The sequence below is a fragment of the Melospiza melodia genome, chromosome 29, assembly GCF_035770615.1.
Source record: "Melospiza melodia melodia isolate bMelMel2 chromosome 29, bMelMel2.pri, whole genome shotgun sequence".
NCBI lineage: Eukaryota > Metazoa > Chordata > Aves > Passeriformes > Passerellidae > Melospiza > Melospiza melodia.
The window spans coordinates 23,235-95,323 of NC_086222.1; the positions used below are offsets into that span (position 1 = coordinate 23,235).

Here is a 72,089-nt window from a genome sequence, read left to right on the forward strand (position 1 = left end):
CTGCTACTCTCCCATCTCCAGGCCGTGGCCCCCGACTTATCTTTTCAATGATGGGTGATGGGAATCCATGTTGCACCTGAAATAAGTCTGCCTCCGAGGGCCTCGTATTGGCCTGCGTGCCTCTTGGTCAGCTACAATAAAGAAAACCAAAACCAAAGTGTGAGTCCAGAGTTATGTTGGCCAAATCCCAGCAAGGCAGCTACTTGCCCTCTCCTGAGTGGGCCTGGCTCCCTCAGGCTCCAGCTTCATCCTGACTCCAAGGCTGCGGCCTTTATTCAGAATGGCAACTGGGTTAAACAAAGGGAATGTCGAATGGCATTCCTGTGACTGCAGTGGATGAACTTGTGTGAGAAAGACATGAAAATGCCCCTGCTATGCATCTGAAAACCTTGGGTGGGGGAGCCCTCAAATAAACACCCTTTCACACCCTGCTGCCTACAAACACCCCCCCCAAGAACTCCCAACTGGATACCTGCTCACCCTCACTTCACCTACTCTCAATTCTCAAATCCCCTGAAGCCCCAATCGCACGCATCTTCTTGGACACAGGGACGATCCCTCTTATGACATGATTAATCTGCTGAAAAATGTACTGGAGTTGACACACCCTAGAATCTGTGAAAGCTGCCCTCCTACTAAAAACAATGGAAGAAAAAAAAAAAAAAAAAAAAAAAAAACAAACACAAGAACAAAACCAGAAACTACAAACGTACTTTACCCCCACCAAACACAAAACTCAAAACCACAAACCTAAATACTCCCTGTATTCCATGGCGTTTTCTTCACTGTATTTCCCAAGCCTCTGTTACTTTAGATGCCCAGAAACACCTGCTGAAAATGAGCTGAGATAAGCTAAAAGAGACTCTTCACTGAAATGAGAGGAGAGCTCTTACCCCAGCAGTTCCCAGGAAGGGAATGAAGGCCCCCAGCCAAGGCTGGGGTTAATATACCCCTGATAGTGCCCGCCTCCTGTTCCCATGATGCCCTGGAAAAGGGAGGGGACTAATCCCACCGGGTATAAAAGCCCTCAGAAGAGCTGCAGCAGTTTGGCTCCTCTGACTCAGATTCAAGAGGAGCAAAAGGCTTGTTAAAGAAGAAAGCTCTTCATAGAAAAAACAGTGCTTTCTATTTTCACAGCGACTACTTGCAGCAGAAGAACAAAAAACTGGTAAGACCTTAAACTTTTTCTAAAGGTTACATAGATAGATACATTGGGTGATATGCTGCTGCCTTACATAATTAGTCTTTGGTAATTGCTAAGTAGAACATCGTGTAGGACAAAGTAGGGTGGAGAAGAATGATAATGACATAAATAGTATAAGTCTCATTGGGACTCCTAATTAGGCCTAACTGCATTAGAAATAAAAATGAGAAAAAAAAAACCTCCTGGGTGGCTTATGTGTTAAGTACACGCCGGGCTCGCTCTTCTCTAAGATACCTGCTCCAAAGGCACGGAAAAAAAGTGGCCAGAAATGAATACTTAAATCCTAAAAATGCTGAAAAAGACACAGCTTCCTTCAAGTGAAGCCATAAAAGTTAGACAGCGGGGCAGTTAGGTCCACTGAAACTGATAACGTGACAAATAAACTGATTCTACCCTATAATTCGTTCTCCAAAAATATTGTGAAACGAAGGGTTCTCCTCAATTTAAATCCCTCAAGCAATGAAAAAACAGAATTTTTTCTGTCAATCAAAACCCTTAACAACGAGGGACAGCTGGGGAAGGTTTGCAGGAGGCACTTAAGACTCACAAAGCCACCTGACTTTGGGGTGGTGACGGCTTGTGTCTGTGAGACGTCTGGCGCGAGGCACGTTTTTCAGCAAGCGGCCGGCCGCTCTGGTCCGTAGACCTCTGAACAACAGTGCTGGCCCTTTTCCCTAGCAATGACAGCTAACTAACTCAGGTTCAAGATGGCAATTTGCAACAGGCACTTGGCACTACCAAAGTACCTTGAGGTGTCCCTGGTGCCAGCTGGAATCTGGAAGGCATACTTCACAAAATAGAATTTCGGCAGACACCGCACCGCTCCGGGCTACAGGCCCGTGAACGTGAACACCGGCCCTTTCCCCTGGCAAACGAAACTCACCTGCCCGGGTTGGTTCAGAGGAGGCGCTTGGGACTGACTACGCGGCCTGATTTTGCAGAGGTGCCGGTGTGGGCTTGAGAGGCATCCTGTGCCATGCAAAATATGAGGAGCCGGCTGGGCACTCGTGGCGGCTGAGTCCTTACCAAAAATGCCACCCCGTTTCCTAGGTAAACAAAACTAACCGTTCCGGGTTCCTGGTGTCCCTTTGCAGGAGGCGCTTGTTATTGTTAATGCAGCCTGAGTGTTCCCTGCTGCCGGCTTGGGTCTGCAAGGCATCTGGCGCAATGCGGAATTTTAGGAGCCAAACAGCCGCTCCAGGCCGCGGGCACCCAAACACCAAAGCAAGGTCTTTTCCCTGGAAAGAAAATGCAACAGACTACGTTCCCGATGGCAGATTGCGGGAGCGCCTTAAGACGCTCAAACCAGCCTGACCTGCAAGTTGTGCCAGCTTACGACCTTGAAGCATCCTGTGCGATAGGGAATTTCAACGGGCAGCGGAACACGCTGGGCCTGAGGCGCCTGAAAAAAAATGCTGACCCGTTGCCCTGGGAAACGACGCTCAACGGCGCAGGGTCCTGATGGCAGACTCCGGGAGACACTGGGCGCTGTCAAAGTAGCCTGACTTTGCAGTGGTGGTGGCTAGAGTCCGGGAGGCAACCTCTGCAATGCAGAAGTTCAGCAGGTGATGGGCCTCTCCGGACAACTGGCCCCTCAACACGGAGACCGGCCTTTTCCCCTATCGATCCACACTCACCGGATCACATTCCAGATGGCAGATTACAGAAGCCACTTAGCGCTGTGAAAGCAGCTAGAGTTGGAACTGATTCCACCTGAGGTCTAGGGGGCACCTGCGCAAGGCAAAAGGTCGGTAGGCGGACGGCCCCTAGGACCTGAACGCAATAGGCAGCCCTTTACACAGGGAAGTGTAACTCACCGGCCGAGGTTCCTGATGGCAGACGGCAGGAGACGCGTGCTGAGGAAAAAGCAGCTGGAGTTGGAACTCGTGCCACCTTGGCTCGAAGAGGCATATTTGGCAATACAGAAATTTCAGCAGGCAGCCAGCAACTCCGGGCAAGGCCTCCTGAACACCAATGCCGGCCCTTTCCCAGAAGAAGACAACTCAGCATCCCAGGTTCCTGATGGAATATTGCTGGAGCCATTTGGGACCCTCAAACGAGACTGACTGTACGGTGGTGGCAGCTTGGGTGTGGGAGCCATCCTGCGCAATGCAGAATTTTAGCCGGCTGATGGGCCCTGAATGTGAACACCAGCCCTTTTCTCAGGTAAGCGTGACTCAGCTGCCAGGTTCCTGATAGGAGATAGGACACACGTGCCGAGGCCAAAGCAGCTGGTATTGGGACAGGGGCCAACTGGGTCTGGGAGGCAGATTGGGAAATGCAGAAGTTCAGAAGGCAAACAGCCGGCCACTCTGGGCCAAACGCCCCTGAACACTAATGCTGACCCTTTTCCCAGGTAAAGAAAACCGAGCAACCCGGGTTCCTGATTTCAAATTGCTGGAGGCGCTTGGGAGTCTCAAACCGTCTCGACTCGGCACCTATGGCAACTTGGATCTGGGAGGCATCCTGCGCAATGCGGAATTTCAGGAGCTAGCCGTCCACTAAGGGCCCCCGGCCCCTGAACAGGAACGCCAGCCCATTTCTCAGGGAAGCGTTACTCAGCCACCCGGGTTCCTGATGGCAGATGGCAGGAGACACGTGCCGAGGGAAAAGGAGCTGGACTTGGAACTGGTGCCGGCTTGGGTCTGGGAGGCACGTTTGGCAATGCAGAATTTCAGCAGGCAGTCAGCCGCTCGAGGCAAGGCCTCCTGAACGACGCCAGCCCTGTCCCAGAAGAAGAAAACTCAGCAGCCCAGGTTCCTGATGGAATATTGCTGGAGCTATTTGGGACCCTCAAACCAGCCTGACTAGGCGGCGGTGGCAGCTTGGGTCCGGGAGGGATCCTGCGCGATACAGAATTTCACCAGACAGCCGTCCACAAAGGGCCCCTGCGCCCTGGACACAAATGCCACCCGTTACCCCAGGTAAGTGTAACTCACCAGCTCGGGTTCTTCATGGAAGATTGCTGGGGACATTCTGAACCTTCAAACCAGCCTGACTTTGCGGTGCAGGCAGCTAGGGTCTGGGAGGCATACTGTGCGATGCAGAATTTCAGATGGCAGACAGCCAGCCCCTCTGGACCAGAGGCTCCTAAACACTAGTGCTGTCCCTTTTCCCAGGTAAGCAAAACTCAGCCCCCCAGGTTCCTTGTTGCAGATTAGTGGAGGCACTTGGGACTCTCAAATGAGCTCGACGCGAGTGAGGTGGCAGCTTTGGTCGGGGAGGCATCCTGAGCGATGCAGAACTTCAGCAGGCAGACAGCCGGCTGCTCTGGGCCACGGGATCCTTAAAATTAGTCCTGTCCCTTTTCCCAGATAAGGAAAACTCAGCCACCCAAGTTCCTGGTGGCATATTGTTCGAGGCGCTTGGGACTCTCAAAAAGATCAACTAGGCACAGGTGGCAGCTTGGGGCTGGGACGCATCCAGACCAATGCAGAATTTCAGGACACAGCAGGCCACTACGGGCCACTAAGGGCCCGGGACACCAATGCTGCCCATTACACAGGGAAGTGTAACTCAGCAGCTCAGGTTCCTGAAGGAAGATTGCTGGAGCCACTTGAGACTCCCAAACCAGGTTGACTTTGCAGTGGTGGCAGCTGGGGTGCGGGAGGCATCCTGCCCAATGTGGAATTTCACCGGGCGGCCGGCCGCTAAGGGCCCCTGGGCACTGGACAAAAATGCCGCCCATTACGCAGGGAAATGTAACCCAGCCACCTGGGTTCCTGATGGCAGATGGCAGGAGACACGTGCCGAGGACAAAGCAGCTGGAGTTGGAACTGGTGCCGGCTTCGGTCTGGGAGGCACGTTTGGCAAAGCAGAAATATCAGCAGGCAGCCAGCCAATCCAGTCAGGGCCTCCTGAACACAAATGCCAGCCCTGTCCCAGAAGAAGAAAACTCAGCACCCCAAGTTCCTGATGGAAGATTGCTGAAGCCATTTGGGAGCCTCAAAGCCTCCTCACTCTGCAGCGGTGGCAGCTTGGGTCAGGGTGGCATCCTGCGTAATGCAGAAATTCAGCACACAGCAGGTCACTAAGGGCCCCTGGGCCCTGAAAAAAGATGCTGCCCTTTACACAGGGAAGTGTAACTCACCAGCTCAGGTTTTTGATGGCAGATTTCTGGGGCCATTTGGGACCCTCAAACCAGCCTGACTCTGCGGTGGAGGCACCTTGGTCCGGCAGGCATCCTGCGCAATGCGGAATTTCAGCAGGCAGACAGCCACTCCAGGCAAGACCTCCGGAACACCACTGCCAGCCCTTTCCCAGAAGAAGAAAACTCAGCAGCCCAGGTTCCTGATGGCATATTGCTGTAGGAGCTTGGGAGTCTCAAACAAGTTCGACTCAGGTGAGGTGGCAGCCTGGGTCTGGGAGGGATCCTGCGCATTGCAGAATTTCAGAATGCAACCGGCCACTAAAGTCCCCTGGGCCCTGTATACCAATAATGCCCTTTACACAGGGAAGTGGAACTCACCAGCTCCGGTTCCTGATGTCAGATTGGTGGAGCCATTTGGGACCCTCAAACCAGCCTGACTTTTAGGTGGTGGCAGCTTGGGTCTGGGAAGCATCCTGTGCAATGTGAAATTTCAGCAGACATCCGGCCACTCCTGTCCCCAGCCTCCTGAAGACACATGCTGACCCTTTACCCAGGTGAGCAAAACTCAACCCCCAGGTTCCTTGTTGCAGATTGGTGGAGGCGCTTGGGACTCTCAATCGAGCTCAACTCGGCTGTGGCAGCAGCTTGGGTCTGGGAGGCATCCTGCGCAATGTGGAATTTCAGAAGTCAGCCGGCCACTAAGGGCCCCTGGGCCCTGAAAACCAAAGCCGCCCTTTACACAGGGAAGTGTAACTCACCAGCTCAGGTTCCTGATGGCAGATTGCTGGAGTTACGTGGGACTCTCAAACCAGCCTGACTTTACGGTGGGGGCAGCTTGGGTTCGGGAGGCATCCTGCGCAATCCTAAATTTCAGAAGGCAGCCGGTCCCTCCGGTCCCCAGGTTCCTGAACAGTCATGCTGACCCTTTCCCCACGTAAGCAAAAGTCAGCAGCCCAAGTTCCTGGTGGCATATTCCTCGAGGCGCTTGGACTCTCAATCGAGCTCAACTCGGCTGTGGCAGCAGCTTGGGTCTGGGAGGCATCCTGCGCAATGTGGAATTTCAGAAGTCAGCCGGCCACTAAGGGCCCCTGGGCCCTGAAAAACAAAGCCGCCCTTTACACCGGGAAGTGTAACTCACCAGCACAGGTTCCTGATGGCAGATTGCTGGGCCCATTTGGGACCTTCAAACCAGCCTGACTTTGCGGTGGTGGCAGCTGGGGTCGGGGAGGCATCCTGCGCACTGCAGAATATGAAGAGCCAGCCGGCCACTAAGGGCCCCTGGGCACTGGGACCAAATGCCGCCCATTACACAGGGAAGTGTAACTCACCAGTTCAGGTTCTTGATGGCAGATTGCTGGACTTACTTGGGACTCTCAAACCAGCCTGACTTTGCGGTGGTGGCAGCTTGGGTCTGGGAGGCATCCTGCACAATGTGGAATTTCAGAAGTCAGCCGGCCACTAATGGCCCCTGGGCCCTGAAAACCAAAGCTGCCCTTTACACAGGGAAGTGTAACTCACCAGCTCAGGTTCCTGATGGCAGATTGCTGGGCCCATTTGGGACCTTCAAACCAGCCTGACTTTGCAGTGGTGGCGCTGGGGTCGGGGAGGCATCCTGCACAATGTGGGAGTTCAGAGGACAGCTGGCCCCTCCGGTCCCCAGGCTCCTGAACAGTCATGCTGACCCTTTCCCCAGGTAAGCAAAAGTCAGCAGCCCAAGTTCCTGGTGGCAGATTGCTCAAGGGGCTTGGGACTCTCAAATGAGCTTGACTCAGGTGAGGTGGCAGCTTGGGTCTGGGAGGCATCCTGCACAATGTGGAATTTCAGAAGTCAGCCGGCCACTAATGGCCCCTGGGCCCTGAAAAGCAAAGCCGCCCTTTACACAGGGAAGTGTAACTCACCAGCTCAGGTTCCTGATGGCAGATTGCTGGGCCCATTTGGGACCTTCAAACCAGCCTGACTTTGCGGTGGTGGCAGCAGCTTGGGTCTGGGAGGCATCCTGCACAATGTGGAATTTCAGAAGTCAGCCGGCCACTAAGGGCCACTGGGCTCTGAAAAACAAAGCCGCCCTTTACACAGGGAAGTGTCACTCACCAGCACAGGTTCCTGATGGCAGATTGCTGGGCCCATTTGGGACCTTCAAACCAGCCTGACTTTGCGGTGGTGGCAGCTTTGGTCGGAGAGGCATCCTGCGCAATCTTACATTTCAGAAGACAGCCGGCCACTCCGGTCCCCAGGCTCCTGAACAGTCATGCTGACCCTTTCGCCAGGTAAGCGAAAGACAGCAGCCCAAGTTCCTAGTGGCATATTCCTCGAGGCGCTTGGGACTCTCAATCGAGCTCAACTCGGCTGTGGCAGCAGCTTGGGTCTGGGAGGCATCTTGCGTAATGTGGAATTTCAGAAGTCAGCCGGCCACTAAGGGCCCCTGGGCCCTGAAAACCAAAGCCGCCCTTTACACAGGGAAGTGTAACTCACCAGCACAGGTTCCTGATGGCAGATTGCTGGGCCCATTTGGGACCTTCAAACCAGCCTGACTTTGCGGTGGTGGCAGCTGGGGTCGGGGAGGCATCCTGCGCAATGTGGAATTTCAGAAGTCAGGCGGCCACTAAGGGCCCCTGGGCCCTGAAAATCAAAGCCGCCCTTTACACAGGGAAGTGTAACTCACCAGCTCAGGTTCTTGATGGCAGATTGCTGGAGGCACTGGGGACCCTCAAACCAGCCTGACTTTGCGGTGGGGGCAGCTTGGGTCTGGGAGGCATCCTGCGCAATGTGGAATTTCAGAAGTCAGCCAGCCACTAAGGGCCCCTGGGCCCTGAAAACCAAAGCTGCCCTTTACACAGGGAAGTGTCACTCACCAGCTCAGGTTCTTGATGGCAGATTGCTGGAGGAACTTGGGACCCTCAAACCAGCTTGACTTTGCGGTGGTGGCAGCTTTGGTCGGGGAGGCATCCTGCGCAATCTTAAATTTCAGAAGACAGCCGTCCCCTCCGATCCCCAGGCTCCTGAACAGTAATTCTGACCCTTTCCCCAGGTAAGAAAAAGTCAGCAGCCCAAGTTCCTGGTGGCATATTCCTCGAGGCGCTTGGGACTCTCAATCGAGCTCAACTCGGCTGTGGCAGCAGCTTGGGTCTGGGAGGCATCCTGCGCAATGTGGAATTTCAGAAGTCAGCCGGCCACTAAGGGCCCCTGGGCCCTGAAAACCAAAGCCGCCCTTTACACAGGGAAGTGTAACTCACCAGCACAGGTTCCTGATGGCAGATTGCTGGGCCCATTTGGGACCTTCAAACCAGCCTGACTTTGCGGTGGTGGTAGATTTGGTCGGGGAGGCATCCTGCGCAATCCTAAATTTCAGAAGACAGCCGGCCCCTCCGGTCCCCAGGCTCCTGAACACTAATGCTGACCCTTTCCCCAGGTAAGCAAAAGTCAGCCGGCCAAGTTCCTGGTGGCATATTCCTCGAGGCGCTTGGGACTCTCAATCGAGCTCAACTCGGCTGCGGCTGCAGCTTGGCTCTGGGCGGCATCCTGCGCAATGTGGAATTTCAGAAGTCAGCCGGCCACTAAGGGCCCCTGGGCCCTGAAAACCAAAGCCACCCTTTACACAGGGAAGTGTAACTCACCAGCTCAGGTTCCTGATGGCAGATTGCTGGGCCCATTTGGGACCTTCAAACCAGCCTGACTTTGCGGTGGTGGCAGCTGGGGTCGGGGAGGCATCCTGCGCACTGCAGAATATGAAGAGCCAGCCGGCCACTAAGGGCCCCTGGGCACTGGGACCAAATGCCGCCCATTACACAGGGAAGTGTAACTCACCAGCACAGGTTCCTGATGGCAGATTGCTGGAGTTACTTGGGACTCTCAAACCAGCATGACTTTACGGTGGGGGCAGCTTGGGTCTGGGAGGCATCCTGCACAATGTGGAATTTCAGAAGTCAGCCGGCCACTAATGGCCCCTGGGCCCTGAAAACCAAAGCCGCCCTTTACACAGGGAAGTGTAACTCACCAGCTCAGGTTCTTGATGGCAGATTGCTGGAGGCACTTGGGACCCTCAAACCAGCCTGACTTTGCGGTGGTGGCAGCTTTGGTCGGGGAGGCATCCTGCGCAATCCTAAATTTCAGAAGACAGCCGGCCCCTCCGGTCCCCAGGCTCCTGAACACTAATGCTGACCCTTTCCCCAGGTAAGCAAAAGTCAGCAGCCCAAGTTGCTGGTGGCATATTCCTCGAGGCGCTTGGGACTCTCAATCGAGCTCAACTCGGCTGTGGCAGCAGCTTGGGTCTGGGAGGCATCCTGCGCAATGTGGAATTTCAGAAGTCAGCCGGCCACTAAGGGCCCCTGGGCCCTGAAAACAAAAGCCGCCCTTTACACAGGGAAGTGTAACTCACCAGCTCAGGTTCCTGATGGCAGATTGCTGGAGTTACTTGGGACTCTCAAACCAGCCTGACTTTACGGTGGGGGCAGCTTGGGTCTGGGAGGCATCCTGCGCAATGTGGAATTTCAGAAGTCAGCCGGCCACTAAGGGCCCCTGGGCCCTGAAAACCAAAGCCGCCCTTTACACAGGGAAGTGTAACTCACCAGCTCAGGTGCTTGATGGCAGATTGCTGGGCCCATTTGGGACCTTCAAACCAGCCTGACTTTGCGGTGGTGGCAGCTGGGGTCGGGGAGGCATCCTGCGCAATGTGGAATTTCAGAAGTCAGGCGGCCACTAAGGGCCCCTGGGCCCTGAAAAGCAAAGCCGCCCTTTACACAGGGAAGTGTAACTCACCAGCACAGGTTCCTGATGGCAGATTGCTGGGCCCATTTGGGACCTTCAAACCAGCCTGACTTTGCGGTGGTGGTAGATTTGGTCGGGGAGGCATCCTGCGCAATCCTAAATTTCAGAAGACAGCCGGCCACTAAGGGCCCCTGGGCCCTGAAAACCAAAGCCGCCCTTTACACAGGGAAGTGTCACTCACCAGCTCAGGTTCTTGATGGCAGATTGCTGGAGGCACTTGGGACCCTCAAACCAGCTTGACTTTGCGGTGGTGGCAGCTTTGGTCGGGGAGGCATCCTGCGCAATCTTACATTTCAGAAGACAGCCGTCCCCTCCGGTCCCCAGGCTCCTGAACAGTAATTCTGACCCTTTCCCCAGGTAAGAAAAAGTCAGCAGCCCAAGTTCCTGGTGGCATATTCCTCGAGGCGCTTGGGACTCTCAATCGAGCTCAACTCGGCTGTGGCAGCAGCTTGGGTCTGGGAGGCATCCTGCGCAATGTGGAATTTTAGAAGTCAGCCGGCCACTAAGGGCCCCTGGGCCCTGAAAACCAAAGCCGCCCTTTACACAGGGAAGTGTAACTCACCAGCTCAGGTTCCTGATGGCAGATTGCTGGGCCCATTTGGGACCTTCAAACCAGCCTGACTTTGCGGTGGTGGTAGATTTGGTCGGGGAGGCATCCTGCGCAATCCTAAATTTCAGAAGACAGCCGGCCCCTCCGGTCCCCAGGCTCCTGAACACTAATGCTGACCCTTTCCCCAGGTAAGCAAAAGTCAGCCGGCCAAGTTCCTGGTGCCATATTCCTCGAGGCGCTTGGAACTCTCAATCGAGCTCAACTCGGCTGCGGCTGCAGCTTGGCTCTGGGCGGCATCCTGCGCAATGTGGAATTTCAGAAGTCAGCCGGCCACTAAGGGCCCCTGGGCCCTGAAAACCAAAGCCACCCTTTACACAGGGAAGTGTAACTCACCAGCTCAGGTTCCTGATGGCAGATTGCTGGGCCCATTTGGGACCTTCAAACCAGCCTGACTTTGCGGTGGTGGCAGCTTTGGTCGGGGAGGCATCCTGCGCACTGCAGAATATGAAGAGCCAGCCGGCCACTAAGGGCCCCTGGGCACTGGGACCAAATGCCGCCCATTACACAGGGAAGTGTAACTCACCAGTTCAGGTTCTTGATGGCAGATTGCTGGAGGCACTTGGGACCTTCAAACCAGCTTGACTTTGCGGTGGTGGTAGATTTGGTCGGGGAGGCATCCTGCGCAATCCTAAATTTCAGAAGACAGCCGGCCCCTCCGGTCCCCAGGCTCCTGAACACTAATGCTGACCCTTTCCCCAGGTAAGCAAAAGTCAGCAGCCCAAGTTCCTGGTGGCATATTCCTCGAGGCGCTTGGGACTCTCAATTGAGCTCAACTCGGCTGTGGCAGCAGCTTGGGTCTGGGAGGCATCCTGTGCAATGGAGAACTTCAGCAGGCAGACGGCCGGCCACTCCAGACCACAGGCCCCTGATCATTAGGGCTGACCCTTTCCCCACGTAAGCAAAAGTCAGCAGTCCAAATTCCTGGTGGCAGATTGCTCAAGGCGCTTGGGACTCTCAAATGAGCTTGACTCAGGTGAGGTGGCAGCTGGGGTCGGGGAGGCATCCTGCACACTGCAGAATATGAAGAGCCAGCTGGCCACTAAGGGCCCCTCGGCCCTGAAAACCAAAGCCGCCCATTACACAGGGAATGTAACTCACCAGCTCAGGTTCCTGATGGCAGATTGCTGGAGTTACTTTGGACTCTCAAACCAGCCTGACTTTACAGTGGGGGAAGCTTGGGTCTGGGAGGCATCCTGCACAATCTTAAATTTCAGAAGACAGCCGGCCACTCTGGTCCCCAGGCTCCTGAACAGTAATGCTGACACTTCCCTCAGATAAGCAAAACTCAGATGCCCAGGTTCCCTGTTGCAGATTGCTGGTCGCGCTTGGACTCTCAAACGAGCTCGACTCGGCTTAGGTGGCAGCTTACGTCTGGGAGGCATCCTGCGCAATGCGGAATTTCAGAAGGCACACAGACAGCCACTCCGGGCCACAGGCTCCTGAAAAGTAATGATGACCCTTTCCCCAGGAAAGCAAAAGTCAGCAGCCCAAGTTCCTTGTGGCATATTCCTCGAGGCGCTTGGGACTCTCAAACAAGCTCGACTCAGCTGAGGTGGCAGCTTGGATCCGGGAGGCATCCTGCGCAATGGAGAACTTCAGCAGGCAGATGGCCGGCCACTCAGACCACAGGCCCCTGATCATTAGGGCTGACCCTTTCCCCACGTAAGCAAAAGTCAGCAGCCCAAGTTCCTGGTGGCAGATTGCTCAAGGCGCTTGGGACCCTCCAATGAGCTTGACTCAGGTGAGGTGGCAGCTTGGCTCTGTGAGGAATCCTGCGCCATGTGAAATTTCAGCAGGCAGCCGGCCACTCCAGGCCGCAGGTTCCTGAAAACTAATGCTGCCCCTTACCCAGGTAAGAAAACCTCAGCCCCCCATGTTCCTAGTTGCAGATTGGTGGAGGCGCTTGGCACTCTCAAACGAACTCGACTCGGCTGAGGTGGCAGCTTGGCTCTGAGAGGCAGCCTGCGCAATGCAGAATTTCAGCAGACAGCCGGTCACTAAGGGCCCCTGAGTCCTCAACACCAATGCTGCCCTTTACACAGGTAAGTGTAACTCACCAGCTCAGGTTCCTGATGGCAGATTGCTGGACACATTTGGGGGCCCTCAAAGCAGCCTGACTCTCCAGTGCTGGCAGCTTGGGTCTGGGAGGCATACTGCGCAATGCAGAATTTCAGCAGGCAGACGGCTGGCCACTCTGGGCCACAGGCTCCTGAACACTAGTCCTGTCCCTTTTCTCAGGTAAGCAAAACTCAGCCGCCCAGGTTCCTTGTTGAAGATTGCTGGTGGTACTTGGGACTCTCAAATGAGCTCGATTTGGCTGAGGTGGCAGCTTACATCTAGGAGGCATCCTGTGCAAGGCAGAATATCAGAAGTCACACAGACAGCCACTCCGGACCACCGGCTCTCTAAAACTAATGCTGACCCTTTGCCCAGGTAAGCAAAACTCAGCCCCCCAGGTTCCTTGTGGCAGATTGATGGAGCTGCTTGGGACTCTCAAACGAGCTCGTCTCAGGTGAGGTGGCAGCTTGGGTCTGGGAAGCATCCAGGTGTTCCCCCCGACCCTGTGAGAAGCTCTCGCAGTCTTTCCATGAGACAGTGCCGGGAGCGGCCCATAAACCCCTCCACTCAGCAGCTCCATGCAAAAGGGAGCTGAGGCAAAGCCTCCCCCTAAAACAGCCTCGCCCCGGCAGGAGCCGCCCCCTCATCATCCTCACACTCACACCTGGGCTGCTCCGAGCCCCCATCATCCTAACAGCTCATACCTGGGCTGCTCCCAGCCCCCATCATCCTCACACTCACACCTGGGCTGCTCCGAGCCCCCATCATATATTTTTCATGTTTATATTCACATGTATATTTAGAATTTATATTACTGTATAATAAAAATTATATTATATATTGCATCTCTTCATGTTACTTACATAGATTTCTATTTCTATTTCTACTCATAGTTTGGTATTATATAATAAATATATAGAGATATAAAGATATATTTCTGTATGTCAATTTACATTTCTATAGTACTTATATTATTTAAAATAAAATCCCTGCCTCTAACGACATAAAAAACTAAGACACCCCTTTCTTTAAAACACATTTAAAATTTTAAAAATAATTTTGTCATAATTCTATTCACATCTATATTTGTAATTTTCATTTGTTATATTTATAGATATTATATATATTGGAGAGAATACCTTTTTATATAATAATAGATACATTCTTTTGACACAATATATTTCTTTTACTTATATAAATATATATTAAATATTTATTGATATCGACATATATCTGATATATTTGCATTTCTAGTTTTATATTTTTTATGAAATCTCCAGCCCATACCCCAATAAAAGCCAAACAATCCCCAATTCATTTAAACTGTATTTAAACATAAATCCTGTCACAGCTGCGTTGCTCAGCAGTGCCCCAAGCTAATCTGACACTTGTTCATCTCCTGGACCTGAATCTGAACCCGCTCACCTTGATCGCACCTGGCAGAACCATTTTCGTACCTTTTTCTGGCATGTCTTGTTTTTGTTTTTTTTTGTCTTGAGTTTTTGTGCCCTTTATTGCCTCTCTTTCTTGCCTTGTTTCTTGGGGCTTTTACTCCCTTTTTCCTTGATTTTTTTCTGGCATTTCTTGGGGTTTTTTCTTCGTTTCTTCTTGCCCATTTTGGTGTTTATTCTGGTTTTTCCTTGCCCCCCTTGGGGTTTTTTTTTCAGTTTGTTTTTTTTTTTTTTTTTCTTCCCCATCTTGGTTTTTTGTTGTGATTTTGTTTCTTGCCCATCTTGGGGTTTTTCTCTGGTCTGTTTTCAGGGATTTTTCTTGCCCATCTTGGTTTTCTTCTGTGGGTTTGTTTTTTGTTGTTTTTTTTTTTCTTTTCTTTTTTTTCCCCCTAGGTTTCTCCTTGCCCTCCTTGTTTTTGGTTTTTTTTGTCTGTCTTCCTTCCTTCCTTCTTTCTTCCTTTCAGTTCCTTTCCTTATTTTCTTTTTTTCTTTCTCTTCCTTTCTTTCTTTCTTTCCTTCCCTGTATTTCTAATCTTGGTTTTCATTTCTAGCTTTAGAATAAAAAAGCAGCAGTAGAAACTTTCAGGCTATCTGGGATTAAAAAAACTCCAAAATGAAAATGATTTAAAGAAAACTATTTCTTTCCTGGGAACCTGAAATTTTCTACTGCTGCACGTGACATAGAGCGTTTATTCCTTCTTATAGATAGTTGATATTTCATACTTACTTTATACAGCGCCCCCTGCCGTCTGCACAGGCACACTGCAGGCACAGTGGTGCGGCGACGTTCAGTTCTGTTTAATGAAACTCGGCTTGGTTCAGCTTGGTTCGGCTCTTGGTCTAAACTCATTTAAGTTCGGCTCTTCGGAACAATTGGCACAGTAACGCTTTACGGCACCTTTTACGACAGTCGCGCTTTACGGCAGTCTTTACGACAGTCGCGCTTTACGACACCTTTTACGACAGTCGCGCTTTACGACACCTTTTACGACAGTCGCGCTTTACGGCAGTCTTTACGACAGTCGCGCTTTACGGCACCTTTTACGACAGTCGCGCTTTACGGCACCTTTTACGACAGTCGCGCTTTACGGCACCTTTTACGACAGTCGCGCTTTACGGCAGTCTTTACGACAGTCGCGCTTTACGGCAGTCTTTACGACAGTCGCGCTTTACGGCACCTTTTACGACAGTCGCGCTTTACGGCAGTCTTTACGACAGTCGCGCTTTACGGCACCTTTTACGACAGTCGCGCTTTACGGCAGTCTTTACGACAGTCGCGCTTTACGGCACCTTTTACGACAGTCGCGCTTTACGGCACCTTTTACGACAGTCGCGCTTTACGGCACCTTTTACGACAGTTTTTTTTCTTGCCCAGTTTGGAGTTTTTCCTGGGTTTTTTTTGCCAGTCTTGCGGGGTTTTTTCCAGGTTTATTCTTGCCTATCTTGAATTTTTTTTCTGGGCTTTTTTCTGGGTTTTTTCTTGCCCATCTTGGTGGTTTTTTTCCCTTTTTTTTTTTTCCTTTTTTTTTTTTTTTTCTTGGTTTTTTCAGGTTTTTTTCTGGTCCATCTTGCTTTTTTTCTTGCCCATCTTGGGGGGATTTTCTGTGATTTTTCTGGGTTTTTTGAGGATCTTCTCCTTGCCCGTCTTGGTTTTTTTTTTTTTGCGTTTTTTTCCTGCCAGTCTGGGGTTTTTGTTCTTGGTTTTTTTCTGGGTTTTTCCTTGCCCATCTTGGGATTTTTTTTCCGTTTTTTTTTCCTGGTTTATTTTTCCTCGTTTTTCCTGGTTTTTCCTGCGTTTTTTCTGGTCCATCTTGTGGGGGTTTTTTGGGATTCTTCTTACCCATCTTGAGGTTTTTTTCCTGGTTTTCTGTGGGTGTTTTCTGCGTTTTTTCCTGCCCATCTTGGGGTTTTTTTCTGGGTATTCTCGCCCATGGTTGGTTTTTTTCCTTGGTTTTTTGTGGGTTTTCCTTGTCCACCTTGGGGGTTCTTCCGGTTTCTTTTTCCTGGTTTTTTTTTTTTTTTCTGGGTTTTTTCTGGGCTTTTCTTGCCCATCTTGGTTTTTTTTCCTGGTTTTTTCTTGCCCATCTTGGGGTTTTTAGCTTTTTTTCCCGGGTTTGCTCTTGCCCCTCTTGAGATTTTTTCCCTGGGATTGTTCTGGGTTTTTTCTTGATTTTTTTCTTCCCCATCTTGCAGTTTTCTTCCTGGATTTTTGTGGGGTTTCTTTGTTGCCCATTTTGGGGTTTTTTCTGCTTTTTTCTGGGTTTTTCTTGCCCATCTTGGGTTTTTTTACTGGGTTTTTTGGGCCTTTTCTAGCCTATCTTGGAGTATTTTTCTGGGTTTTTACTTGGCCGGGACCAAAAAAAAAAAAACAGCCAGGGTGGAAGACAGCTGGGGATTTTTTATTCTCAATTTAACAATGAGTTGCAAAACCTGAAAAGCAAAAGTCATATACACAAGGTTAAATCCAGTCAGCATGCGCTCACACACGCAGAGACGAGCAGACAGACACAGCCACGTGCTCTCACACACACTCCTTCTTACACGCTCACTGTGGCCCTTCCCTGAGATGCTGAAGAAGGTGCTTTGACACATCTTCTGGCTGCCGCTCCTTGAGCTAAATGGCAGATCCTGGGGAAATCAGCAGCCTCGGCGACCTGTGAGACAACAGGAAGGGTCAACAAGTGGCTATCTGACAGCTAGGACTTGTCCCCACTCTGGACTGATGAATTTTCTACCCAAAATCCCACAAAAGACAGATGAACAGTAAAGTTGTTATAACTGTTCTACCTAACTGTGACTATAGGGCAGGGCAGCTCCGATCATAAGTGGTACAGTCTACACACAATATAAGCTGACGCATACAGTGCAAGTGTACACAGAGTGTAAGTACACACAATATAAGGCGACATGCTTACATGCAGTGTAAGTACAGACAATATAAGGCGATGCACTTACATTGCATGTACCTATGCTGGCTTATACTGTACGTACTTATACTGTATGTAAGTACATACAATATAAGCCAACATAGGAACATACAATATAAACCACGACTTAAGAAAACTCTCTCGAAGATTACTTATTGAGCCCTGTACCCTTTGAGAAGATGGAACCTATAGAACTACTGCAGTCACGTGAGGAGGGTGTAAGATGCTCCCTCTAGAAGTCCAAGAAAATGGAAAAAAAAGCACTACCAAAGCTGATAGTGAGAAGGAAGATTGGATGAGAACATCTTGTCCCTGTGAGACATTCCTGTCTCAAAGAGTAAAAATGTAAAGATGCTGGAATAAGGGATATCCGGCAAGGAATGTGAGTAGAACATGGCACAGAAGAGAGCCGATAAAGCATTGAGATGTAACAAAGGCCTATGCCGTGGAAGACAATGGACACACACACCATAACATAGACACAGATGACATAACACAGAGACAAGTTGCAACTGCTTGGCACTTTCCCTTTAGGGACCCGAGAGTCCTAGCACAAGACGAGCCAGAGGCCAATGAGGCCAAGGGAAAGGAAGCCCTATGACAACAGCACGTGATGATTAAATGCAACTCATTAAAGGAAGTTAGGGCCAAAGCAGTTAGGAGGATGCTCGAGAGGCTCAGCAAGCCTAGAGAAGGAAGCGGACTGCCAGGTGACTGCGGCTACAGCTCCGGACCTGAAGGCAAGCTCCACGGGGGAAAGAGCCGTGACAACTTCAAGTCGAGGAAGGCAGATGACGCAAAGTTCACGAGAATGTGGAGATGGGTAGGAACTGCCCTGCCTGGCAAAGGCTCTGGTGAGGCTGAGGAGAAACCCTCTCCCTTTACTTCCAGGGAGCCTGTCCCACTACAGACCTCTCCGCTAAGCTGACATCAGATTGCCTCCTGTGATAGTAAAGGCTTTTCCCCTTCTCCCAACCACTGGCCCCGACACTTAGCTTTTGGAAGACAAGCAGACAAAATCCATCCTCGGTCGGACGTGGACGTTGAGACGTTCTCAATGTGTGCGCTTCGGTGCTGCCGCTTCCAAGCTGTGGCTACAAGCCTGCCCAGGGTACCTAAGGCAAAACAGAAAAGGTGACTATTGCCCTCAAAAACAGTAATCCCCGGGACTCCTTCGCACCCCTGCCCCAGCTCACCTCAAGTCTTGATTTGACTCCAGAGGCCGCCCGGAAGATACCTGCAAAAAGAAAATGTACACACTTAGCATGCTGCTGCATAACACTCACCTAGGAATCAGCCCATCTAAACTCCGAGTCACCTGCCCTCCTCTCTTCCCCGGCATGCCTAGGGCAGCGACAGCACCTGCAACGAAACAAAGCAGAAAAGCATGCTGAGATACTGTGAAAACACAACCTCCCAACCCTGACAAGTATGCCGTACTGATACCTTAAGCTTGAACCCACCTGGCATGGGCATGCTGGGCTAGGATAGATGGCAAGCAGTCCATCTAAAATAAAAAGAGGAATAATACATACCTAGAGCTGCACCAGAAACTCAGACCTCAGCAATAACAACTGTTTCGGTACCCTACTCAATGCTCACCTTGCCCACTCAGCCTTGACAGCTGCTCTCTGCCTTGACTTCCTAAAAATAAAGACAAAGAGCAGAGCTGCAGCAGCCACAATTTATGCTTCCTCTGTAGAGACAAACAGTGACTGACCTTCACAGGGGAATCCCCTCACCCAGAATGGGGGGCTCTGCCCTGGATTTATCCTTCTGCAACTAAAAGAAAGTTAGGATGAAAGTGAAAGGGCTGCAGGATAACTTATGGGCTCCACGTATCCTGTGTCCATCTACAAATCCCATCTAGAATCCAACTACACATTACAAATTCCAAGTCCCTGAGACTTCTCATATTGCACCAGGATATGCAGCAGGGCAGAACAGCAGCTCCAGCACAAATGTGTGCAGACACCCGTGACACAGGACAGACAAGACGTGACAAACACTGGGGACACAACAGGAACGGAAATCTCTTATCAAGGAAAATGGCTGCAAGGACTGAGAGAATGCAAAAGAAGAAGAGTTGAAACTGATGGCGAGCTGATGAGGCTCAGAGAACCCTGGAGGAAGAAGATGCAAACAGAATGATTTATTCCAAAAACTGCAAAGATGGATGCCCGAGAATCCTACAGTCAGAATCCTCTCCCTAACCTCACATCCTTACAAGTCCTACTCTGCTATAATGGATCATTGCGCAGCATGGCTGTCCGTACAGCTCAGAACAAGACATGACAAGACATTTGACTGGACGCTTCTAAAGCGAGATGCATTTCTGATGCCTGTGTGAGCTCCCCAGTCAAAAGATCTATGGCATGGGTGCCAGGGCGAGGAACGCTGAGATCACGGATGCTAGGAAAGGTTTCTGAGAGGCCCCTCACAGGGCTAAGATAAGAGACATGAGATATCCAGGAAAACACACAATACACAAGTGACACAAGACACACCAGGACTGCTCTGCCCTGCTGCGCACCTCAGCACTGTGACCAAAAGGGAGACTTTGCTTTTATGGGGCCTAAGGGGCAACATCTTGGCTAACCTCATTGCCAGAGCCAACTCAGACCCCCACCTCAGGGAGTCCTGACAAAGCACCCCACGTTCATCCCCTCTGAGGGTTGCAGCCCTCTGCTTATCTCTCAGACATCAGGGGATGCCTGTGTCAGGTGCAAAGAAAGGCCACCTCGTCAGCTGGGAAGGTCCTGCTGCCACCGGGCTGGTGTCTCTCAGACAGCTAGATTAAAGAGAACCAAACATCAGGGCCTGACCTTGGCACCGCATCGGCCAAAACCCCACCAGTCTGCTACTCACCATGCTCCTAGGAATGCCCAGCACCTCCTAACCCTGACCCTCTGCCATGGATGCAATGCATCCACACCTGAAAGAAAGTTAGAACATATGTCACACACCTCCACAATAACTTTAACTTTCAAGCTGGAAACACCTTATGTAAACCTAGGAATAGCACCTAGTGCCCAAGTAGAGCCCACATTCAAATTTCAACTCCCCAGGCTTGTCCCATTGCAGCACGCCATGCGGCAGGGCAGAACAGCTCCGGCACAAATACCTGCAGACACCCGTGACACAGAACGTGACAAACAGGGGGACACCAAACACGACACATCATGCTTGTGGTGAGGGCATCGAGGGAAGAGGGGAAAAGGGACCCCAAAGACACACTAGGGAACACAGCACACCAGACAACAGGACACAGACCGGAGCTGTTCTGCACTGCCCGCCTGAAAGCTGCCATCAAAAGTAGAGCCTCGCCCTTTAGCTGTCCTAAGAGGCCCTTGGAGAAGATTGCTTTTCCCTCTGCTGGTTTTTAACTCTGCCCCAAGAACTCCCAACCTGATACACTCCCATCTCCCGGCCGTGGCACCCGACTTATCTTTTGGATGATTGGTGATGGGAATCCACGCTGCACCTGAAATGAGTCTGCCTCGGAGGGCTCTGGGATGGCCTGTGAGCCTCTCGGTCAGCTGCAATAAAGAAAACCAAAACCAAAGTATGAGTCCAGAGTTATGTGGGCCAAATCCCAGCAAGTCAGCTACTTGCCCTTTCCTGAGCGTGCCTGGCTCCCTCAGGCTCCAGCTTCATCCTGATTCCAAGGATGTGGCCTTCCATAGGAGTGGCACCTGGGTTAGAGAAAGGCAAAGTTAAATGGCATTCCTGTGAGTGCAGTGGATGACCTTGTGTGCTCTAAGACATGTCAAAGCCTCTTCTAGGCTTCTGAACAGCCTTGTGGGGGGGGGGGCCTCAAGTACACAAATAAACACCCTTTCTCACCCTGCTGCCTGCAAACCCCCTCCCAAGAACTCCAAAATGGATACCTGAACACCCTCCCTCTCCCAGTCACCATCCTCAACTCACCTGAAGCCTCAATCTCAAACATCATCCTTGACACTGGGCAGATCCCTCTTGTGACACGATGAATCTGCTGAAAAATGGTTGTGCTTGAGAGCTGAGCAATAACAACCACTCCTCCCCGCTGCTCACCTTGACTGCTGGCATCCAGATTGACCTCCTAAAAAGAAAGACAAAGAACAGAGCTGTAACACAGTCACCATACACACTTCTGCTGCAGAGACAAATGGGGCCTCACCTGCTCGGGGCAATCCCCTCACCCGGGATGGGGCCCCCTGGCACAGATTTAATCCATCTGTATCTGAAAAGAAAGTTAGGACAAGAGTCAAACTGTTGCATGATAACTGAAGAGCTCCAGATATCCTGTGTCCATCTACAAATCCCATCTAGAGTCCAACTACACCCCACATTACAAATTCCAAGTCCCCAGGACTTCTCCTATCGCACCAGGCTGTGCGGCAGGGCAGAGCAGCCCCGTCCCAAATGTGTGCTGACACCCGTGACACAGGACAGACAGGACAGGACAGACAACGGGGACACAACAGGAACAGAAATCTCTTGGCAAGGAAAATGGCTGCAAGGACTGAGAGAATGCAAAAGGAGATGACCGAGCTGAGACCGATGGTGAGCTGATGAGGCTCAGAGAACCCTGGAGGAAGAAGATGCTAACTGAAGGATTTATTCCAATAACTGCAAAGATCGATGCCTAGGAATCCTATGGTCAGAATCCTCTGCCTGCCCTCACATTTTTTACAAGTCCTAATCCACCATAATGGATCCAGGTGGGGCATAGCTGTCCCTACAGCTCAGAACAAGACCTGACAAGACACCTGACTGGATGCTTCCAAAGAGAGAAGAGAGTCTGATGCCTGTCTGAGCTCCCAAGTCAAAAGTTCTGTGGCCCGGGTGCCAGGCCAAGGAATGCAGAGATCACAGATGCTAACAAGGATGCCAGGGTTTCTGACAGGCCCCCCTAAGGTAAAAGACATGGCATACACAAACAACACATAATGCACAACAGACAAGTGACACGAGACACACCGGGACTGCTCTGCCCTGCACACCTCAGCACTGGGATCAAAAGTGAGACGTGGCTATTATGGGGCCTAAGGGGCCACTTCATGAACACACTACCCCCCCCCCCCCCCAAAACTGGACTCAAAAACCCCTGCCAGTAATTCCCAAACCAGCACCAAGCCTTCATCCCCTCTGTGGGTCACAGCCCTCTACTTATCTCTCAGACATCTGGGGATGCTGGTCCCTGTCAGGTGCAAAGAAAGGCCACCTCGTCAGCTGGGAAGGTCCTGCTGGCACTGGGGCTGGTGTCTCTCAGACAGCTAGATTAAAGAGAACCAAACATCAGGGCCTGACCTTGGCACCGCATCGGCCACAACCCCACCACTCTGCTACTCACCGCGCTCCTAAAAAGGCCCGGCACCTCCTAACCCTGACCCTCTGCCACACGTAGAATGCATCTGCACCTGAAAGAAAGTTAGAACATATGTCAGACACCACCAGGGTAACTCACAAGCTGCAAACACCTTATGTCAATCTAGGAAGAGCAGCTAGAGCCCAAGTACAGCCCACATTACAAATTTCAACTCCCTATGGTTTGTCCTACTGCAGCAGGCCATGCGGCAGGGCAGAACGGCTCCGGCACAAACGTGTGCACACACCCGTGACAGAGAACATGACAAACAGGGGGACAAGAAACACGACACATCATGCTTGTGGTGAGGGCATCGAGGGGAGAAGGGAAAAGGGACCCCAAAGACACACCAGGTAACAGGGCACATGAGACAACACCAGACAGACCAGAGCTGTTCTGCACTGCCCGCCTGACATCTGCCATCAAAAGTAGAGCCTCTCCCTTTACCTGTCCTAAGAGGCCCTTGGAGAAGATTGCTTTCTCCTCTGCTCATTTTTAAATCTGTCCCAGGGATTCCCAACCTGCTACTCCACCATCTCCAGGCCGTGGCCCCAAACTTATCTTTTGGATGATCGGTGATGTGGATCCACGTTGCACCTGAAATGAGTCTGCCTCGGAGGGCTCTGTGATGGCCTGTGAGCCTCTCGGTCAGCTACAATAAAGAAAACCAAAACCAAAGTGTGAGTCCACAGTTATGTGGGCCAAATCCCTGCAAGGCAGCTACTTGCCCTCACCTGAGTGTGCCTGGCTCCTTCAGGCTCCAGCTTCATCCTGATTCCAAGGCTGTGGCCTTCCTTAGGAGTGGCACCTGGGTTAGAGAAAGGCAAAGTTAAATGGCATTGCTGTGAGTGCAGTGGAGGACCTTGTGTGCTGCAAGACATGGGAATGCCTCTGCTAGGCTTCTGAACAGCCTTGTGGGGGGGGGGGGGGGCCTCAAATAAACAAACAAACACCCTTTCTCACCCTGCTGCCTGCAAACCCCCTCCCAAGAACTCCTTACTGGATACCTGTACACCCTCCCTCTCCCAGTCACAATCCTCAATCACCTGAAGCCTCAATCTCAAACATCATCCTTGACACTGGGCAGATCCCTCTTGTGACACGATCAATCTGCTGAAAAATGGTTGTGCTTCAGAGCTGAGCAATAACAACCACTCCTCCCCGCTGCCCACCTTGACTGCTGGCATCCAGATTGACCTCCTAAAAAGAAAGACAAAGAACAGAGCTGTAACACAGTCACCATACACACTTCTGCTGCAGAGACAAATGGGGCCTCACCTGCTCGGGGCAATCCCCTCACCCGGGATGGGGCCCCCTGGCACAGATTTAATCCATCTGATTCTGGAAAAAAAGTTATGACAAGAGTCAAACTGTTGCAGGATAACTGAAGAGCTCCAGATATCCTGTGTCCATCTACAAATCCCATCTAGAGTCCAACTACACCCCACATTACAAATTCCAAGTCCCCAGGACTTCTCCTATCGCACCAGGCTGTGCGGCAGGGCAGAGCAGCCCCGTCCCAAATGTGTGCTGACACCCGTGACACAGGACAGACAGGACAGGACAGACAACGGGGACACAACAGGAACAGAAATCTCTTGGCAAGGAAAATGGCGGCAAGGACTGAGAGAATGCAAAAGGAGATGACCGAGCTGAGACCGATGGTGAGCTGATGAGGCTCAGAGAACCCTGGAGGAAGAAGATGCTAATTGAATGCAGTTATTGGAATAAATCAAAGATGGATGCCTAGGAATCCTACAGTCAAAGCCCTCTACCTAACCTCGTAATATTACAAGTCCTAATCCACCATAATGGATCCAGGTGGGGCATAGCTGTCCGGACAGCTCAGAACCAGACCTGACAAGACACCTGACTGGATGCTTCCAAAGAGAGAAGAGAGTCGGATGCCTGTCTGAGCTCCCAAGTCAAAAGTTCTGTGGCCCGGGTGCCAGGCCAAGGAATGCAGAGATCACAGATGCTAACAAGGATGCCAAGGTTTCTAACAGGCCCCCCTAAGATAAAGACATGGGATACACAAACAACACATAATGCACAACAGACAAGTGACACGAGACACACCGGGACTGCTCTGCCCTGCACACCTCAGCACTGCGATCAAAAGTGAGACGTGGCTTTTATGGGGCCTAAGGGGCCACTTCATGAACACCCCCCACCTCCAAATTGGACTCAAAAACCCCTCCCAGTAATTCCCAAACCAGCACCAAGCCTTCATCCCCTCTGTGGGTCACAGCCCTCTACTTATCTCTCAGACATCTGGGGATGCTGGTCCCTGTCAGGTGCAAAGAAAGGCCACCTCGTCACCTGGGAAGGTCCTGCTGGCACCGGGCTGGTGTCCCTCAGACAGCTAGATTAAAGAGAACCAAACATCAGGGCCTGACCTTGGCACCGCATCGGCCACAACCCCACCACTCTGCTACTCACCGCGCTCCTAAGGAGGCCCGGCACCTCCTAACCCTGACCCTCTGCCACACCTGGAATGCAGCTGCACCTGAAAGAAAGTTAGAACATATGTCCAACACCACCAGGGTAACTCACAAGCTGCAAACACCTTATGTCAATCTAGGAATAGCATCTAGAGCCCAAGTACAGACCACATTACAAATTCCCACTCCCTATGGTTTATCCTACTGCAGCAGGCCATGCGGCAGGGCAGAACAGCTCCGGCACAAACGTGTGCACACACCCGTGACAGAGAACATGACAAACAGGGGGGACAAGAAACACGACACATCATGCTTGTGGTGAGGGGAGAAGGGAAAAGGGACCCCAAAGACACACCAGGGAACACGGCACACCGGACAACACCAGACAGACCAGAGCTGTTCTGCACTGCCCGCCTGACATCTGCCATCAAAAGTAGAGCCTCGCCCTTTAGCTGTCCTAAGAGGCCCTTGGAGAAGATTGCTTTTCCCACAGCCAATATTTAATTCTGGCACAAGAACTCCCAACCTGATACACTCCCATCTCCAGGCCGTGGCCCCCGACTTATCTTTTGGATGATTGGTGATGGGAATCCACGCTGCACCTGAAATGAGTCTGCCTCGGAGGGCTCTGTGATGGCCTGTGAGCCTCTCGGTCAGCTGCAATAAAGAAAATCAAAACCAAAGTGTGAGTCCAGAGTTATGTGGGCCAAATCCCTGCAAGTCAGCTACTTGCCCTTTCCTGAGTGTGCCTGGCTCCTTCAGGCTCCAGCTTCATCCTGATTCCAAGGCTGTGGCCTTCCTTAAGAGTGGCACCTGGGTTAGAGAAAGGCAAAGTTAAATGGCATTGCTGTGAGTGCAGTGGATGACCTTGTGTGCTGCAAGACACGGGAATGCCTCTGCTACGCTTCTGAACAGCCTTGTGTGGGGGGGGCCCCTCAAATAAACAAATAAACACCCTTTCTCACCCTGCTGCCTGCAAACCCCCTCCCAAGAACTCCTAACTGGATACCTGATCACCCTCCCTCTCCCAGTCACCATCCTCAATCACCTGAAGCCTCAATCTCAAACATCATCCTTGACACTGGGCAGATCCCTCTTGTGACATGATCAATCTGCTGAAAAATTGTTGTGCTTCAGAGCTAAGCAATAACAACCACTTCTCTCCGCTGCCCACCTTGGCTGCTGGAATCCAGATTTATTTCCTAAAAAGAAAGACAAAGAACAGAGCTGTAACAGTCACCATACACACTTCTGCTGCAGAGACAAATGGGGCCTCACCTGCTCGGGGCAATCCCCTCACCCGGGATGGGGCCCCCTGGCACAGATTTAATCCATCTGATTCTGGAAAAAAAGTTATGACAAGAGTCAAACTGTTGCATGATAACTGAAGAGCTCCAGATATGATGTGTCCATCTACAAATCCCATCTAGAGTCCAACTACACCCCACATTACACATTCCAAGTCCCCAGGACTTCTCCTATCGCACCAGGCTATGCGGCAGGGCAGAGCAGCCCCAGCACAAATGTGTGCAGACACCCGTGACACAGGACAGACAGGACAGGACAGACAACGGGGACACAACAGGAACAGAAATCTCTTGGCAAGGAAAATGGCTGCAAGGACTGAGAGAACGCAAAGGGAGATGACTGAGTTCAAACTGACAGTCAGCTGATGAGGCTCAGAGAACCCTGGAGGAAGAAAATGCTAACTGAAGGATTTATTCCAAGAACAGCAAAGATCGATGCCCAGGAATCCTATGGTCAGAATCCTCTGCCTGCCCTCACATTCTTACAAGTCCTAATCCACCATAATGGATCCAGGTGGGGCATAGCTGTCCGGACAGCTCAGAACAAGACCTGACAAGACACCTGACTGGATGCTTCCAAAGAGAGAAGAGAGTCTGATGCCTGTCTGAGCTCCCCAGTCAAAAGTTCTATGGCCCGGGTGCCAGGCCAAGGAATGCAGAGATCACAGATGCTAACAAGGATGCCAAGGTTTCTGACAGGCCCCCCTAAGATAAAGATATGGGATACACAAACAACACATAATGCACAACAGACAAGTGACACGAGACACCCCGGGACTGCTCTGCCCTGCACACCTGAGCACTGGGATCAAAAGTGAGACTTTGCTTTTATGGGGCCTAAGGGGCCACTTCATGAACACCACCCACCTCCAAATTGGACTCAAAAACCCCTCCCAGTCATTCCCAAACCAGCACCATGCCTTCATCCCCTCTGTGGGTCACAGCCCTCTACTTATCTCTCAGACATCTGGGGATGCTGGTCCCTGTCAGGTGCAAAGAAAGGCCACCTCGTCACCTGGGAAGGTCCTGCTGGCACCGGGGCTGGTGTCTCTCAGACAGCTAGATTAAAGAGAACCAAACATCAGTGCCTGACCTTGGCACCGCATCGGCCAAAACCCCACCACTCTGCTACTCACCGCGCTCCTAAGAAGGCCTGGCACCTCCTAACCCTGACCCTCTGCCACACCTGGAATGCATCTGCACCTGAAAGAAAGTTAGAACATATGTCAAACACCACCAGGATAACTCACAAGCTGCAAACACCTTATGTCAATCTAGGAATAGCATCCAGAGCCCAAGTACAGCCCACATTACAAATTTCAACTCCCCAAGGCTTGTGCTACTGCAGCAGGCCATGGGCAGTGCAGAACAGCTCCGGCACAAATACCTGCAGACACCCGTGACACAGAACGTGACAAACAGGGGGACATGAAACACGACACATCATGCTTGTGGTGAGGGCCTCGAGGGAAGAGGGCAAAAGGGACCCCAAAGACACACTAGGGAACACGGCACACGAGACAACACCAGACAGACCAGAGCTGTTCTGCACTGCCCGCCTAAAAGCTGCCATCAAAAGTAGAGCCTCTCCCTTTAGCTGTCCTAATAGGCCCGTGGAGAAGATTGCTTTTCCCACAGCCAATTTTTATTCTGGCACAAGAACTCCCAAACTGATACACTCCCATCTCCAGGCCGTGGCACCCGACTTATCTTTTGGATGATTGGTGATGGGAATCCATGCTGCACCTGAAATGAGTCTGCCTCGGAGGGCTCTGGGATGGCCTGTGAGCCTCTCGGTCAGCTGCAATAAAGAAAACCAAAACCAAAGTATGAGTCCAGAGTTATGTGGGCCAAATCCCAGCAAGTCAGCTACTTGCCCTTTCCTGAGCGTGCCTGGCTCCCTCAGGCTCCAGCTTCATCCTGATTCCAAGGATGTGGCCTTCATTAGGGGTGGCACATGGGTAAGAGAAAGGCAAAGTTAAATGGCATTCCTGTGAGTGCAGTGGATGACCTTGTGTGCTGTAAGACATGGGAATGCCTCTGCTAGGCTTCTGAACAGCCTTGTGGGGGGGCCCTCAAATAAACAAACAAACACCCTTTCTCACCCTGCTGCCTGCAAACCCCCTCCCAAGAACTCCTAACTGGATACCTGATCACCCTCCCTCTCCCAGTCACAATCCTCAACTCACCTGAAGCCTCAATCTCAAACATCATCCTTGACACTGGGCAGATCCCTCTTGTGACATGATGAATCTGCTGAAAAATGGTTGTGCTTCAGAGCTGAGCAATAACAACCACTTCTCTCTGCTGCTCACCTTGGCTGCTGGTATCCAGATTGACTTCCTAAAAAGAAAGACAAAGAACAGAGCTGTAACACAGTCACCATACACACTTCTGCTGCAGAGACAAACGGGGCCTCACCTGCTCGGGGCAATCCCCTCACCCGGGATGGGGCCCTCTTGCACAGATTTAATCCATCTCAATCTGAAAAAAAAGTGAGGACAAGAGTCAAACTGTTGCAGGATAACTGAAGACCTCCAGATATGATGTGTCCATCTACATATCCCACCTAGAGTCCAACTACACCCCACATTACACATTCCAGGTCCCCGGGCCCTCTCCTATCGCACCAGGCTGTGCGGCAGGGCAGAGCAGCTCCGGCACATACGTGTGCTGACACCCGTGACACACGACAGGCAGGACAGGACAGGACAGACAACGGGGACACAACAGGAACAGAAATCTCTTGGCAAGGAAAATGTCTGCAAGGACTGAGAGAATGCAAAAGGAGATGACCGAGCTGAGACCGATGGTGAGCTGATGAGGCTCAGAGAACCCTGGAGGAAGAAGATGCTAACTGAATGCAGTTATTGGAATAAATCAAAGATGGATGCCTAGGAATCCTACTGTCAAAACCCTCTACCTAACCTCGTAATATTACAAGTCCTAATCCACCATAATGGATTCCAGGTGGGGCATAGCTGTCCGTACAGCTCAGAACAAGACCTGACAAGACACCTGACTGGATGCTTCCAAAGACAGAAGAGAGTCTGATGCCTGTCTGAGCTCTGAGTAAAAAGTTCTGTGGCCTGGGTGCCAGACAAGAGAATTCAGAGGTCACAGATGCTAATGATGATGCCAGGGTTTCTGACAGCCCCCCTAAGGTAAAAGACATGGCATACACAAACAACACATAATGCACAACAGACAAGTGACACGAGACACACCGGGACTGCTCTGCCCTGCACACCTCAGCACTGTGATCAAAAGTGAGACTTGGCTTTTATGGGGCCTAAGGGGCCACTTCATGAACACCCCCCCACCTCCAAATTGGACTCAAAAACCCCTCCCGGTAATTCCCAAACCAGCACCATGCCTTCATCCCCACTGTGGGTCACAGCCCTCTACTTATCTCTCAGACATCTGGGGATGCTGGTCCCTGTCAGGTGCAAAGAAAGGCCACCTCGTCAGCTGGGAAGGTCCTGCTGGCACCGGGCTGGTGTCCCTCAGACAGCTAGATTAAAGAGAACCAAACATCAGTGCCTGACCTTGGCACCGCATCGGCCAAAACCCCACCACTCTGCTACTCACCGCGCTCCTAAGAAGGCCCGGCACCTCCTAACCCTGACCCTCTGCCACACGTGGAACGCATCTGCACCTGAAAGAAAGTTAGAAAATATGTCAAACACCACCAGGGTAACTCACAAGCTGCAAACACCTTATGTCAATCTAGGAATAGCATCTAGAGCCCAAGTACAGACCACATTACAAATTCCCACTCCCTATGGTTTGTCCTACTGCAGCAGGCCATGCGGCAGGGCAGAACAGCTCCGGCACAAACGTGTGCACACACCCGTGACACAGAACGTGACAAACAGGGGGACATCAAACACAACACATCATGCTTGTGGTGAGGGCCTCGAGGGGAGAAGGGAAAAGGGACCCTAAAGACACACCAGGTAACAGGGCACATGAGACAACACCAGACAGACCAGAGCTGTTCTGCACTGCCCGCCTGACATCTGCCATCAAAAGTAGAGCCTCGCCCTTTAGCTGTCCTAAGAGGCCCTTGGAGAAGATTGCTTTCTCCTCTGCTCATTTTTAAATCTGTCCCAGGGATTCCCAACCTGCTACTCCACCATCTCCAGGCCGTGGCCCCAAACTTATCTTTTGGATGATCGGTGATGTGGATCCACGTTGCACCTGAAATGAGTCTGCCTCGGAGGGCTCTGTGATGGCCTGTGAGCCTCTCGGTCAGCTGCAATAAAGAAAACCAAAACCAAAGTGTGAGTCCACAGTTATGTGGGCCAAATCCCTGCAAGTCAGCTACTTGCCCTTTCCTGAGCGTGCCTGGCTCCCTCAGGCTCCAGCTTCATCCTGATTCCAAGGATGTGGCCTTCATTAGGAGTGGCACCTGGGTAAGAGAAAGGCAAAGTTAAATGGCATTGCTGTGAGTGCAGTGCATGACATGGGAATGCCTCTGCTAGGCTTCTGAACAGCCTTGGGGGGGGGGGGGGGGGCCTAAATACACAAATAAACACCCTTTCTCACCCTGCTGCCTGCAAATCCCCTCCCAAGAACTCCTAAACTGGATACCTGATCACCCTCCCTCTCCCAATCACAATCCTCAACTCATCAGAAGCCTCAATCTCAAACATCATCTTGGACACTGGGCAGATCCCTCTGAAGACATGATGAATCTGCTGAGAATCTGTTGTGCTTGACACAGCTTGGAATTTCAGGGAGTCTCACTCCTCCATTAAAGAAAAAAAAAACAAAAAAACCAAAAAACAAACAAACAAAAAAAACCACTAAACCAGAAAACAAAAATAAAAAACCCAAAACACCTAAATCCCCCCAAAAAAAAAAAAAAATACAGAAACCACCAAAAAATCAAAGAAAGCAATGAAAACCAACCAAAAACCCCAAAAAGAAAACCTAAGAAACCAAAAATTCCACCAAAAAAAATCCAACCAAAAAAAAAAAAACAGTGCAAAACCAAAAATTTCAAAGGCACTTTACTACCCCTAAACACAAAACCCAAAATCACAAACCTAAATATTTCCTGTGTTCTATGCTGGTTTCTTCACAGAATCTTCCAAGCCTCTGTGCTTTAGATGCCCAGAAACACCTGCTGAAAAGAAGCTGAGACGAGCTGAAAGAGCCTCTTCCCTGAAATGAGAGGAGAGCTCTTACCCCAGCACATCCCCGAGAGGGAATGAAGCCCCTCAGCCACGGCTGGGGTTAATATACCCCTGATTGTGCCCGCCTCTCGTTCCCATGGCACCCAGGAAAAGGGAGGGGGCGAATCCCACCAAGCCCTCAGAGCAGCTGCAGCTGTTTAGCTCTGACTCAGATTCAAGGGCAGTAAAGGGCTTGTCATAGAAGAAAACTCTTCAGAAAAATAGCAGTACTTTCTTTTTTGCAACAACTACTTGGAGCAGAAGAACAGAAAACTGGCAAGATATAAAACTTTGTGGTAAGGTTACATAGCTGGATAAATTGGGTGATTGGGTAATTTGCTGTTACCTTACATAATTATTCTGTGTTTAACAAAAGCCATCTAATAAATTCACACCCAAAACTCCAGCAGCCCAGCTGGCCCTACCAAATCTCTATGTTTATGCATACAGTAAACAAAACCAAAATCCCAGTAATACCTATGAGAACTCTGTGAAAGAAACCTATTGAAATTGATCCTACCTCAAATACAAAACAACCCATCCAAAGTTAGCTTCACTCAAAAAACAATTTACACAGAGTTAATAACACCAAGAAATAAAACAACACACGATATACCACCAATGAATATAACAGTGAAGAAAAAAAAACCACTTTTTTTTTTTTTGTTTTTTAAACTAACTTCTTTTATTAGCTAGAACAAAAAAGATTTTGCCAGGACTGTAACAACAACTTCTTCTCCTTCTGAAATGTCCCTTCTTCTTCCCAAATTCCTTACAACTTCTGAATTTACATCCAAGCAAAAAGCAAAATTCGTGCACTTGTGCGTTCGATGCTCCTGTCAGATTCTCTGTTTCTCTCCACATCTTCTTACACTTTCAGTCTTCACGCTGTCCTGCCGTGATGAGTTTGACGGAAGAATTGGTAAACGTTAAGAGAGGATTTCCCTGCCTCCCTCCCCAGAGCTGGTTTCCTTAGCGCATTTCACTCAATCCCAAGCCGGCAATGATGCACGCTCGCCTCAAGGCTCACAGCTGCTCGGCTAAACTCGGCTCTAATCGGCTAAACTCGGCCACTGTCATCTGCATTCGGCTGGACTCGACCCTTCGGCACGGCTCGGCTCCCTTCGGCCGAACTCGGAGCTGTTCTGTGCGCTCGGGGCGCCCCGGCTCGCTTCGGCCGAACTCGGAGCCGATCAGTGCGCTCGGCGCGCCTCGGCTCGCTTCGGCCGAACTCGGAGCCGATCAGTGCGCTCGGCGCGCCTCGGCTCGCTTCGGCCGAACTCGGAGCCTCTCTGTGCGCTCGGCGCGCCTCGGCTCGCTTCGGCCGAACTCGGAGCCGATCAGTGCGCTCGGCGCGCCTCGGCTCGCTTCGGCCGAACTCGGAGCCGATCAGTGCGCTCGGCGCGCCTCGGCTCGCTTCGGCCGAACTCGGAGCCTCTCTGTGCGCTCGGCGCGCCTCGGCTCGCTTCGGCCGAACTCGGAGCCTCTCTGTGCGCTCGGCGCGCCTCGGCTCGTTTCGGCCGAACTCGGAGCCGCTCTCTACGCTCGGCGCGCCCCGGCTCGCCTCGCTTCGGCCCAACTCGGAGCCGCTCTCTGCGCTCGGCGCGGCCCGGCTCGCTTCGGCCCAACTCGGAGCCGCTCAGTGCGCTCGACGCGACTCCGCTCGGCTCCCTGAGGGCGGGCAAGCGGCGGCGCCTCACGTTAAACTCGCCCGGCTCGGGGCTCTCCTGCTGCCGCGTCCCGCGGGCGGCCCGGCCATCGCACGGACACGAGCGGGAGCGCGGCGTGGCACAGGAGCTCATTGGGCTGTGACCGCACTCGCGCTAGTTAGCGCGCACGAGAGCAGCGGGCTCGGTTCGGCTGAGCTCGGTTCAGGCAGCCTCGCAAGCCTGGCCTCGGTTCGCTCGAGGCCGTCAGGTTCGGCCGGTCTCGCCTTGGTTCGGCTGAGCTCGTTCCATTCGGCCGAAGGAAGCGTCGTTCGCTCGTGTTTTTATAGATATCTTTCTATATTGACTGTATATTTCTATCTTTAGTTTTATACTTCTATAATACTTCCATTATTCCAAATAAAAACCCCGTCTCTAACCAAATAAATAAAAAAACCCCCTTCTTTTAAAGGATATTGAAATATTTTTTATTTATACTTTGTATAATTATACATTCATATTTTAATTTATCGTTTCTTTGGATGTATTACATTAATAATGATATATATTATATATATAAAATTTTAAAATAGATTTAAATTATTATTTAAATTATGTATAATATCTACTGCTACAATTTTTTCTTATATTTTTAATTTTTATATTTATCTGTATGTATTTATTATATATTTCTAAACTTAGATTTCTACCTTTATATTATTTGTATTTATAATTCTTACAATCAAAACCCTTCCTATTGACCAATAAAGAAAACCCGCTTTATTTAAGTATTTTAAAAATATTTTCATGTTTATAATTTTCATATTTATATTTATAATTTATTCTATATTACATGAGAACACACCTGCCCCTGCACCCCAGTGGGGCTCCCTCTCCTGGGGACCTTGGGGTGCCCCAACGGCATCAGAGCCCCGAGTCTTCACCCCCTTCTCCTCTATTTAGAAACTACACTACAACTTCTTTCTGGAAACAAAGACATTACCTAAATCCTCTCCCCGTGTCCTAGACAGATGGATATTCAGTTATTAGTTGGCTGGGCAGCAGTTTCTTAAATAGAATGATAAACAAGATGTGAACATTTCAGCTACAAGCAAATAGGCAAATCTGAACAAGGTACTGATGGCCAGCCACTGAAGTTATTTTGAAGCAATTTTTTAAACAATAAAATACTGATACCACAAAAATAAAGCAAAAAGCTAACTACTGGCTAAGAAAAAATTAACTTTTGACAGCAACAACATTCCAACCACACAGGCTTTTCCCCGATGTCATACCTTATAACTACCTCTCTTGGGAATTCTCATCACGTATCCCAAAAGGAATAAATACCTCAGAGCGTCCTAAAGCAAAAAGTAGCACACATGAGCTCCTCACACTCCCGGGAGGCCGGCACAGCGTGCACTGAGTCTGCAATGAATTCTGCTCAGTGAGGGTCTGCAAACAAAGGTTCAACTCATGAACTGAACTGATTTTAAAGGGAGGTTTTCTAAGCACTGAAGCACAACAAAGAACAAGCAACAACAATTCTTAAAAAAATCTGCAAGTTTTATTTAGCATATATGCGACTGATTTCCACGCTGTGGCTTCTCACTTTGATTCGTCTGTAGGTTCAGGAAGATGACAATGCACACTCTGCCTTCCCTGAGACCCCCACAGCAGCTGAGCGCTGCTCCGTGTGCTCAGATCATCAGGAACTGCATTACACGTGCCCGGATGGACTGGAACTGCTCTGCTGCAGATTCAGGAGACGATAGCAGAGAGGGGCTGGCCAAGGCGTCGTCCCAATTCCATTTCTGTGTGACGAGAAGCGGTTTGTTCCCAACAGCTGCAACAATCCCCAGCTCCCTTCCGTGGTGAGTACCGATGGCACACAAATGGCAGCCTGAGGAAATCGTGTTCTGGGCTCTAAGTGCTTGGGACGGGGTCTGATTTTTTGTTTTGTACTTGTATGAAGATTAGTACAACAGGGCTCTGATGGATGACATGGCAGCACAGAATTAAAAACTCCTCAATAGGATTACATCGACTTCTAGGAAAAGACAAAAGCTTAGGACCCTTCTGAAATCTACTTTTAATTCAAAGCACGGGGATTGTCAGCATGCTGCACCTTCCAGCTTTTCAAAGCAGCTTCCCTCTGAAGACCAGGAAACATTGATTTCGACAGAAACAATGGGCAACCCCCAGGCTAATCTCAGCACTACTGTTTAATAGGGGACCTGCCAGCGTGCCAGTCCAGCTTCAAGTGTGCTTTACTTCAGTCTAACATCCCCACACAATTCTTCTCACATCTTCCAACCCTGACATCTTATTTTCCCCTAAAGCTTCTCTTCATTAGCAATTTCCAAGTAACATAGTATTTTTATAACATTCAAAAATGTCGTGCTGGACTGTGCTAGAGAGTAATCTGCAAATATAAGCTTAGCAAAGTTTGAATTGACTTGTCCAGAGAAAAAACCTACAAGTGAACACCTACACCTGCCTACAAAGAGCTAACAAGCCCCTGGCAGCTGCCAGCATCAAAGCACAGCGGATGTCTCTAATACAGGGTAAGGATAACAATATCACCTTCTGTTCTCTCCAGCTTCTTTTCCCTGCAGTCATATTTTGCTTCTTATGATTTTTTTAGTCCCTGTATCTTCTTGGACAGCACCGAGCCCGACGACAAGGACACGAGAGTCTTTCCCTGCTGGACGGAGAGAACCAGGAAAACAGTTAAAATAAGAACAGGGCAGTTTGAAATTCATACTTGCAACGAGAAGCAGCGCCTAACCAACAGAACAAAAGTAAACAAAGCATGACACCTCCCTGGGGACAGAAGACTCACAAACTCTCCAGGATTTACAATTCTAGCCACCAACCCCTTCAGGACAGCAGCCAAGTGTCCCATGGGGTGGTGCTGCACCAAAGAACCATCTGAGAGGTTCCAAAGAGTGAAATGCACAATATTTTGCAAAGACAAAAAATCCTGCAAAATAACAAAAAAACAATAGATGTAAACTACAGGGCAAGAGTACAAGTGTTACCTTTGGGAGCTGGAACCATCCAGGTGAGCACCTGATAACTGGATCCTCACCAGAGTTTGAACCCTTCAGGACACAGAAGGGTTTTCCCCAGGAATTTCACAGACTGAGTTTTGACAGAAGCACGCTCGCCGGATCCTCAGAAACGTCGCCCATTCTCCAGGCGTCTGGAGAGAACTGCAAATGGCTCTCACGTAGTTGGAGCTGGTTCTGTAAGGTCTCAGGGTGAATTTCACCAGATGCAACCAAACTGGGCAACTCCCAGTGGGACAGAAGGAACCCAAAGCTTGGGTGAGCAGAGCTGCAGCAAATACTGAGGAAACAAACATAACAGCGTAAAAAATAATAAACCATCCTTTTTTTTCTATTGCTTTTGTTTTTTTTCTTATTCAGATCAGCATAGCAATTAAAGAGAAGGTGAAAAACTCACCATTACTGAACATTTCATCACCTGTAAGCTGAGCATCCTTAGCATAGGGGACTCCAAAGTTAAAATTCACCTATCCCTGGGAAATGAAACCAAATATCGTATGGTAAACAATCAAACAGCAGACATAAAAATTTGTTTCCTCTAAGGACTTTCAGGTATGTATGCATCTTTGCATTACACATGAGAACATACACTTTATACCATCACCTAACACATAATAATTTACCTTTAAATTTTGAGAGTATAGCATGAATTTTTAACTTAAACTGGTGATCTATTATTATTCAGTTGGTGCCTAAAGTTATTTCTGCTGTCACGTTCAAAAAAACATGAATTTTTTTAACTGTAATGAGCAATTGATTTCAGTCATCACAAGCCCACCAAAACACAAAGCTGGGTTCACTGGACGGGTCTGTGAGCTAGAAGTAGTTAGGCTTGTACTTCCCTCTTGTTCTTCCAGAACCAATAAATGCTGTCAACAAAACCAGGATCTTTAGCCCGCTGCTGTGAAAGATTCTACAAGGATGATGGTTTGATTTGTGTTTAGAAGTTTTGATTTGAAATGGCCAGTCCAATGGATAAAGACAGTTTATGTAGTATTACATTACTATTATTATTATTTCTATTATTATTTTTACTATTACTACTGCTATTGTTATCACCTGCTACTGGAAGAAACAAACCAGTAGTACCTATACTTAATTATTTTTATTTCCAGGAAATAATAAAGAAAAAGAACCAAACCAAAAAAAGTCACTTCCTACCTTTTATATCAAGGGATGAAAAATTTCTCTTGGGCTCTTCTCCAATTTATCAAGACTCAGAGCACTGAAAGGCAAACAAAACAGTGCTTTATAGAAGGCCAAGTGCACGTTTCAAGGCTGAACCACCAACTGATTGCAGTGACAGCAGTTACAACATGAATCGTTCCCAGAGTCTCTGTTCAATGGAATGTTCTGTGGAACTGCCATTTCTTTCCCAAAATACTAACTTCCAACACTTCCTAATCGAATTTTGTATTTTAAAACCACAGAAGTTAGTGAGACTCTGTGCGGAGATCAGGTTTAAATTTATTTCCTTCCAAAGCACAGAGCTCTGTTCCATCACCCTTCCCTTCGGCTCTACACTGGATCATGGTGAGCATTCGAGGAGTGCTCAATAATCAATTCTATTTCTCTCTTTTTCTAGTTCTCTCTATTCCTAAATCATTCAAGACAAGTCAAATGAAAAATGACAAGTTCAGCATCAAAGTCACACTTTTTCCCTTTGTCTGCTCAAGAACAGGCTCTAAATCCACTTATTGCTGCCTTCAACGATTCAGACTTGCAAAACCATTTTTACATGTTTTACAGGTTTATCATACAACCCACAGAACGCAAGCTCTGAATTACAGGAAAAGGTACACAGGCAAATATCTAAAGGGATCACTTATTTGTAAATACATACCTTGATAGAGAGCGCACTGAGAACCTTTCCGTGGGACTCTAAGGGACGCATGCGTTCTGAGCACCCTGTAAACAAGAAAAGCTACGATATATTACAGGACATCCCCACTTTTTCTACATAATCAAATAGGATTTTTAATAAAAATAATTCAGTTACAAAAGAAGGAAGAAAACCAAGCTAATTTTACTCAGCTGTATTTACTGCCGATTTAGAGAAAAATGCCGGGCCGCGTCGGCCGTTGCGTCACACGCCGCGCCGGCAGCACGGCCTGCCGGGAGCTGGAGTCTCGGGCTGGCAGCCACTCATGTGCCGCGTCAGCTGTTGCGTCACACGCCGCGCCAGTAGCACGGCCTGCCGGGAGTTGGAGTCTCGGGCTGACAGCCAGCGCTCCGTCCCCCGGGAGCCACCGGGACCTGCACTCCCTCCCGGGCATCAAACGGCTCCTTCGCCCCAGGGCGGGGAAGGACCTGAGGCAGCACCGCTCCTCCCGGATGCCCTCTATTTTTCCCTACAACTCTTTTTACTTTTTTCACTCTGTTTTTCACCACTTCCCTTCCCTCTTCCTCTCCTGCTTCCCTTCCTTCCCTTCCCTTCCCTTCCCCTTTCTCGTATTTCTGATCTTGGTTTAGCTTTCTAGCTTTAGAATAAAAAAGCAGCAGTAGAAACTTTCAGGCTACCCGGGAGTAAAAAAAAAATCCAAAACGAAAATGATTTAAAGAAAACGATTTATTCCCTGGGAGCCTGAAATTTTCTACTGCTGCCCGTGACATAGAGCTTTTATTCCTTCTTATAGACAGTTGATATTTTATATATATATTTATAGTTTATATTGATGCATTATATTAATAACTATATTTAATATGCACCTTATTAAAAAATATACGGGAATTATTTTTTAAATTATTTACCATATCTACTGCTACAACTTATTTTTCCTTATATTTCTAATTTTTATATAAATCTTTAATGTGTTTATGATATATTTCTATACTTATATTTCTACCTTTATATTATTTGCATTTGTAATTTTTACACTAAAACCCCTGCTTTGGCAAAGGAAAAACAAAACCATCCATTATTTTAATGTACCTAAATTTTTTTTTATATTTATATTTATCATAATATACAACAAATGATATATATAGATAGATAGATAGATATATCACATCCATATTTATATCTATTTTATATCCATTTCCTATAATATTTTTAATAAAATATATACAGTATTACTTGTATTATATATTGTATCAATTTCTGTTATTTTACATTTACAATTTATTATTAATTTCTTATATATCTGCATATAGTTGCAATACATTTATATATTTGTATTTTTGTTTGGGTTGTATTTACATTTATATTCTCTATTCATATATCTATAAAAATACTCTATTAAAATTAGAATAACTTATTGTAACATATAATGACTTTTGTTACATGTTAAATTTTAAAAATTGACCGAATATATAAAAATAAAATTGGCTCCTTCCCATTGCTACACATCTATTTCTTTTGTTTCAATATAGTTAGAGTCATAATTGTATATTTAAAATCCAATTCCTAAATGAAATGACAGAACAAACAGCATCAAATTCCCACCAATATCTTCCAAAAACATCAAGATACCTCCAACAGCCAAACAAGTGTCAGCGAATAAACAAAGGACACTCTTTTCAATAACAATTCTCATCACGACAGAAAAATGGAACCAATGTAAAAGAAAATCCTATAGAAACACACACAGCAAATTACAAAAAGTACTAAAAAAAAGTCAAACCAATCTACTCAACTCAAGCCATTGCCACTCACCCTGAACGACGTTACCAAAAAAAAAAACAAGAAAATTCTACCTCTACACTAACGCAAAGAATAAACAATCCTCTGTAAAAATAACTTTAAAACCTGAACTAATTAACAAAATGGAAAAACATCTCAACCACTAAAAACTAAGAAATTAACTACCCAAATAAATAAATACTTTAAAAACCCACCATATAAATACCCACGTTCCCAAAATAAACCCTGATAAACAATACTCAAATACATTAAAAGACAACAACAAAAAAAAAATAAAGAAACCAACAACAAGAATAATACCAAAAAACAGATAAACTGAAATCTGCAACAAAAAAATTATTCCCAACTGAATAAACCCATAGTGCCTCAAGCTGTCAAAATAAAAATACCACCTAGAAACAAACACAAAGACTAAAGACAAACGTAACCATAAACAATGTCCCCCAAATTACCCGTAACCATAAAACATACACTACAATCAAACAAACCAAACAAATAAAAGCCCTGGAAGACGATAAACACACATGCAATTATCGAGATTAAAAACCCGCTGCTATGAACGACAGGACGCTACCCCAAGCCCCCCAAAACAAACACTACACACTCACGCTAATAAAAGCCACCGCAACAGAATTAAAATCTGAACCGCTGCTTCGCGCTACGACCCGTAAAAAACATTGCGCGCCCTTCTACACATAATACCCCGGCAAAAAAATATATATCCGACTACAAAACCCAATCCGAAACGAACCTTTATCATCCCTACCGGCACCGAGAACCGTACCACTCAGGAAGAACACCGTATCCCTTAGCAGCAAACCGAACCCGGCGATGCCATCAACGCCTCCAAAGCGCCTCCGAGCCACGGCACCGCCGAACTTGGAGCGGCCGAACCCCGCGCTCGCTGCCGGCCCCGGACGGAGCGCGGCTCCCGGCAGGAAAGCGGCTCCTGCGGCGGCTGCTCCGGCACGCGGGGCCGGCGCCGTCCCGGGGAGCCCCGCCCGCTGCCCCTGCCCGGCGGGGCCGGCACCGGGCCCGGGGCTACCGGCGGCGCCCGAGCCCCGCGCCCGGAGCGGACGGAGCGGCCGGCACCGCCCGGGCCGGCGCAGCAGCGCCCGCGCCGCCTCTGCCGCCCTTGGCCGGCCCGGCCCGGCTCCGCTCGGCTCCGCACGGCTCGCACCGGCGCGGCTCCGCCACTGCCGCCCTTGGCCGGCCCGGCCGCGCCGAATCCCCCGGGCGCCCCGGCAGCTGCCCGGGCCGTGCCAGCAGCGCTCCCGAGCGGGAACGTTCCGGGCCGGGCCGCGGGCACGGGCAGCGCCCTCCAATGCAGCGGCACAGCCCCATTGCAGCCCTGCAAACGCTGCCGGAGCTGCGGCTTCCCGCAAGCCAGCCCCGAAAAAGCAGACGGGGCTCACCTCACTTCAACAAGGGCAAAGAAATGCGTTCTCCCCTCCAATTTCACCCCCTAGGAGAGCAGAAAAGAAGGGGCGCTCCTCAAATGAAAGCCTTCGACTGATGGGAAAGGGCGATTTCGACCTCCATTCAAACCCTTCAAAAGGAGGGACACCAGGGCTGCCCCCTCCATTTAAACCCGAGGGTAATGAAAATGGGGTGGCTGCCTTCAAATCAAACCCATAACACCACAAGAATACTTTTCCCATTCCCCTTAAAATAGAACGCAGGGATTCCCTGTCACCCCCGGGATACCCCTAACAGCCTGGAAAAGGCAGCTTTTCCTGCAATCAACACCCTTAAAACCACAAGTCAAGAGGGATCCCCTCAGTTCAAACGCAGACAATAAAAGAAGAGCAGCTGCTTCCTTCTCCTTAATCCCTTTTGTCCTCATAAGCTCCACTTTTGTTCCTGGGGATCCGGGGAGGGACTGGCAAGATGAAATTGCAAAGGGGAAGGAGAAAATTCCCCGCTCCAAACCCACACGGGCTCACCTGTTCGGCCGCTGCTCCCCGGCACAAAGATTCGTCCCTCGGCACCTCCTTTAAGCGATGCTCCACGTACCCAAGCGCAGATCCAGGTGTTGCCCCCGACCCTGTGGGAAGCTCTCGCAGTCCTTCCATGAGACAGCGCCGGGAGCGCCCCATAAACCCCTCCACTCAGCAGCTCCATGCAAAAGGGAGCTGAGGCAAAGCCTCCCCCTAAAACAGCCTCGCCCTGGCAGGAGCCGGCCCCTCATCATCCTCACACTCACACCTGGGCTGCTCCGAGCCCCCATCATCCTAACAGCTCATACCTGGGCTGCTCCGAGCCCCCATCATCCTCATACTCACACCTGGTGCTGATCTGAGCCCCCATCATCCTCACACTCACACCTGGGCTGCTCCGAGCCCCCATCACATATTTTTCATATTTATATTCGCATTTATATTTAGAATTTATATTACTGTATAATAAAAATTATATTATATTATATATTGCATCTCTTCATGTTTCTTACATAGATCTCTATTTCTATTCATAGTGTGGTATTATATCTTTACATCTCTATATATTTATTATATATTTCTGTATGTCGATTTACATTTCTATAGTACTTAAATTATTTAAAATAAAACCCCTGCCTCTAACGAAATAAAAAGCAAAGACATCCCTTTATTTAAAACACATTTAAAAGTTTAAAAATAATTTTGTTTGTCATAATTCTATTCACATCTATATTTGTAATTTTCATTTGTTATATTTATAGATATTATATATATTGGAGAGTATACCTTTTTATATAATAATAGATATATTCTTTTGACACAATAGATTTCTTTTACTTATATTTATATGTATTAAGTATTTATTGTTATCGACATATATATATGATATATTTGGATTTCTAGTTTTATATTTTTTATTAAATCTCCAGCCTATACCCCAATAAAAGCCAAACAATCCCCAATTTATTTAAACTATATTTAAACATAAATCCTGTCACAGCTGCATTGCACAGCAGTGCCCCAAGCTAATCTGACACTTGTGCATCTCCTGGACCTGAATCTGAACCCGCTCACCTTGATCGCACCTGGCAGAACCATTTTCGTACCTTTTTCTGGCATGTCTTGGTTTTGTTTTCTTTTCTCTTGAGTTTTTGTGGCCTTTATTGCCTCTCTTTCTTGCCTTGTTTCTTGGGGCTTACTCCCTTTTTCCTTGATTTTTTTCTGGCATTTCTTGGGGGTTTTTTCTTCGTTTCTTCTTGCCCATCTTGGTGTTTTTTCTGTTTTTTCCTTGCCCCCCTTGGGTTATATTTGTTTTTTGTTTTTTGGTTTTTTTGTTTTTTTGTTTTTTTTTTTGTTTTTTTTTTTTTTTCCCTGGGATTTTCTTGTCCTTCTTTTTTTTTTTTTCTTTTCTGGATTTTTTCTTCCCCATCTTGGGTTTTAGTTCTGATTTTATTTCTTGCCCATTTTGGGGTTTTTCTCTGGTCTGTTTTCAGGGATTTTTCTTGCCCATCTTGGGTTTTGTTGTTTTTTGTTTTTTGTTGTTTTTTTTTCTTTTCTTTTTCTTTTTTTTTTTCTTTTTTTTTTGTTTGTTTTTTTGTTTTTTTTTTTCCGTAGGTTTCTCCTTGCCCTCCTGGTTTTTGGGTTTTTTGTCTGTCTTCCTTCCTTCCTTCCTGTCCTTCCTTCTTTCTTCCTTTCATTTCCTTTCCTTATTTTCTTTTTTTCTTTTTCTTTCTTTCTTTCCCTGCATTTCTAATCTTGGTTTTCCTTTCTAGCTTTAGAATAAAAGAGCAGCAGTAGTAACTTTCAGGCTACCTGGGAGTAAAAAAAAACTCCAAAACGAAAATGATTTAAAGAATACGATTTATTCCCTGGGAGCCTGAAATTTTCTACTGCTGCGCATGACATAGAGCTTTTATTCCTTCTTATAGATAGTTGATATTTTATACTTTATACAGCGCCCCCTGCCGTGTGCACGGGCGCACTGCAGGCAGAGCGATCCCTGCCGTCTGTACAGGCGCACTGCAGGCACAGCGCTGCCGCGTCGTTCGGTTCTGTTTAATGAAACTCGGCTTGGTTCGGCTTGGTTCGGCTCTTGGTCTAAACCCGTTTCAGTTCGGCTCTTCGGCTAAACTCGGTTTAAATATAATATAAATAAACTCGGTATTCGGCACATTGTCTAAATGCGGCTCAAGTCGGCTACACTCGGCTATCGGTTCCAGTCGGCTATCATCGGCTCTTGGTGTAAACTCGGCTGTTTTCGGCCGCACTGGGCTCTTCGGTGAAACTCGGCTGTTTCCGGCCGCACTCGGCTCTTCGGGGAAAGTCGGCTGTTTCCGGCCGCACTCGGCTCTTCGGTGAAACTCGGCTGTTTCCGGCCGCACTCGGCTCTTCGGCTCTTCGGAACTATTCGGCCCAGCTCGGCTCCCTCAGGGCGGGAAAGCGGACGTGAGAGGACCCCGGCACGGCGAGGCGTTTACCCAGATGCCTCTCACAAACCCGCCAAAATACGCCCGCCCGCGGCGCCCCTGAGCCCACAGCATGTCTCGGGTACACATGAAACGCCACAGAAAAATCCGTCGGAGCCGCCATGACGTTGGTATTCCGTGCAGGCAGTGCAGTGACACCCACCCGGTCCTCTACTTCCCCGCCCTTTTCGCCGCCATGCTGAGAAGGTCAATTAAAAGTCCGCGACATCGCCCACGCGCCACTCCCAAGGTGGCGGCCTCTCGCTGCACGGCTGCAGTACCGCGCTCTGCCCACAAGGCGCCAGCACTGCCGCCCGCCCCAGCCGGGGGCGCAGCGCGCCTCGGGGCTGCGGCAGCGAAGGCGGCAAAAAAGAACAGGGGCGACCCCCGCCGAAAACTGCTCTGAAATAAATGCCCCAAAACAACCGGGAAGAGGAAAAATAAACTTCTGCCTCTAATCTAATAGGATAAAAGACAAAACAAAACAAAACACAACACAAAAAAAAAAAAATTATTTTAAAAAATATTTAAATATTTTTTAAAATATTTTTTCATATTAATATTCACATTTCTATTTACAATGTATATTGATGTACACTGTCCATTTATACATTTCTTTTTATAAATACATTTCTATTCCATATTGCATATATCCCTAAAACTTAAATTTATTTGTATATTTTTATAAATATTTTTACACAGTAAGTATATATTTCTGTTACGATTTTTACTTCTGTAACACTTGGATTATTTAAAATAAAACCTTTGCCTCCATCCACATTAAAGCCAAAAAGAACCCCTTTCTTCAAAACTGTACTTAAATATTTTTTTAAACTCTATTTTTCAGGTTCATATTCACATTTACATTTAAAATGTATACTTATGTATACTGTTATTTGTATTCTTCATTACATCTCTTCCTATTATTTGTATTTATTTATATTTTGTGTTTATATATATATTTATATCTTGATTGTATATCTCAATATTTAGAAATATATAACAATAATATCTATATTCATATTATTTAAAATAAAAACCCTGCCTCTAACACAAGAATAAAAAAAGATCCCAACCCTTTGTTTTAAAAAATATTTAAATAGATTTTATCCTAATGTTCAATTTTTATATTCATATTTGTATTTATATTGTATATTAATGTATATTGCTTACTTACACATTTATCTTTACCAATGTCAATTTATAAATAAATTTATATTCTATATTACATGCGATGCGAGTAGGTATTTATATTTTTTATATATTTTTATTCATATTTTTTATATTGATTAAATATTTCTGCGTCAAGATTTTTACTTCTGGAACACTTATAATATTCAAAATAAAAACCCTGCCTCTACTTAAATAAAAGCCAAAACATTCCCTTTCTTTTAAACTATATTTACATATTTTTATATTTATATTCCCATTTATAGTTTATATTGCCATATAATGTTATTTATATTCCATGCTACAACTCTTCATATTACTTACATATATTTATATTTAAATTTATATTCATAGTTTAGCAATTTTTCTTTATATATTTATTATATATTTCTATCTTAAGATCCACATTTCTATATTGCTTATATTATTTAAAATAAAACTCCTGCCTCTAACCAAATAAAAACCAAGGACAACCCTTTATTTGAATCAGATTTAAAATTTAGGAAGTTAATTTATTTTTCAAAATTATAATGATATTTATATGGATATTTTTATTTATTTTATTCATAGATATTATATATATTAGAGAGAATACCTTCTAATATAATCATAGATATATATTTTCTGTATTATATATATTTTCTTACTTATATTTGCTTAAATTAAATATGTATAGATATTTGTATTTCTATATATATTTGTATATCTGAATTGATATTTTATTTCTATCATTTAAAAACCCCAGCCTATAACCTAATAAAACCCCCCAATTTTCTTTCACTCTATTTAAATATTTTTATATTTACAATCTATATTTATATATCTTTGTGTATATATATATATAAAATAGACTATCATTTATCTATATGATAATATGTTACAATTATATACCATATATTACAGTTTTACGTATGTATCTGTTATCTATATTTATGTTTACAACTCTAATGTTATATTTATTTTTAAATGTATATTTATTTCTATTTTCATCTCTATATTAAACCATGTCAGTTCATTAACCCGACGCACCAGAGCCACAACAATACTGTACCTTTGTCAGCACCGGCACGCAGCACACGCCCATCCCATCGCAGCACAGCAAAACAAAACCTATTTCTGTTACTAACGGAACAAACATCCCACAACGTCATTGAACCCTAATAAAAACTCAAATAAACCTAACTGTAAATAAATTTTAAATCCCACTATAAAGTAGCCCAAAACCTCCGCACATGCTCATCATAAACTTCCTCCTAAACCGGTATCTCAAAAACCCCAAAAAACTCAAAACACACCTTGAAAATGACACAACTGCTAATAAAAACAAACACCCAATAAAAATTAAATCAAACCAACGCACTAGACTCAAAACTGCACAACTGACCCTAAACATTACTAAAAAGTCCCCAAAGCTCTACCTTTATGTTAATGCACAAATAATAACCTGTCATCTATAAAAGTTATTTGAAAAAATTAAAAAAAATAATTAAAACCATGAAAATAAAAAACCTAAACTATTAAAAATATTAAAAAATATCACTACCTAAATTAAAAAACATATTGCCTATAAAAACCCACCATATAAATGCCCCTGTCCCAAAAAATAAAAATAAAAAAAAAAATATTGAACCACAAAGAAATCAGAACTTAGGAACACCAAAACCATAATGTTCAAAAAGTCACACCACATCCCTTATCATACACCAACTACAAACAACAGAAAACAATACAATGAATTCTTAAAAACCACCTTAAAACCACTACATTGAAAAACATTTCAAAAATTAAAAACTGCATCTAACAAAAGCCATCTAATAAATTTACACCCAAAACTCCAGCAGCCCAGCTGGCCCCACCAAAGCTCTATGTTTATACATACAGCAAACAAAACCAAAATCCCAGTAATACCCATCAGAAATCTATGAAAGAATCCTATTGAAATTAATCCTGCCTCAAATACAAACCAACCCATCCAGAAAGTCAGCTTCACTCAAAAAACAATTTACACAGAGTTAATAATACCAAGAAATAAAACAACACACCATATACCACCAATGAATATCATAGTGAAGGAAAAAATAAAAACACTACATTTTTTCCCTTTTGTTTTTTAAACTAACTTCTTTTATTAGCTAGAACAAAAGATTTTGCCAGGACTGTAACAACAACAACAACTTCTTTTTCTTCTTCTCCTTCTGAAATGTCCCTTCTCACTCCCAAACTCCTTTCAACTCCTGAGTTTACATCCAAGCAAAAAGCAAAATTCGTGCACTCGTGCGTTCGCTGCTCCTGTCAGATTCTCTCTTTCCCTCCACATCTTCTTACACTTTCAGTCCTCACGCTGTCCCGCCGTGATGAGTCTGACAGAAGAATTGGCACATGTTAACAGAGCATTTCCCTCCCTCCCTCCCTCCCTCTGCTTTCCTCAGCGCATTTCAATCCATCCCAGGCCTGCGGTGATGCACGCTCACCCCAAAGCTCACAGCAAGCATGCAGCAGCTCAGGCTCACTCGGCTCCAGGGCCCAGAGCCTGCAGGCCCTGCAGCTGCCACACGGATGGACCTGGTTCCCTCCCCGGGTGCCCAGAGGGAAACCTGAGGGCAGGCGTCCACCCCGAGGGGGCACCCGCAGCCCCGGGCAGGCATGGAGTCGCCGGCTGCTCTCTGGGGACGACACCCTCCCTGCAGGTCACACTGCCTCGTCCTCTCCCTCCCTGGGGGTCAGGCACCTCCAGGGTCTGTGACCTTCCGTCAGCATCCAGGTGCTGTGTCAGAGCCAGAGGGGTCGAGGCTTTCCAGAACCATAGCATCCTTTAGGTTGCAAAAGCCTTCTAAGACCATCGAGCTGTTGCCCCAGCACTGCCAAGCCCAAATCAGGTCCCTAAACACCACATCTTGCCATGCTTTCAATGTCTCCAGCAATGGGGACTGCCCTGGGCAGCCCGCTCCTACGCCTGACCACCCTTTCAGTGAACAAACTGGTCCTCAAAGCCAATCTAAGCCTTCCCTGCTGCAACTTGAGGCCATTTCCTTTTGCCACGTCACCTCTTACCGGAGAGATCTCGGCACTTAAACCTTACCTGCCCCTTCCCTAGGAGCTCTCTGGCTTGCCTGGATGAGAGGAGAAACACTCCCACCACAGGAACGGCAGCTCAGCAGGTCCCACACCGAGGCAGGGGAGCAGCTGTCCTCACCAGAGCTCCCGTGTCAGCTCTCAGAGATCGCCTCTGCTCTGCCTCCCGGGCAGATCTCTGCTCAGCGCTTCAGAATTGGCTGTTTGGAGGAGGGGGAAAAAAACAGGTTAGCCAAGATTTTCATCCAGACTTATCTGATGTCTTTGCCTGCTTTGCCTCTTCCTGACTTCCTCCTGCTAAGAAAACAGCTGCCTTTGCACTTCTAGGGGGAACTGTCACGTAATGCTCGAAAAGGAACTACAGAAATGTGTCTCATTTTTAAAGACTCAGCCAAGAAGACAGATAACTGCAGCTTCTCCATCCCCACTGCCTGCACAGCTGCCAGGCACCAGGCCAGCTCTGCTCCGCTTCTCCCAAAAAAGATCTTTCAGTGCTGTTACCCCTCCACGGGAAGGGCTTTTCTGTCTCACACACTCGGTGACACGAGGCTGCGCGAAGCTGCAGCAACCTCTGCTCCGGGTGGGAAGGGCTTTCTTCCTCCTCTGGCACCTGGCTGGCACAGGCTGCTCACAGATGCTGGGGCTGCCCCATCCCTGGAAGTGTTCGAGGCCCATTGGTGCTCTGGGATCAGGCTCAGAGCAACCTGGTCCATGGAACCATGTCCCTGCCCACGGCAGCAGGCTTGGAACGAGGTGATCTTTAGAGCCCCTTCCAACCTGAATTATTCCATGATTCTATGAACTCAAAAAACTCGGGGAAGAAATCTGTAAAGGTCACTAAATACATAAAAGCATATCCCCATCAGCATAATTTTGAATGACAAGTATATCTACAAACAGGGAGAAATATTCTATGTCTTTGCTCTTGCTACCTTTCAGGCAACAGAAGTTAGTGAGACTCTGTGCGGAGGTCAGCTTTAAATTTATTCCCTTCCAAAGCACAGAGCTCTGTTCCATCACCCTTCCCTTCAGCTCCACACTGGATCATGGTGAGCATTTGAGGAGTGCCCAATAACCAATTCTATTTCTCTCTTTTTCTAGTTCTCTCTATTCTTAAATAATTCAAGACAAGTCAAATGAAAAATGACAAGTTCAGCATCAAAGTCACACTTTTTCCCTTTGTCTGCTCAAGAACAGGCTCTAAATCCACTTATTGCTGCCTTCAACGATTCAGACTTGCAAAACCATTCTTACATATTTTACAGGTTTATCATACAACCCACAGAACGCAAGCTCTGAATTACAGGAAAAGGTAATTCACAGGCAAATATCTAAAGGGATCACTTACTTGTAAATACATACCTTGATAGAGATCGCACTGAGAACGTTTCTGTGGGACTCTAAGGGAGACATATTTTGTGAGTACCCTGTAAACAAGAAAAGCTAGAATATATATTACAGGACATCCCCACTTTTCCTACATATTCAAATAGGATTTTTAATAAAAACAATTCAGTTAAAAAAGAAGGAAGAAAATCAAGGTAATTTTACTCCCAATTTAGAGGGAAAAAAAAGTCAAGGGTGCTGCAAAGAAAAAAAAAAAGTGAACCATAACCGCCTAGTAGAATTTTAAAACAAGTGCTTGGATAAAAGAATCTTATGGAACGTGAAGTAGAAAAAAAGTGAAACCACTATCAGACCTGCCTATTTTCTCACTATTGTACAAGAAAATCCTAAAAGCAGTATAAAGTCACTGCCTAAAACCGGTCATGGGATGTAACCAAGAACAATTTAGGCATTAGCTAATCTAGACAGAAACCTTTTCTGGATGCAAGTGTCAAATCACAAGTTTTGTCTTTCAGAAGCTCGACAATGCTGGAAAGCATTTTCCCCGGGGCTCGGGAGGGCAGGGGCGGAAGGGGGGGTCACTTTGCAGCTCGCACCTGTGCCATCCGAAGCACACAGCCCGCCCGCTCCCTGCGCTGGGCATTCTCCCGGCCATCTCTGGCTTTACCGCCCAGCGCCGCTCCATCCGCTGTCACGGCACAAAGAGCCACGAGCACTAACGCAGGGAGCAGCCCCGTCATGCCGGCGATACCGCAGCGCTCCCTGCTCGCAGCGCCCAACACGGGCGGAGCCGCCTCCGCCCGCAGCACCGGCAGCAGCCCGAGGGAGACGGCTGCAGCTCGGGGGCTCCTCCGGCGCCTCCGCCAGCCCGAGGGCGGCCGCCCCACCGGGACCGCGGGAGCGCCCGGCGCCGCTCGCCCGGGGCGGCTCCTGCAGCTCCCGGCCCGCGGCAGCAAAGCACCGCCTCGCCCTCCGCCATCGGCGGGCGGCAGCGCCCCCGCCCCCGGCACCGCTGAGGGAGGCCGAGGAACCGGGCGGACGCTCATTCCGCGCTGCTCAGCTCCGGGAGGGCGGCCAGACGGAGGCTGCGCCCCTCCAGCGTCGCTGTCCCGCGCGGGAGAGGCGCCGGCAGCTGCCCGCGCACAGCCCCGCGCGGCCGCCTGGCACGCCAGCCACTCATGTGCCGCGTCAGCCGTTGCGTCACACGCCGCGCCAGTAGCAAGGCCTGCCGGGAGTTGTAGTCTCGGGCTGACAGCCACCGCTCCGTCCCCCGGGAGCCACCGGGACCTGCACGCCCTCCCGGGCATCAAACGGCTCCTTCGCCCCAGGGCGGGGAAGGACCTGAGGCAGCACCGCTCCTCCCCAATGCCCTCTCTTTTTCCCTCCATCTCTTTTTACTTTTTTCACTCTGTTTTTCACTCTGTTTTTCACTCCTTTCCTTTCCTTTCCTTTCCTTTCCTTTCCTTTCCTTTCCTTTCCTTTCCTTTCCTTTCCTTTCCCTTCCCTTCCCTTCCCTTCCCTTCCCTTCCCCTTTCTTGTATTTCTAATCTTGGTTTAGCTTTCTAGCTTTAAAATAAAAAAGCAGCAGTAGAAACTTTCAGGCTACCCGGGAGTAAAAAAAAAACTCCAAAATGGAAATAATTTAAAGAAAACTATTTATTCCCTGGGAGCCTGAAATTTTCTACTGCTGCACGTGACATAGAGCTCTTATTCCTTCTTATAGATAGTTGATATTTTATAGATATTCATAGTTTATATTGATGCATTATATTAATAACTATATATAACATGCACCTTATTCAAAAAATATACGGGAATTATTTTTTAAATTATTTACCATATCTACTGCTACAACTTATTTTTCCTTATATTTCTAATTTTTATATAAATCTTTAATGTGTTTATGATATATTTCTATACTTATATTTCTACCTTTATATTATTTGCATTTGTAATTTTTACACTAAAATCCCTGCTTAGGCAAAGAATAAACAAAACCATCCATTATTTTAAACTACCTAAATTTTTTTTTATATTTATATTTTTCATAATATACAACAAATAATATATATATAGATAGATAGATCGCATCCGTATTTATATCTATTTTATATCCATTTCCTATAATATTTTTAATAAAATATATACAGTATTACTTGTATTATATATTGTATCAATTTATGTTATTTTACATTTACAATTTATTATTAATTTTTTATATATCTGCATATAGTTGCAATCCATTTATATATTTGTATTTTTGTTTGGGTTGTATTTACATTTATATTCTCTATTCATGTATCTATAAACACACACAACACTCTATTAAAATTAGAATAACTTATTGTAACATATAATGACTCATGTTACATGTTAAATTTAAAAAATTGACCGAATATATAAAAATAAAATTGGCTCCTTCCCATTGCTACACATCTATTTCTTTTGTTTCAATATAGTTAGAGTCATAATTGTATATTTAAAATCCAATTCCTAAATGAAATGACAGAACAAACAGCATCAAATTCCCACCAATATCTTCCAAAAACATCAAGATACCTCCAACAGCCAAATAAGTGTCAGCGAAAAAAAAAGAACACTCTTTTCAATAACAATTCTCATCACGACAGAAAAATGGAACCAAAATAAAAGAAAATCCTATAGAAACACACACAGCAAATTACAAAAAGTACTAAAAAAAAGTCAAACCAATCTACTCAACTCAAGCCATTGCCACTCACCCTGAACGACGTTACCAAAAAAAAAAACAAGAAAATTCTACCTCTACACTAACGCAAAGAATAAACAATCCTCTGTAAAAATAACTTTAAAACCTGAACTAATTAACAAAATGGAAAAACATCTCAACCACTAAAAACTAAGAAATTAACTACCCAAATAAATAAATACTTTAAAAACCCACCATATAAATACCCACGTTCCCAAAATAAACCCTGATAAACAATACTCAAATACATTAAAAGACAACAACAAAAAAAAAAATAAAGAAACCAACAACAAGAATAATACCAAAAAACAGATAAACTGAAATCTGCAACAAAAAAATTATTCCCAACTGAATAAACCCATAGTGCCTCAAGCTGTCAAAATAAAAATACCACCTAGAAACAAACACAAAGACTAAAGACAAACGTAACCATAAACAATGTCCCCCAAATTACCCGTAACCATAAAACATACACTACAATCAAACAAACCAAACAAATAAAAGCCCTGGAAGACGATAAACACACATGCAATTATCGAGATTAAAAACCCGCTGCTATGAACGACAGGACGCTACCCCAAGCCCCCCAAAACAAACACTACACACTCACGCTAATAAAAGCCACCGCAACAGAATTAAAATCTGAACCGCTGCTTCGCGCTACGACCCGTAAAAAACATTGCGCGCCCTTCTACACATAATACCCCGGCAAAAAAATATATATCCGACTACAAAACCCAATCCGAAACGAACCTTTATCATCCCTACCGGCACCGAGAACCGTACCACTCAGGAAGAACACCGTATCCCTTAGCAGCAAACCGAACCCGGCGATGCCATCAACGCCTCCAAAGCGCCTCCGAGCCACGGCACCGCCGAACTTGGAGCGGCCGAACCCCGCGCTCGCTGCCGGCCCCGGACGGAGCGCGGCTCCCGGCAGGAAAGCGGCTCCTGCGGCGGCTGCTCCGGCACGCGGGGCCGGCGCCGTCCCGGGGAGCCCCGCCCGCTGCCCCTGCCCGGCGGGGCCGGCACCGGGCCCGGGGCTACCGGCGGCGCCCGAGCCCCGCGCCCGGAGCGGACGGAGCGGCCGGCACCGCCCGGGCCGGCGCAGCAGCGCCCGCGCCGCCTCTGCCGCCCTTGGCCGGCCCGGCCCGGCTCCGCTCGGCTCCGCACGGCTCGCACCGGCGCGGCTCCGCCACTGCCGCCCTTGGCCGGCCCGGCCGCGCCGAATCCCCCGGGCGCCCCGGCAGCTGCCCGGGCCGTGCCAGCAGCGCTCCCGAGCGGGAACGTTCCGGGCCGGGCCGCGGGCACGGGCAGCGCCCTCCAATGCAGCGGCACAGCCCCATTGCAGCCCTGCAAACGCTGCCGGAGCTGCGGCTTCCCGCAAGCCAGCCCCGAAAAAGCAGACGGGGCTCACCTCACTTCAACAAGGGCAAAGAAATGCGTTCTCCCCTCCAATTTCACCCCCTAGGAGAGCAGAAAAGAAGGGGCGCTCCTCAAATGAAAGCCTTCGACTGATGGGAAAGGGCGATTTCGACCTCCATTCAAACCCTTCAAAAGGAGGGACACCAGGGCTGCCCCCTCCATTTAAACCCGAGGGTAATGAAAATGGGGTGGCTGCCTTCAAATCAAACCCATAACACCACAAGAATACTTTTCCCATTCCCCTTAAAATAGAACGCAGGGATTCCCTGTCACCCCCGGGATACCCCTAACAGCCTGGAAAAGGCAGCTTTTCCTGCAATCAACACCCTTAAAACCACAAGTCAAGAGGGATCCCCTCAGTTCAAACGCAGACAATAAAAGAAGAGCAGCTGCTTCCTTCTCCTTAATCCCTTTTGTCCTCATAAGCTCCACTTTTGTTCCTGGGGATCCGGGGAGGGACTGGCAAGATGAAATTGCAAAGGGGAAGGAGAAAATTCCCCGCTCCAAACCCACACGGGCTCACCTGTTCGGCCGCTGCTCCCCGGCACAAAGATTCGTCCCTCGGCACCTCCTTTAAGCGATGCTCCACGTACCCAAGCGCAGATCCAGGTGTTGCCCCCGACCCTGTGGGAAGCTCTCGCAGTCCTTCCATGAGACAGCGCCGGGAGCGCCCCATAAACCCCTCCACTCAGCAGCTCCATGCAAAAGGGAGCTGAGGCAAAGCCTCCCCCTAAAACAGCCTCGCCCTGGCAGGAGCCGGCCCCTCATCATCCTCACACTCACACCTGGGCTGCTCCGAGCCCCCATCATCCTAACAGCTCATACCTGGGCTGCTCCGAGCCCCCATCATCCTCATACTCACACCTGGTGCTGATCTGAGCCCCCATCATCCTCACACTCACACCTGGGCTGCTCCGAGCCCCCATCACATATTTTTCATATTTATATTCGCATTTATATTTAGAATTTATATTACTGTATAATAAAAATTATATTATATTATATATTGCATCTCTTCATGTTTCTTACATAGATCTCTATTTCTATTCATAGTGTGGTATTATATCTTTACATCTCTATATATTTATTATATATTTCTGTATGTCGATTTACATTTCTATAGTACTTAAATTATTTAAAATAAAACCCCTGCCTCTAACGAAATAAAAAGCAAAGACATCCCTTTATTTAAAACACATTTAAAAGTTTAAAAATAATTTTGTTTGTCATAATTCTATTCACATCTATATTTGTAATTTTCATTTGTTATATTTATAGATATTATATATATTGGAGAGTATACCTTTTTATATAATAATAGATATATTCTTTTGACACAATAGATTTCTTTTACTTATATTTATATGTATTAAGTATTTATTGTTATCGACATATATATATGATATATTTGGATTTCTAGTTTTATATTTTTTATTAAATCTCCAGCCTATACCCCAATAAAAGCCAAACAATCCCCAATTTATTTAAACTATATTTAAACATAAATCCTGTCACAGCTGCATTGCACAGCAGTGCCCCAAGCTAATCTGACACTTGTGCATCTCCTGGACCTGAATCTGAACCCGCTCACCTTGATCGCACCTGGCAGAACCATTTTCGTACCTTTTTCTGGCATGTCTTGGTTTTGTTTTCTTTTCTCTTGAGTTTTTGTGGCCTTTATTGCCTCTCTTTCTTGCCTTGTTTCTTGGGGCTTACTCCCTTTTTCCTTGATTTTTTTCTGGCATTTCTTGGGGGTTTTTTCTTCGTTTCTTCTTGCCCATCTTGGTGTTTTTTCTGTTTTTTCCTTGCCCCCCTTGGGTTATATTTGTTTTTTGTTTTTTGGTTTTTTTGTTTTTTTGGTTTTTTTTTTGTTTTTTTTTTTTTTTCCCTGGGATTTTCTTGTCCTTCTTTTTTTTTTTTTCTTTTCTGGATTTTTTCTTCCCCATCTTGGGTTTTAGTTCTGATTTTATTTCTTGCCCATTTTGGGGTTTTTCTCTGGTCTGTTTTCAGGGATTTTTCTTGCCCATCTTGGGTTTTGTTGTTTTTTGTTTTTTGTTGTTTTTTTTTCTTTTCTTTTTCTTTTTTTTTTTCTTTTTTTTTTGTTTGTTTTTTTGTTTTTTTTTTTCCGTAGGTTTCTCCTTGCCCTCCTGGTTTTTGGGTTTTTTGTCTGTCTTCCTTCCTTCCTTCCTGTCCTTCCTTCTTTCTTCCTTTCATTTCCTTTCCTTATTTTCTTTTTTTCTTTTTCTTTCTTTCTTTCCCTGCATTTCTAATCTTGGTTTTCCTTTCTAGCTTTAGAATAAAAGAGCAGCAGTAGTAACTTTCAGGCTACCTGGGAGTAAAAAAAAACTCCAAAACGAAAATGATTTAAAGAATACGATTTATTCCCTGGGAGCCTGAAATTTTCTACTGCTGCGCATGACATAGAGCTTTTATTCCTTCTTATAGATAGTTGATATTTTATACTTTATACAGCGCCCCCTGCCGTGTGCACGGGCGCACTGCAGGCAGAGCGATCCCTGCCGTCTGTACAGGCGCACTGCAGGCACAGCGCTGCCGCGTCGTTCGGTTCTGTTTAATGAAACTCGGCTTGGTTCGGCTTGGTTCGGCTCTTGGTCTAAACCCGTTTCAGTTCGGCTCTTCGGCTAAACTCGGTTTAAATATAATATAAATAAACTCGGTATTCGGCACATTGTCTAAATGCGGCTCAAGTCGGCTACACTCGGCTATCGGTTCCAGTCGGCTATCATCGGCTCTTGGTGTAAACTCGGCTGTTTTCGGCCGCACTGGGCTCTTCGGTGAAACTCGGCTGTTTCCGGCCGCACTCGGCTCTTCGGGGAAAGTCGGCTGTTTCCGGCCGCACTCGGCTCTTCGGTGAAACTCGGCTGTTTCCGGCCGCACTCGGCTCTTCGGCTCTTCGGAACTATTCGGCCCAGCTCGGCTCCCTCAGGGCGGGAAAGCGGACGTGAGAGGACCCCGGCACGGCGAGGCGTTTACCCAGATGCCTCTCACAAACCCGCCAAAATACGCCCGCCCGCGGCGCCCCTGAGCCCACAGCATGTCTCGGGTACACATGAAACGCCACAGAAAAATCCGTCGGAGCCGCCATGACGTTGGTATTCCGTGCAGGCAGTGCAGTGACACCCACCCGGTCCTCTACTTCCCCGCCCTTTTCGCCGCCATGCTGAGAAGGTCAATTAAAAGTCCGCGACATCGCCCACGCGCCACTCCCAAGGTGGCGGCCTCTCGCTGCACGGCTGCAGTACCGCGCTCTGCCCACAAGGCGCCAGCACTGCCGCCCGCCCCAGCCGGGGGCGCAGCGCGCCTCGGGGCTGCGGCAGCGAAGGCGGCAAAAAAGAACAGGGGCGACCCCCGCCGAAAACTGCTCTGAAATAAATGCCCCAAAACAACCGGGAAGAGGAAAAATAAACTTCTGCCTCTAATCTAATAGGATAAAAGACAAAACAAAACAAAACACAACACAAAAAAAAAAAAATTATTTTAAAAAATATTTAAATATTTTTTAAAATATTTTTTCATATTAATATTCACATTTCTATTTACAATGTATATTGATGTACACTGTCCATTTATACATTTCTTTTTATAAATACATTTCTATTCCATATTGCATATATCCCTAAAACTTAAATTTATTTGTATATTTTTATAAATATTTTTACACAGTAAGTATATATTTCTGTTACGATTTTTACTTCTGTAACACTTGGATTATTTAAAATAAAACCTTTGCCTCCATCCACATTAAAGCCAAAAAGAACCCCTTTCTTCAAAACTGTACTTAAATATTTTTTTAAACTCTATTTTTCAGGTTCATATTCACATTTACATTTAAAATGTATACTTATGTATACTGTTATTTGTATTCTTCATTACATCTCTTCCTATTATTTGTATTTATTTATATTTTGTGTTTATATATATATTTATATCTTGATTGTATATCTCAATATTTAGAAATATATAACAATAATATCTATATTCATATTATTTAAAATAAAAACCCTGCCTCTAACACAAGAATAAAAAAAGATCCCAACCCTTTGTTTTAAAAAATATTTAAATAGATTTTATCCTAATGTTCAATTTTTATATTCATATTTGTATTTATATTGTATATTAATGTATATTGCTTACTTACACATTTATCTTTACCAATGTCAATTTATAAATAAATTTATATTCTATATTACATGCGATGCGAGTAGGTATTTATATTTTTTATATATTTTTATTCATATTTTTTATATTGATTAAATATTTCTGCGTCAAGATTTTTACTTCTGGAACACTTATAATATTCAAAATAAAAACCCTGCCTCTACTTAAATAAAAGCCAAAACATTCCCTTTCTTTTAAACTATATTTACATATTTTTATATTTATATTCCCATTTATAGTTTATATTGCCATATAATGTTATTTATATTCCATGCTACAACTCTTCATATTACTTACATATATTTATATTTAAATTTATATTCATAGTTTAGCAATTTTTCTTTATATATTTATTATATATTTCTATCTTAAGATCCACATTTCTATATTGCTTATATTATTTAAAATAAAACTCCTGCCTCTAACCAAATAAAAACCAAGGACAACCCTTTATTTGAATCAGATTTAAAATTTAGGAAGTTAATTTATTTTTCAAAATTATAATGATATTTATATGGATATTTTTATTTATTTTATTCATAGATATTATATATATTAGAGAGAATACCTTCTAATATAATCATAGATATATATTTTCTGTATTATATATATTTTCTTACTTATATTTGCTTAAATTAAATATGTATAGATATTTGTATTTCTATATATATTTGTATATCTGAATTGATATTTTATTTCTATCATTTAAAAACCCCAGCCTATAACCTAATAAAACCCCCCAATTTTCTTTCACTCTATTTAAATATTTTTATATTTACAATCTATATTTATATATCTTTGTGTATATATATATATAAAATAGACTATCATTTATCTATATGATAATATGTTACAATTATATACCATATATTACAGTTTTACGTATGTATCTGTTATCTATATTTATGTTTACAACTCTAATGTTATATTTATTTTTAAATGTATATTTATTTCTATTTTCATCTCTATATTAAACCATGTCAGTTCATTAACCCGACGCACCAGAGCCACAACAATACTGTACCTTTGTCAGCACCGGCACGCAGCACACGCCCATCCCATCGCAGCACAGCAAAACAAAACCTATTTCTGTTACTAACGGAACAAACATCCCACAACGTCATTGAACCCTAATAAAAACTCAAATAAACCTAACTGTAAATAAATTTTAAATCCCACTATAAAGTAGCCCAAAACCTCCGCACATGCTCATCATAAACTTCCTCCTAAACCGGTATCTCAAAAACCCCAAAAAACTCAAAACACACCTTGAAAATGACACAACTGCTAATAAAAACAAACACCCAATAAAAATTAAATCAAACCAACGCACTAGACTCAAAACTGCACAACTGACCCTAAACATTACTAAAAAGTCCCCAAAGCTCTACCTTTATGTTAATGCACAAATAATAACCTGTCATCTATAAAAGTTATTTGAAAAAATTAAAAAAAATAATTAAAACCATGAAAATAAAAAACCTAAACTATTAAAAATATTAAAAAATATCACTACCTAAATTAAAAAACATATTGCCTATAAAAACCCACCATATAAATGCCCCTGTCCCAAAAAATAAAAATAAAAAAAAAAATATTGAACCACAAAGAAATCAGAACTTAGGAACACCAAAACCATAATGTTCAAAAAGTCACACCACATCCCTTATCATACACCAACTACAAACAACAGAAAACAATACAATGAATTCTTAAAAACCACCTTAAAACCACTACATTGAAAAACATTTCAAAAATTAAAAACTGCATCTAACAAAAGCCATCTAATAAATTTACACCCAAAACTCCAGCAGCCCAGCTGGCCCCACCAAAGCTCTATGTTTATACATACAGCAAACAAAACCAAAATCCCAGTAATACCCATCAGAAATCTATGAAAGAATCCTATTGAAATTAATCCTGCCTCAAATACAAACCAACCCATCCAGAAAGTCAGCTTCACTCAAAAAACAATTTACACAGAGTTAATAATACCAAGAAATAAAACAACACACCATATACCACCAATGAATATCATAGTGAAGGAAAAAATAAAAACACTACATTTTTTCCCTTTTGTTTTTTAAACTAACTTCTTTTATTAGCTAGAACAAAAGATTTTGCCAGGACTGTAACAACAACAACAACTTCTTTTTCTTCTTCTCCTTCTGAAATGTCCCTTCTCACTCCCAAACTCCTTTCAACTCCTGAGTTTACATCCAAGCAAAAAGCAAAATTCGTGCACTCGTGCGTTCGCTGCTCCTGTCAGATTCTCTCTTTCCCTCCACATCTTCTTACACTTTCAGTCCTCACGCTGTCCCGCCGTGATGAGTCTGACAGAAGAATTGGCACATGTTAACAGAGCATTTCCCTCCCTCCCTCCCTCCCTCTGCTTTCCTCAGCGCATTTCAATCCATCCCAGGCCTGCGGTGATGCACGCTCACCCCAAAGCTCACAGCAAGCATGCAGCAGCTCAGGCTCACTCGGCTCCAGGGCCCAGAGCCTGCAGGCCCTGCAGCTGCCACACGGATGGACCTGGTTCCCTCCCCGGGTGCCCAGAGGGAAACCTGAGGGCAGGCGTCCACCCCGAGGGGGCACCCGCAGCCCCGGGCAGGCATGGAGTCGCCGGCTGCTCTCTGGGGACGACACCCTCCCTGCAGGCCACACTGCCTCGTCCTCTCCCTCCCTGGGGGACAGGCACCTCCAGGGTCTGTGACCTTCCGTCAGCATCCAGGTGCTGTGTCAGAGCCAGAGGGGTCGAGGCTTTCCAGAACCATAGCATCCTTTAGGTTGCAAAAGCCTTCTAAGACCATCGAGCTGTTGCCCCAGCACTGCCAAGCCCAAATCAGGTCCCTAAACACCACATCTTGCCATGCTTTCAATGTCTCCAGCAATGGGGACTGCCCTGGGCAGCCCGCTCCTACGCCTGACCACCCTTTCAGTGAACAAACTGGTCCTCAAAGCCAATCTAAGCCTTCCCTGCTGCAACTTGAGGCCATTTCCTTTTGCCACGTCACCTCTTACCGGAGAGATCTCGGCACTTAAACCTTACCTGCCCCTTCCCTAGGAGCTCTCTGGCTTGCCTGGATGAGAGGAGAAACACTCCCACCACAGGAACGGCAGCTCAGCAGGTCCCACACCGAGGCAGGGGAGCAGCTGTCCTCACCAGAGCTCCCGTGTCAGCTCTCAGAGATCGCCTCTGCTCTGCCTCCCGGGCAGATCTCTGCTCAGCGCTTCAGAATTGGCTGTTTGGAGGAGGGGGAAAAAAACAGGTTAGCCAAGATTTTCATCCAGACTTATCTGATGTCTTTGCCTGCTTTGCCTCTTCCTGACTTCCTCCTGCTAAGAAAACAGCTGCCTTTGCACTTCTAGGGGGAACTGTCACGTAATGCTCGAAAAGGAACTACAGAAATGTGTCTCATTTTTAAAGACTCAGCCAAGAAGACAGATAACTGCAGCTTCTCCATCCCCACTGCCTGCACAGCTGCCAGGCACCAGGCCAGCTCTGCTCCGCTTCTCCCAAAAAAGATCTTTCAGTGCTGTTACCCCTCCACGGGAAGGGCTTTTCTGTCTCACACACTCGGTGACACGAGGCTGCGCGAAGCTGCAGCAACCTCTGCTCCGGGTGGGAAGGGCTTTCTTCCTCCTCTGGCACCTGGCTGGCACAGGCTGCTCACAGATGCTGGGGCTGCCCCATCCCTGGAAGTGTTCGAGGCCCATTGGTGCTCTGGGATCAGGCTCAGAGCAACCTGGTCCATGGAACCATGTCCCTGCCCACGGCAGCAGGCTTGGAACGAGGTGATCTTTAGAGCCCCTTCCAACCTGAATTATTCCATGATTCTATGAACTCAAAAAACTCGGGGAAGAAATCTGTAAAGGTCACTAAATACATAAAAGCATATCCCCATCAGCATAATTTTGAATGACAAGTATATCTACAAACAGGGAGAAATATTCTATGTCTTTGCTCTTGCTACCTTTCAGGCAACAGAAGTTAGTGAGACTCTGTGCGGAGGTCAGCTTTAAATTTATTCCCTTCCAAAGCACAGAGCTCTGTTCCATCACCCTTCCCTTCAGCTCCACACTGGATCATGGTGAGCATTTGAGGAGTGCCCAATAACCAATTCTATTTCTCTCTTTTTCTAGTTCTCTCTATTCTTAAATAATTCAAGACAAGTCAAATGAAAAATGACAAGTTCAGCATCAAAGTCACACTTTTTCCCTTTGTCTGCTCAAGAACAGGCTCTAAATCCACTTATTGCTGCCTTCAACGATTCAGACTTGCAAAACCATTCTTACATATTTTACAGGTTTATCATACAACCCACAGAACGCAAGCTCTGAATTACAGGAAAAGGTAATTCACAGGCAAATATCTAAAGGGATCACTTACTTGTAAATACATACCTTGATAGAGATCGCACTGAGAACGTTTCTGTGGGACTCTAAGGGAGACATATTTTGTGAGTACCCTGTAAACAAGAAAAGCTAGAATATATATTACAGGACATCCCCACTTTTCCTACATATTCAAATAGGATTTTTAATAAAAACAATTCAGTTAAAAAAGAAGGAAGAAAATCAAGGTAATTTTACTCCCAATTTAGAGGGAAAAAAAAGTCAAGGGTGCTGCAAAGAAAAAAAAAAAGTGAACCATAACCGCCTAGTAGAATTTTAAAACAAGTGCTTGGATAAAAGAATCTTATGGAACGTGAAGTAGAAAAAAAGTGAAACCACTATCAGACCTGCCTATTTTCTCACTATTGTACAAGAAAATCCTAAAAGCAGTATAAAGTCACTGCCTAAAACCGGTCATGGGATGTAACCAAGAACAATTTAGGCATTAGCTAATCTAGACAGAAACCTTTTCTGGATGCAAGTGTCAAATCACAAGTTTTGTCTTTCAGAAGCTCGACAATGCTGGAAAGCATTTTCCCCGGGGCTCGGGAGGGCAGGGGCGGAAGGGGGGGTCACTTTGCAGCTCGCACCTGTGCCATCCGAAGCACACAGCCCGCCCGCTCCCTGCGCTGGGCATTCTCCCGGCCATCTCTGGCTTTACCGCCCAGCGCCGCTCCATCCGCTGTCACGGCACAAAGAGCCACGAGCACTAACGCAGGGAGCAGCCCCGTCATGCCGGCGATACCGCAGCGCTCCCTGCTCGCAGCGCCCAACACGGGCGGAGCCGCCTCCGCCCGCAGCACCGGCAGCAGCCCGAGGGAGACGGCTGCAGCTCGGGGGCTCCTCCGGCGCCTCCGCCAGCCCGAGGGCGGCCGCCCCACCGGGACCGCGGGAGCGCCCGGCGCCGCTCGCCCGGGGCGGCTCCTGCAGCTCCCGGCCCGCGGCAGCAAAGCACCGCCTCGCCCTCCGCCATCGGCGGGCGGCAGCGCCCCCGCCCCCGGCACCGCTGAGGGAGGCCGAGGAACCGGGCGGACGCTCATTCCGCGCTGCTCAGCTCCGGGAGGGCGGCCAGACGGAGGCTGCGCCCCTCCAGCGTCGCTGTCCCGCGCGGGAGAGGCGCCGGCAGCTGCCCGCGCACAGCCCCGCGCGGCCGCCTGGCACGCCAGCCACTCATGTGCCGCGTCAGCCGTTGCGTCACACGCCGCGCCAGTAGCACGGCCTGCCGGGAGTTGTAGTCTCGGGCTGACAGCCACCGCTCCGTCCCCCGGGAGCCACCGGGACCTGCACGCCCTCCCGGGCATCAAACGGCTCCTTCGCCCCAGGGCGGGGAAGGACCTGAGGCAGCACCGCTCCTCCCCAATGCCCTCTCTTTTTCCCTCCATCTCTTTTTACTTTTTTCACTCTGTTTTTCACTCTGTTTTTCACTCCTTTCCTTTCCTTTCCTTTCCTTTCCTTTCCTTTCCTTTCCTTTCCTTTCCTTTCCTTTCCTTTCCTTTCCTTTCCTTTCCTTTCCCTTCCCTTCCCTTCCCTTCCCTTCCCTTCCCCTTTCTTGTATTTCTAATCTTGGTTTAGCTTTCTAGCTTTAAAATAAAAAAGCAGCAGTAGAAACTTTCAGGCTACCCGGGAGTAAAAAAAAAACTCCAAAATGGAAATAATTTAAAGAAAACTATTTATTCCCTGGGAGCCTGAAATTTTCTACTGCTGCACGTGACATAGAGCTCTTATTCCTTCTTATAGATAGTTGATATTTTATAGATATTCATAGTTTATATTGATGCATTATATTAATAACTATATATAACATGCACCTTATTCAAAAAATATACGGGAATTATTTTTTAAATTATTTACCATATCTACTGCTACAACTTATTTTTCCTTATATTTCTAATTTTTATATAAATCTTTAATGTGTTTATGATATATTTCTATACTTATATTTCTACCTTTATATTATTTGCATTTGTAATTTTTACACTAAAATCCCTGCTTAGGCAAAGAATAAACAAAACCATCCATTATTTTAAACTACCTAAATTTTTTTTTATATTTATATTTTTCATAATATACAACAAATAATATATATATAGATAGATAGATCGCATCCGTATTTATATCTATTTTATATCCATTTCCTATAATATTTTTAATAAAATATATACAGTATTACTTGTATTATATATTGTATCAATTTATGTTATTTTACATTTACAATTTATTATTAATTTTTTATATATCTGCATATAGTTGCAATCCATTTATATATTTGTATTTTTGTTTGGGTTGTATTTACATTTATATTCTCTATTCATGTATCTATAAACACACACAACACTCTATTAAAATTAGAATAACTTATTGTAACATATAATGACTCATGTTACATGTTAAATTTAAAAAATTGACCGAATATATAAAAATAAAATTGGCTCCTTCCCATTGCTACACATCTATTTCTTTTGTTTCAATATAGTTAGAGTCATAATTGTATATTTAAAATCCAATTCCTAAATGAAATGACAGAACAAACAGCATCAAATTCCCACCAATATCTTCCAAAAACATCAAGATACCTCCAACAGCCAAATAAGTGTCAGCGAAAAAAAAAGAACACTCTTTTCAATAACAATTCTCATCACGACAGAAAAATGGAACCAAAATAAAAGAAAATCCTATAGAAACACAAACAGCAAATTACAAAAAGTACTAAAAAAAAGGTCAAACCAATCTACTAAACTCAAGCCATTGCCACTCACCCTGAACGACGTTACTAAAAAAAACAAACCAACAAAATTCTACCTCTACACTAACTCAAAGAATAAACAATCCTCTGTAAAAATAACTTTAAAACCTGAACTAATTAACAAAATGGAAAAACATCTCAACCACTAAAAACTAAGAAATTAACTACCCAAATAAATAAATACTTTAAAAACCCACCATATAAATACCCATGTTCCCCAAAAAAAACCCTGATAAACAATACTCAAATACATTAAAAGACAACAACAACAACAAAAAGAAAATAAAGAAACCAACAACAAGAATAATACCAAAAACCAGATAAACCTAAATCTGCAACCAAAAAATTATTCCCAACTGAATAAACCCATAGTGCCTCAAGCTATCAAAATAAAAATACCACCTAGAAACAAACACAAAGACTAAAGACAAACGTAACCATAAACAATGTCTCCCAAATTACCCGTAACCATAAAACATACACTAAAATCAAACAAACCAAACAAATAAAAGCCTTGGAAGACGATAAACACACATGCAATTATAAAGATTAAAAACCCGCTCCTATGAACGACAGGACGCTTCCCCAAGCCCCCCAAAACAAACACTGCACACTCACGCTAATAAAAGCCACCGCAACAGAATTAAAATCCGAACCGCTGCTTCACGCTACGACCCGTAAAAACCATTGCGCGCCCTTCTACACATAATACCCCGGCAAAAAAATATATATCCGACTACAAAACCCAATCCGAAACGAACCTTTATCATCCCTACCGGCACCGAGAACCGTACCACTCAGGAAGAACACCATATCCCTTAGCAGCAAACCGAACCCGGCGATGCCATCAACGCCTCCAAAGCGCCTCCGAGCCACGGCACCGCCGAACTTGGAGCGGCCGAACCCCGCGCTCGCTGCCGGCCCCGGACGGAGCGCGGCTCCCGGCAGGAAAGCGGCTCCTGCGGCGGCTGCTCCGGCGCGCGGGGCCGGCGCCGTCCCGGGGAGCCCCGCCCGCTGCCCCTGCCCGGCGGGGCCGGCACCGGGCCCGGGGCTACCGGCGGCGCCCGAGCCCCGCGCCCGGAGCGGACGGAGCGGCCGGCACCGCCCGGGCCGGCGCAGCAGCGCCCGCGCCGCCTCTGCCGCCCTTGGCCGGCCCGGCCCGGCTCCGCTCGGCTCCGCACGGCTCGCACCGCCGCGGCTCCGCCACTGCCGCCCTTGGCCGGCCCGGCCGCGCCGAATCCCCCGTGCGCCCCGGCAGCTGCCCGGGCCGTGCCAGCAGCGCTTCCGAGCGGGAACGTTCCGGGCCGGGCCGCGGGCACGGGCAGCGCCCTCCAATGCAGCGGCACAGCCCCATTGCAGCCCTGCAAACGCTGCCGGAGCTGCGGCTTCCCGCAAGCCAGCCCCGAAAAAGCAGACGGGGCTCACCTCACTTCAACAAGGGCAAAGAAATGCGTTCTCCCCTCCAATTTCACCCCCTAGGAGAGCAGAAAAGAAGGGGCGCTCCTCAAATGAAAGCCTTCGACTGATGGGAAAGGGCAATTTCGACCTCCATTCAAACCCTTGAAGAGGAGGGACACCAGGGCTGCCCCCTTCATTTAAACCCGAGGGTGATGAAAATTGGGTGGCTGCCTTCAAATCAAACCCATAATACCACAAGAATACTTTTCCCATTCCCCTTAGAATAGAACGCAGGGATTCCCTGTCACTCCCGGGATACCCCTAACAGCCTGGAAAAGGCAGCTTTTCCTGCAATCAATACCCTTAAAACCACAAGTCAAGAGGGATCCCCTCAGTTCAAACGCAGACAATAAAAGAAGAGGAGCTGCTTCCTTCTCCTTAATTCCTTTTGTCCTCATAAGCTCCATTTTTGTTCCTGGGGATCCGGGGAGGGACTGGCAAGATGAAATTGCAAAGGGGAAGGAGAAAATTCCCCGCTCCAAACCCACACGGGCTCACCTGTTCGGCTGCTGCTCCCCGGCACAAAGATTCGTCCCTCGGCACCTCCTTTAAGCGATGCTCCACGTACCCAAGCGCGGATCCAGGTATTCCCCCCGACCCTGTGAGAAGCTCTCGCAGTCCTTCCATGAGACAGCGCCGGGAGCGCCCCATAAACCCCTCCACTCAGCAGCTCCATGCAAAAGGGAGCTGAGGCAAAGCCTCCCCCTAAAACAGCCTCGCCCCAGCAGGAGCCGGCCCCTCATCATCCTCACACTCACACCTGGGCTGCTCCCAGCCCCCATCATCCTCACACTCACACCTGGTGCTGATCTGAGCCCCCATCATCCTCACAGCTCACACCTGGGCTGCTCCGAGCCTCCATCATCCTCACACTCACACCTGGGCTGCTCCGAGCCCCCATCATCCTCACAGCTCACACCTGGGCTGCTCCGAGCCCCCATCATATATTTTTCATATTTATATTCGCATTTATATTTAGAATTTATATTACTGTATAACAAAAATTATATTATATATTGCATCTCTTCATGTTACTTACATAGATTTCTATTTCTATTTCTATTCATAGTTTGGTATTATATCTTTATATCTCTATATATTTATTATATATTTCTGTATGTTGATTTACATTTCTATAGTACTTATATTATTTAAAATAAAACCCCTGCCTCTAATGAAATAAAAAGCAAAGACACCCCTTTCTTTAAAACACATTTAAAATTTTAAAAATAATTTTGTTTGTCATAATTCTATTCACATCTATATTTGTAATTTTCATTTGTTGTATTTATAGATACTATATATATTGGAGAGAATACCTTTTTATATAATAATAGATACATTCTTTTGACACAATATATTTCTTTTACTTATATTTATATATATTAAATATTTATTGATATCAACATATATATGATATATTTGGATTTCTAGTTTTATATTTTTTATGAAATCTCCAGCCTATACCCCAATAAAAGCCAAACAATCCCCAATTTATTTAAACTATATTTAAACATAAATCCTGTCACAGCTGCATTGCACAGCAGTGCCCCAAGCTAATCTGACACTTGTTCATCTCCTGGACCTGAATCTGAACCTGCTCACCTTGATCGCACCTGGCAGAACCATTTTCGTACCTTTTTCTGGCATTTCTTGTTTTTGTTTTTTTTTGTCTTGAGTTTTTGTGGCCTTTATTGCCTCTCTTTCTTGCCTTGTTTCTTGGGGCTTTTACTCCCTTTTTCCTTGATTTTTTTCTGGCATTTCTTGGGGTTTTTCCTTCGTTTCTTCTTGCCCATTTTGGTTTTTTTTTTCTGGTTTTTCCTTGCCCCCTTGGGATTTTTTTTTTCTGTTTTTTTTTTTTTTTTTTTTTCTGGGTTTTTCTTCCCCATCTTGGTTTTTTGTTCTGATTTAATTTCTTGCCCATCTTGGGGTTTTTCCCTGGTCTGTTTTCAGGGATTTTTCTTGCCCATCTTGGGTTCTTTTCTGTTTTTTTTTTTTTTTCTGGGTTTTTCTTAGGGTTTTTTTACCGTTTTTTTTTTTTTTTTCTGGGATTTTTCTCGCCCGTCTTGGGGTTCTATTCTGGGCTTTTTCTTGCCCATCTTGGGGTTTTCTTCTGCGTTTTTTCCTGCCGATCTTATTGTTGTTGTTTGGGTTTTTTTGTTTGTTTGGTTTTGGTTTTTTTTTTTCCTGTTTTTTTTTTTTTTTTTCCTGTGGTATTTCTGGGATTTTTCTTACCTATCTTGCGGGGTTTTTTTGGGGGGGGGGCGGTTTTCTCGCCCATCTCGAGGTTTTTTTCTGTGGGTTTGTTTTTTGTTGGGTTTTTTTTCTTTTCTTTTTCTTTTTTTTCCCCCTAGGTTTCTCCTTGCCCTCCTGATTTTTGTTTTTTTTTGTCAGTCTTTCTTCCTTTCAGTTCCTTTCCTTATTTTCTTTTTTTCTTTTTCTTCCTTTCTTTCTTTCTTTCCCTGTATTTCTAATCTTGGTTTTCCTTTCTAGCTTTAGAATAAAAAAGCAGCAGTAGTAATCTTTAGGCTACCTGGGAGTAACAAAAAACTCCAAAACGAAAATGATTTAAAGAAAACTATTTATTCCCTGGGAGCCTGAAATTTTCTACTGCTGCACGTGACACAGAGCTTTTATTCCTTCTTATAGATAGTTGATATTTTATACTTACTTTATACAGCGCTCCCTGCCGTCTGCACCGGCGCACTGCAGGCACAGCGCCCCCTGCCGTCTGCACAGGTGCACTGCAGGCACAGGGCTGCGGTGTCGTTCGGTTCTGTTTAATGAAACTTGGCTTGGTTCGGCTTGGTTCGGCTCTTGGTCTAAACTCATTTAAGTTCGGCTCCTCGGCTGAACTCGGCACGGTTCAGCTAAACTCGGTCATATTCGGCACATTGTCTAAATGCGGATCAAGTCGGCTACACTCGGCTATCGGTTCCAGTAGGCTATCATCGGCTCTTGGTGTAAACTCGGCTATTTCCAGCCACACTCGGCTCTTCGCTGAAACTCGGCTGTTTTCGGCCACACTCGGCTCTTCGGAACAATTCGGACAGTCGCGCTTTAAGGCACCATTTACGACAGTCGCGCTTTACGACCGGTTTTACGACAGCCGTGCTTTACGGCAGTCTTTACGACAGTCGTGCTTCACGGCAGTCTTTACGACAGTCGCGCTTTACGGCACCTTTTACGACAGTCGCGCTTTACGACAGTCTTTACGACAGTCGCGCTTTACGGCACCTTTCACGACAGTCCCGCTTCACGGCACCTTTTACGACAGTCGCGCTTTACGGCATTTTTTTACGACAGTCCCGCTTCACGGCACCTTTTACGACAGTCGCGCTTTACGGCACCTTTTTACGACAGTCGCGCTTTACGGCACCTTTTACGACAGTCGCGCTTTACGGCACCTTTTACGACAGTCGCGCTTTACGGCACCTTTTACGACAGTCGCGCTTTACGGCACCTTTTACGACAGTCGCGCTTTACGGCACCTTTTACGACAGTCGCGCTTTACGGCAGCCTTTTACGACAGTCGCGCTTTACGACACCTTTACGACAGTCGCGCTTTACGGCAGTCTTTTACGACAGTCGCGCTTTACGGCACCTTTTACGACAGTCGCGCTTTACGGCACCTTTTACGACAGTCGCGCTTTACGACACCTTTTACGACAGTCGCGCTTTACGGCACCTTTTACGACAGTCGCGCTTTACGGCACCTTTTACGACAGTCGCGCTTTACGGCACCTTTTACGACAGTCGCGCTTTACGGCAGTCTTTTACGACAGTCGCGCTTTACGGCACCTTTTACGACAGTCGCGCTTTACGGCACCTTTTACGACAGTCGCGCTTTACGGCACCTTTTACGACAGTCGCGCTTTACGGCACCTTTTACGACAGTCGCGCTTTACGGCAGTCTTTTACGACAGTCGCGCTTTACGGCACCTTTTACGACAGTCGCGCTTTACGGCACCTTTTACGACAGTCGCGCTTTACGGCACCTTTTACGACAGTCGCGCTTTACGGCACCTTTTACGACAGTCGCACTTTACGGCACCTTTTACGACAGTCGCACTTTACGGCAGTCTTTACGACATCCGCGCTTTACGGCACCTTTTACGACAGTCGCGCTTTACGGCACCTTTTACGACAGTTTTTTCTTGCCCATCTTCGGGGATTTTTTCTGAGTTTTTTTTCTGGATTGTCCTGGCCCATCCTCGGGTTTTTTTCCGGTTTTTTTTCCTGGGAGTTTTCTCGCCCATCTTGCGGTTTTTTCCTTGGTTTTCTGTGGGTGTTTTCTGGGTTTTTTCTTGCCCATCTTGGGATTTTTTTCCCTTTTTTCTTCCCTGTTCTTTTTTTTCCTGGTTTTTCCGGGGTTTTTTCTGGTCCATCTAGCATTTTTTTTCTGGGATTCTTCTTGCCCATCTTGCTGTTTTTTCTGGTTTTTCCTTGCCCCCCTTGGGGGTTTTTGTCCAGGTTTTTTTTTTCTTTTTTTCCTGGGTTTTTCTTTTCTGAATTTTTTCTTTCCCGTCTTGGTTTTTTGTGGTGATTTTTTTTCTTGCCCATCTTGGGTTTTATTCTGTGGTTTTTTTTCCCCCTCTGCCTTTCTTACATATTTTTCTGGAGTTTTTTTGGTTTTTTTTTCTGGGCTTTTTCATGCCCATCTTGGGGTTTTCTTCTGCGTTTTTTTCTTGCCCTTATTGTTGTTTTATGGGTATTTTTGGTTTTGTCTTTGTTTTGTTTTTTTCCTGGTTTTTTTTCTGTGGTATTTCTGGGACTTTTCTTGCCCATCTTGGATTTTTCAGGGAGGGGGGGGGTTTCTCGCCCATCCCGAGGTTTTTTTCTGTGGGGTTTTTTTTTTTTTGTTTTTCTGGGTTTTTTTTTTCTTTTCTCTCTTTTTTTTTTTCCTCCCTCGGTTTCTCCTTGCCCTCCTGTTTTTTGGGTTTTTTTGTCTGTCTTCCTTCCTTCCTCCCTTTCTTCCTTTCCTTCCTTCTTTCTTCCTTTCATTTCCTTTCCTTATTTTCTTTTTTTCTTTTTTTCTTTTTCTTTCTTTCTTTCCCTGCATTTCTAATCTTGGTTTTCCTTTCTAGCTTTAGAATAAAAAAGCAGCAGTAGTAACTTTCAGGCTACCTGGGAGTAAAAAAAACCCCAAAACTATAATGATTGAAAGAAAAGTATTTATTTCCCTGGGAGCCTGAAATTTTCTACTGCTGCACATGACACAGAGCTTTTTATTCCTTCTTATATATAGTTGATATTTTATACTTTATACAGCGGCCCCTGCCGTCTGCACAGGCGCACTGCATGCAGAGCGCTGCGGCGTCGTTCGGTTCTGTTTAATTAAACTCAGCTGAATTCGGCTTGGTTCGGCTCTTGGTCTAAACTCGTTTCAGTTCGGCTCTTCGGCTAAACT

General features: G+C 46.6%; 3 long non-coding RNA genes across 9 annotated transcripts; all 3 read right to left on the minus strand.

Annotated features, from left to right (window-relative positions):
* Positions 1–16,273: 16,273 nt before the first annotated feature.
* LOC134430591 (uncharacterized) lies at positions 16,274–18,793 on the minus strand. 2 transcript variants are annotated; one of them, XR_010030854.1, is made up of 6 exons: positions 18,707–18,793; positions 18,568–18,611; positions 18,423–18,466; positions 18,301–18,341; positions 16,719–18,219; positions 16,274–16,607 (listed from the first exon to the last, which is right to left on the minus strand). It is a non-coding gene; the product is annotated as an uncharacterized LOC134430591 (long non-coding RNA). The 2 variants fall into 2 exon arrangements; XR_010030853.1 differs by lacking the exon at positions 16,274–16,607 and having other exon boundaries at positions 16,630–18,219.
* A 15,789-nt stretch (positions 18,794–34,582) lies between these two features.
* Positions 34,583–53,382, minus strand: LOC134430649 (uncharacterized). 5 transcript variants are annotated; one of them, XR_010030882.1, is made up of 7 exons: positions 53,230–53,382; positions 49,764–49,828; positions 37,273–37,336; positions 36,509–36,584; positions 36,082–36,391; positions 35,624–35,741; positions 34,583–34,940 (listed from the first exon to the last, which is right to left on the minus strand). It is a non-coding gene; the product is annotated as an uncharacterized LOC134430649 (long non-coding RNA). The 5 variants fall into 5 exon arrangements; XR_010030883.1 differs by lacking the exon at positions 53,230–53,382 and adding an exon at positions 50,345–50,585; XR_010030881.1 differs by lacking the exons at positions 49,764–49,828; positions 53,230–53,382 and adding exons at positions 37,955–38,019; positions 40,506–40,622 and having other exon boundaries at positions 35,624–35,744.
* Positions 53,383–59,804: 6,422 nt separating this feature from the next.
* On the minus strand, positions 59,805–66,165 carry LOC134430575 (uncharacterized). Of its 2 annotated transcripts, none has more exons than XR_010030846.1 (4): positions 65,983–66,165; positions 62,488–62,552; positions 61,133–61,325; positions 59,805–60,413 (listed from the first exon to the last, which is right to left on the minus strand). It is a non-coding gene; the product is annotated as an uncharacterized LOC134430575 (long non-coding RNA). The 2 variants fall into 2 exon arrangements; XR_010030847.1 differs by lacking the exon at positions 65,983–66,165 and adding an exon at positions 63,069–63,324.
* Positions 66,166–72,089: the final 5,924 nt, after the last annotated feature.